Source organism: Myzus persicae, unplaced genomic scaffold (genome assembly GCF_001856785.1).
Source record: "Myzus persicae strain clone G006 unplaced genomic scaffold, MPER_G0061.0, whole genome shotgun sequence".
Taxonomy (NCBI): Eukaryota; Metazoa; Arthropoda; class Insecta; order Hemiptera; family Aphididae; genus Myzus; species Myzus persicae.
This window is the reverse complement of record NW_019101136.1, coordinates 322,631-394,719: the sequence shown is the minus strand read 5'-3', so window position 1 is coordinate 394,719 and position 72,089 is coordinate 322,631. Positions and strand designations below refer to the sequence as shown.

At 32.2% G+C, this 72,089-nt stretch overlaps 1 pseudogene; it reads left to right on the top strand.

The window, feature by feature from the left end:
* Nucleotides 1-45,894: 45,894 nt before the first annotated feature.
* LOC111027898 lies at nt 45,895-51,480 on the top strand (annotated as a pseudogene).
* The last annotated feature ends 20,609 nt before the right edge of the window (nt 51,481-72,089 follow it).

Here is a 72,089-nt window from a genome sequence, read left to right as displayed (position 1 = left end):
GACGATTTGTGATTATTTCAAATAACGACATTACAAGACGTATACTCGCACATAAGTCATACAGTCTAAATAGGGATTCCGCCTGAGACTTAGAAAAAAATAAAAATATTTCATTACTAGTTTTTTACCAGTCCGGCCGAGATAAGAACAACGTTCCTACAACGTTCGCCTATTTATTATCTATAGAGTAGAGAGTAAACCGCGAATACATTAAATCGTGTGTCGCCCGAACTGCGCGAAACAGATGAGGTCTGAGATAAATATAAGCCCGAATTCGTTTGATGTGTGATCGGTTTGTTTTGCCGAAATATCCACTCGTATAAAACGTAAAATCGTTACGTACCTATACCTATATGTGTGTGTGTGTGTGTGTGTAACATAATAACAAAGATTAATGAAAAAATTCTCATCGCGCGGAGCAGACAACCATCGGGGAATGCTTACACGAAACGCGCGTACTTCTTAGTTTTTAGTGGTAATTACGATAGGTTGTTGCGTTCGATTCGGGGTTGTAGGAATTGCAAAAAGCGGCATCAGGAATGCGATCTGATACTCATCCGCAGTCGATCGACAGCCAGACACGATACGGGGGAGGGGGGGGGGGGGGGGGGAGTAAGAATTCGGTCAATGTCGACGAATTCCGGGGCAAGCAACTACCCTTATGCAACCAACCGCCGAAAGAAAAATGTTCGAAAGTAGCGGAGGGGTATGCGCACCGTCGAATACGACTTTCGTGGAGCTGAAAATCGTCACTTAAGCATAATATTATGTACTCGTATATTCATATATTATTTCATATATATATATATTAGGTTATTCTTTTACGAATTTCTCAATTAGAATCACCTCCAAGATTCTATAAAGGTAGGACTTCATTGTTTTGATAAAAGACGTACAAATAGCTGATTTAATATTCGTTTTTGATATTTTAAATTTATTCTATTATAATAAATATTTTTTTATATTTAATTAATTTCCGGATTCCTCGGAAACACACTCGTAATTTAGATTTGTTTAACATTACATTCTATAGTACAAACGTTGGTACACATCCATTCCTCCCTAGAGCTCTTTTACTAGCCAATATTATTTCCACCTCACTTGATTTTTTTTGTATGTCTCGTTATTCCTTCAAAACTAGTGTTCTAATTTTACTTAATAATTTATACATAGATAAATTATCTGTTATTTAAGAGTTGATTTTTCCAATGTTATACAATATTTTTTCCTTTTTCAATTTTACCTATTGGTTTTATTGATATTGTCATTTTTTTAAGGTTTTGGTAACCTAATCTATTTAATATATATTTTTTTTAATAGTCTGTTATACACTTTTTTTTCCTACCAATACTTTTTGTTAAAGGACATTCTGTCCGTTGAATTTACATAATAAATAAATATTATACAAAATATGACTGCCAAGCACGCTCGACCCCCATTTCAATTGTTGTCAATTTTAAGTATGTTCGAATGCCGCATTTTAAAATACTTAGATTTTTCGTATGGGTTCATATAATATATTTTTCATCGAGAAATTTACTATGTCAAACAAACTTCCTTTTTTAAAACATCCTTTTTTAAATTGCTAAGCCGATTAATATTTTAAAAATGTTTACGTATAAATATATAAAAATTCAATCGAATTGCGGTCTGAGCTATTAAGTGCATGCCCATTTTAGTATTTATAAGATATATGGGCCAACGATGATTTTAAAATTATAGCTAGTAATTAATATTAAAATATCAGCATTTTATGGTTGTAAACATTTTCTTAGTTCGATAGTCAGTTGACTAAATATAACAACTTATTTAAATTTGAAGTAAATCTATTGTTAATTTATTTAGATTTATTTTCCCGTGAAGGTCAATACAATTTATTTAATAACTCGAAAACTACTCTCTTAAATTATGATTTTGAAACAAATGTTTTTAAAAATATGTTTTAAACAAATCATGGATTTGTAATAATTTACAGAAAAAAAAGATCGTTTTAGTTTGGAAAAAAATATTCATCGCCACAACATACTCTTTGAGTGGTGTAAAAGTTTAAATATTTGAGAACATAATGTTTATAAGTAGATAAACTTAAAAATTCCAAAAATCAGAATATATGAATAATCAATAAAATAACTTTACTAAAATTAGGTGAAAACCGTGTTTCCATGTGAATCGTCCTACATACAACACGCATGTCAGTGGCTGTGGTGTTGAGAGTGGCAACTAGGGCGTCAATGGGGTTGAGGTGGAATTGAAGGGGAATTGTCTTTCCTTGGAACTTGGTTAGTTATTTTTGATATGAAATTATTAAAAATAATCATTTATGGACATTATTTACAGTACAAATGTCATGACAATTTAAAAATAATATAACAAGAATAATATATTATTAGGACGAACGCTTAGAGAGTCTTCGGTTTTCGTGACATAACTTCGCTCCTCCCCCCCCCCCATCCTTGGATATTTTCATCCCTACTGGCAGATATATATATATAGGCCATTTTTTTCCACTACAATAACTCGACCGTAATGGTCCCATAATAAGCTCACGAGGATATTATGTAATATTTTTACAATAATAATATGTTAGTATGACATTTGTTTTTCATGCGTACCACGGCCGCGCTCAAGCCCGGTCGCTGTGACTATAAAGTATATAGTAATTCGGTTTAGCATAATTATTTTGTCAAAAACGAAAATTTATCCGCACAAGATGCTAACCTCGAGCCTGGAGGACGTGGAGGCGACTATAGTCAAAGCACGAAAAGGTTCGCTGTATAATAATATTATTGTTGTAATAATTATTTTTCGGTCTCGCGGAATTCACACCGACCACACTATATTATCGAGAAGACCGGCACAACCCTTTGAACGCTAAATGTACCACGATAAAAAAATATGATCCTAATTTAGAGGTAGGTGTGTACATGACGATTTATTGTGTCGCCGACAGTGTTTTTTTTTTTTTGTTGAGTTTAGTTTTTTTTTTTGTTTTGTTTTTCGGCCATGTCGTTGCATGTTTTTCGTGTCCTTTTCGAATTAAAAATACTCAGATACATCGCGCACTACATATTTCATTATATAATATATGTGTACAGGTAGGTACCTCGGTATATTATTATGTCGGTCTGCAGGTTGCGCCGCCCGCGTTTTTATTCTCTCGATGATTAATTATTAAACGCGGGTTGTAATAATATGCGCAAATTCAGACTGGTTTTTATCCTTTAATTAAACACACACACGCAGATATCAACGTTTTGTTTATGGCGAAAATACGTGCCACAGACGACTCGGCGCTTAATACGAAACGGTAATATTTGAATAAAAACAATTCCGGGGAGACATTTTTTTAATTCTCGTTGAAAAGGTATAATTGTTGTTATTTTATAAAACATTTGAATAAATACTTAATGCTGACTTTGAAACGCACAAAAATATCTACATTTTCTACTTCGTTCTATATATTTGTACCCCATTTCATTTCTATTATATTCATCATAATATGTAACGGGTACGATGAAGAGCCATCCGGAGTATAATAAACAATATACCTACGTTACATGATTTACTGTACATATTTTGATTGTTATTATTAATTCACCACTTTTTGTAATACTTTTATTATTATTATTATTATTATACATTATTCACATTGTTAAAAATATAGAAATTATAATCAATATCTCAATATCAGCATTACCCTATTACGTTTTTAATCGTTGTGAATAATTTATTGTAAATTAATTGCTTATAGAAATCGTATCTTAATAACGTTAGGTTTGGATGACAATGTCTGGAAATTTAAAATTTTTAAAAAAAATAGAGATACTATAATATAATTTATAAGCAGTATGGGCGATTTCTTAAAAAATTAGGTTTATACAATTTGAATTTGCTGTTTCCTGAGCAGTCGGTGAAAATATATTTTTTATGTTGATATGAACCCCACATGAGTCGTGTATGGTATTGTAGCGTCTTCATCGGCCCCATTAATAAACTGTGTGATGTATTTGCAGCGTGACTTGTGATTATTAATGACATCAAACTTTCTGGACAATCTGGACAACACTTAGAGGGAGGACCGATGATTCTTATTTCGTTTGATTTCATAAGGTTTATTACGGCGGATTGCGGAAACCGTTGTCGGTGACATGTAAGTATGCATTTCAATTTCAAGTTCCGTTCACACAGAATATTATATTTTATTTTCTCGGTGTTTAAAAAGCATAATTATTTTAAGCGTATCAAACACTTCCGTTTGAAACGCACACAAGAAGTATTAATTAAACGCTATGCTATTCACAAAGCATTAAATTATAGCAGCCAACTATTATAATAATAGATCTAGACAATTCAGTACACAATTTAAATTGTCAAGTGCGCTTTTATTAGAATGTGAATTTGTGGGTCTGCATAATTTAATTATGAAACAATACGTTCAAACGCTACTTAGCGGTATATGTTATTGTGCAATTCTTTAAATATAAACGTATACCTATAATGGAGTCGAACAAAATACAATTTAACGACAACATTCCCTTCATACCGCGCATGACATAATATTATTCAGGCCCGAAAAAAGGCCTACGCCAAAAGTCAATGATTTTACTGACGCCTCGGTAGGTGCATATACACTAGTTTTTCGTGGAGCCATCAAATTATTCATTTTTTCTAGACTTGTGCACAATGCACACACACATCACATAATCGATCAGTGGCAGTTTTGCAAATAATTTATTGTTCGATATTATTGTGTGTGCACAAGACACCACGTATAGCCATACTGATGATACTCAACTTATAATAACTATATATTATCTATATAATAGTTTTGAAAAAAAAATAGTAGGTCTGATGCCTCAATATAAATCGGCACAATAGATAATATTTAGGGTTTGATATATGCCGATTTTTGGCAATTAATTTGGGGCTCTAGGCAACCGCCTATAGTGCCGAAAACTTGAATCGTCGCATTATGAATGCGTCTAGATTGAATAAGTATTAAACTGTGCAACACACGTAGTCTATCTTGTGTATGGATATTGTGCCGGGGTAGCCGAAGACTTGCACGTCCATTAAAAGTTTCAAAAATAATTTTTAATTACTTGAAAAACGCCCGGACCGTAGTAATAAAATAATAAATGAGTTTTTTAATGACGCGTTTGCTCGCAGACACCGGCGAAAACGTGTGTAGACTTCAAGATTTGTTTTCATCCTCTTGCGTTCGAGGAAACTATGGATCGTACCACTCACACGCATTTTACGATTAAATATAATATTATATTATAATATTATAACCTACCCTCTGCATTCGTCCTATATCTGAGCGTAATGATAACAATAATATTCGAAATGAAGGGGAAATGCATCGTCGTCAGTGGCACAACCGATTTGACTGGATGACAGAAAAGCCGTCGATGTCGCGTACTGATGATCGTGTCTGAAGGGTTTTCCTGTATTTTTTTTCCAGATTTACCATCTGGTGATACAATAATATCGCTACTGCAGACCACAGCCCCGATAAGGCCAGGACTCGTCGGTGCAACGATAACGAATATAAATTCGGAACAAATCTTTGTTTTAAACAAAATATCACAATTAAACTGCAGTCGTGTAGTACAGCATCGAACGAAATTAGGGATTTCCGTGTTTCTACAACTAAATAACAGCCAGACAATCAACAGGGTTCACCGCGGCAGCGTTCGAATCACGATAAACGGAGTGGTCATTTCCTGTCTTCGATTAGGATATTTTTCAGTCCGAAATTATTGTGACGACTGAATGTGGCGTGGCTTGAAGCCAGAGACTTTGATACCGAAAACCCAACTCCGAGAGCGACCGGCTTAAACATTATGCTCGAACCTGCCTTTGGGGGACTCGTAGTTCGTGCGCACTGCAGTGATTTTCGTCTGCCGTACACCGTTTGCGCATCACTATTGTTCAAATTTTCATCTTTTTTTTTTAGGACGATTGCGCAAAGTTCGATTCTTGGGTTTTGCGCATCGACCGCACTATGTCCTCCTGTCAAATTATCATACATAATTTGCCGTTCAGCTTGTCATATATTTTAACAATAGGGATTAGAAGTACCCATATCCAGTCGCTAGCTAACTCTCGGCTCAGATATACTTGTAATACTCAATTTTTTTAATATATTTTAGTACATAGGACGTAGGTATATTTCTAATTAAAATTATACACGTAGGTTATTCCAATTAGATTGAATAACTGAAGTGTATCACTAACGACCCATAGATTTTTATCGTAATATGTGTAATGTGTATTTATATATAGTAATTGTAAGTTGTAACCATAATTAAACATTTTACTGAATAATTTGTTTATAATTTATTATAAACTTATTATGTGCGAATTATAAGAAATGTACAATTTTCCAGTCAAACCAGCATTTTATACTCAGAGTCCTTTTAGCACGTAATATTGTAATGTACCAACCTACAACTCGTGTACTTTTTGTCATTACCTCTTTTATATTATTCAATATGCAGGCCCACAAACAATGCAGATGTTCGATATTTTTGCGGAAGAAACGATCATTGCTTAAATGTCAAACGTCTGCTGATTAAAAACCAATCAAAATTTAATGAGCCATTTAAAATAATAAGTTTGCACTGTCAATATTTGTTTCTTGAGGGGGGGGGGGTTTGTATGCTTGTTGTATATTTTCTTAAAGATGTACATACGAGTAGATATAAATAGTTTACCGCGATCGTTATAATGTCCGAACGGACGGCTATGGTATAATAAAAAATGTCTGTACAATAATAATAATAATAGTAATACAATATCACATATCGTTTTAGATTACACGTCATACGAGCAGTAGAAAATATTATCCTGGACAACCTCGCCCTCTCGCACGACAAAAACGTAAAACACTTTTTCTGAGAGTCGAAAATATAGGTGCGAAGGTGGGTAAGTACTTCGACATGTTCAACGTTCTTCGCGGGTACCACATATAGCAGGTTTGATCGATAAGTATATTGTTATTATTATTATTATTATTATTATTATTATTATTATTATTATTATGTTTTAATATTGTGAGAATTCTGAAAATTCCCAATAGTTTTTGAGGACATCGAGCATAACATTTTCAGTTCGTTTTTTTCTTCGTCTCTGTCGTTTGAAATACAATATAATCTTCGAAACGGTCTTTTGAACACTCGGTAATAGCAGTCTCAGTCTAATAACACGTGTAATAAGATAACACGACATATTCTGTACCCTGGATAAAATCCAGACAGTGCATAATATAGTTAACCTTCGAGAATGTGCGTATAATGCATTTCAATATCAGTTTTTCACACACAGGTACTTTCATATCTTGACTTTGAGCTTATTTTTATATTAATTAAAATGGAAGGCCGGTCTTAAAAATAAAAGTATACTAAGAAACTAGTTGGAGCACGACATTTCTTTTGAGTGATACAAGGAGGTACAGGAGATGCGGAAATTTGTTATTCATTTTTGCGTTCGTAGTTTTGAGTTCCAAATTGATCACGACTTATTCAATTTTGAATTTAACAATAAAATCATTTCCACTTTTCGATTACTCAATTTTTTTCATTATTGTCATATAAAAGTCATAGTTAATATCAGTAATGTTTTGTTAACTATTGACGTGTACTTATTTTTTTAGTATACAAGAGTGTCTAATTCCAAATTATTTTTTATATCCTAATAATTCACCCACACGCACAGCTTAACGATCAGGTATCTGCTTCAACGGAGCATATTACATTATTATACTAAAATGTCATGTTCAAATTGCAGTTATATTACTTCTATATCGTATAATTCAAACTCAAATTTATCATTACGGTATAAAAGTATTCATTATGCTTCTTTAGTATTCACACCGTAATAGTCATGTTATAAATAGTTTTACTAAAATGTTAACTTTTTGGATTATTGGATCTTTTTGTACGAGTATTATAAGCCACAAATCATTGTTATGTACTTACATCGTTACAAAACGACATTTGAATTCAAGCGAGTACAAAGCAATGATACGGTATACGGTATATATATTTTTTGTGGTCCTTTAAATATAAAAAAAGTTTTAATATTTTACAAAATAAGTAAACGTGGCGTTATTATTCTTCTGACATTTTATAAGACGAAAAATTATGTAATTTAGTATGTACATAAGATATTACATAATTAAGTATAACAAAAAACATATTTTTCATTGTGTTATATACTTATATTATACATTAATTATACGGTGAGTTATTTATCTTTAAAAAAAATAAAACTTCTGCTATCATTTATTCATAATTAGTTCTCGGTCTCAGCTCACATCTCGATGACACCGAAGTTGCCACAATTTATGCACGAAATAAAAAATCGCAAATTTCTCCTTCTGATAAATTAAGAATTTATTCTGCTTTCAGCTTTTAAAGGTCTAATCAACACTCTGCCGCGTGCGCTGACCATACGCATTATCTCGTTTAAGCCGCGTGTCTAAGCCCCGAAATAGTGTACTTTTTTATTGTTACCGTCATCATCATATTATCTATATACACATAGGGACAATAAAATTATACCGTCGCGAAATCAAAATTTCGTGTAATCTGCTGGATTTTCGAACAGTTATAATAATGACTCGCCTTGATACAACAACTGTAGCACGGAGTCGCAGCATAAGGTGTCATATATTATATACATGCAATTATGCATATTTATGGCCACTGGACCTTTGCAGTATATGGGTACCAACCAGGTACCCATCGTAATATTGTAAATTATACGACGCCGGGGGCGAATTATTTATACATTCGTCGGGGTTGCAGTCGTTTTTTTTTTTTATTTTATTCGCTATACGAGCGCTCTAAAACCGAATCGCAGCAAATATCAAAGGTTTTGTGCAGTCACCAGAAAAGGGTGCAGGGTACGTACGTCGTACCACCGCTGCCTACCCGCACACGCTCACTACAATGATAATAATATAATGACATATACGTGTGAGCAACGTCATTTCGTCCGGTCAGATTTCGTGCAAAAATTGAACTGTTTTGCAAAGTAGGTATAGCATAGCCCGCGGCCGAGAGACGTGCAAACCAAAAATCACTTGTGCATATCGTTTAGTTGTATAATTTTGATATTACAGTATGCGTAGGGACAAACGTATATATGTACCTATGTGTACTATAAACCTTGTCAGATTAAAAACTACTTTTCGACGGGGGAAAAAAAAATTTGGTTTTATGCATATTATTATTGTGACCGCTCACGTCATAATAATAATATTAACATGTATTAGTGGGCACACCGGTGCCGTGACATTAATACTCGTGTGCAATTTACGTGCGCCATAATTTTGCGTAAGTTACGTTTGATCGTTGGCAAATTTAATTACGACACACACACACACACAACATTCGCGTATGTTATCGATAGTGTTGTACGTCCGCGTAGCCTACATATTATTAAAATTAAACTACACTAGCCGGTCTGGTTTTTTTTCGAAAACATTTTTTTGTTAATATTACTCGATGCGAATATATGACGTAGGTTCGGTTTGATATTACATTACTCGCACTCCTGCACGGTCGACGTACCTACACATGTACCTATATTATGTATTATACTGGGTGATTCATTTAACTGCAGTAAACAGACATCGTTTTACCGAAAATAGTATTTAAGGTTTTTGAGTTTACATACTCTTTGAAGCCATTACAAAACAACATTTTTTTTTATTTTTTTGGTATTTTTTATTTTTATGAAGCGATTTACTTTTCAAATGACGCCGAGATACAAAATAGTAAAAGAAATAATTCGTTTCAAAAATACTGTTGTCTGTAATGATTTTAAGCAATATAAAAACAATATTTTCACATACGTCAATAGAGTTTTCGAAATATGTATAATATTATTATAATGTGAGTTCTTCTAGAAAAAAAAATCACCCTGTATAAAATGAACTCGCCTATGAAACGTCTATTACACATCAATATTCAATCAACACATTTTGGCAAACCCGAAAGCTATAATGTGTAGTTGTTATCTATTTTTTTACCCTTCAAATCAGTTAAAAATGTTTAGCAAACCTTAATCGTGTAAATTAAAAACCGGTATTTTTTATCGGTGTTTGTTTTAGCGATGGTCGAGATAACTACAAATTAAGCACTCTGGATTTTTCCTAATTTCGAATTTCTTTTCGGGAACATTATTAAACTTCGCCTGGCTTGCGTATTACCGTCGTAAATAATAATTATCCAAACGATAAAATTGCGAGTATGGATTTCTAACGTTAACCGTACTGCGCAGTGTGTATATTATGATCAAGAATGGCTTAAGAACTCGGTTGGTCGGAGGAAAAGGTTTTGTGCGGCTGTATTAGGTTCAGATTATATGATTGTGATAATAATAATTATATATTTTGAATATAAAGCCTAATGTTATTGTAACTGAAGAGCAGTCATTAATTTATGAAGAAAAAAAAACATACGCATGACAAATATACAGGAAACAATCTGTAAGTGCACAGAAATGTACCCATATTATATATGTTCGATTTTGCGTGTAGGCATAATAAGTGCAGAATTATTGTGGCTTACATGAATTGAAAATCTCAAGAGTTTTTCAGTCGATTTCGATACTAACAATAATAATGCACTTGTATATTTTGAACTGCTGCAGAATTTACCACAAGTACTTGTACTTATTGATATAATAATATATATAGTATAACATACTTAACGCATACTTTGGACATAGTCATATATAGCTAGTCTTATGCTCTACAAACTTGAGACCTTTATGGATTATAATGTAAATAATTTAATAATATATAATATAATGTATACATATTGCGTGGGTACCTTATATTATTATTATTATTATTACTGCTATGCGTAATATAAAGGATCGTCCAGCAACTCCGCGGAAGTCTAGAGCTGTTGTAATATTATATACAAGGTGATTATTTTAGCAGAAAACCCTCATAATCTGAACATTTATTACTATTCATTAAAAAAAAATATCATATGTCTGCCTGATTAGAAGTCGGTACCCGTGAATTTCAAATAAGTAGTTATGGTTAGTTATAAATTATTATGATTATAAGTTTTTAAGGTTTGGTCCAGTTAAATACCTACTTATTATAACTAATTAACTCTAGACATTAGACACTTATTTTAAATTTCATTTTTTTATACATCAAAATATAGTCTATGCTTCGGGATGTGAAATTAAAAATACATGACTTACGCGATTAAGCAATCCGTATTAATAAAATATTCGTGAAAACAAAATAAAATGTGTATTGAGTTGAGTGTAAAAAATAAAATATTGAGCGTCTTAAGTCTTATAAATTATAACGAATTTACGATAAGACTCTTTTGGCGGGTCGAGACTTGACAAGTTATCAGCGAGTTATTGATGGCGTTGTGGGAGACTACGTCACCTCATAATAATTACGTCCATGTCGTTTAATTGCAACGGAAAAGGAGTAGCGCCATTGCAGTATACCCGGCGAGGCGTCAAATGGCAAAATTTCTAAACAGTCCACTGCCGTCCGATGGCCATGCTCTGCGATGGTTTGTCGTGAACCGTGTAGGTAGGTAACACATAATCGCAATGAAATGCCGTTTGTAGGACGATGAAAATCTCTGAACAGTGTCGAGAATGAATTTCCCCGTCCGAGAGCCAGCTGCACTGAGTGTTATTATAATAATTCCGTGCGGTTGGCGCTCGCGAACAGATAACATAATCTAAATAATAGGTGCGTACAACATTGTACTATACAATATATATATGTAAACACATTGCTACATTATTATTATTATTATTATTATTATTATATCGAATCAAAACATTTTTTTTCGTTTTTTTTTTTTCGTGTCTATTCTGTACATGTATTAAACTTGCCGCCGAAATAACGACAACAATGAAATCCTACGCACCATAACGTCTCCTCCGCCGTAATAATAGTCTTGATGATGGACAGCTGTAGAGGTGAGAGAGAGAGTGAGCGAGGCCGTTTGCGGTGGCTGTCGCCTCTCGCCAGTCGGTCACTGGGTTGACAGACCCGTCTCTCTCGGCTGCGCGTCGTCGTCGCCGGAGGTTGACGTGTCGGCGGCGGCGGCGGCGGCGGCGGCGGCTTCGTCGTAAATTATAATTCTTCCGGCGACATCGCCGCCTCCATTTCGGATATATAATAATATAATTATACTGCCTCTTCTGTGTCTCGAGTCCAAACAAAGGCCGCGCAGTAACCGTTTTCGTTTTCTCCGCTCGGAAAAAGAAACGGTCGATAATAATAGAATATTATGCCACGGCGGACAAGACTCCAGCTAGGATCTTCGGAAAAATAATATTTATGTTACATCTTTTTTGAGTTGATCACCCTCGATAACACGGGAACATTGTGGCTCGTATTACGCACGTAAATTACTCAAACTAAATTGAACGATTTAACGCGTCTTTCGTATATTATAGTAACGTTTTTTTAATGGAATCTTCGTCGGTGCCCGGTGCGTTGTGAAGGCGCTCTATTTAAATATTATAATTGACATTGAACACCAATATAATGTTCTAAAATGATAATAATAATATTATAGGTACTGTAGTACGATATGTTTTTCGTCGAGCTCGCCGGATGGTTTGGATCGAAAATATGATAAAGCAGAACCTCTAAAAACCGGACACTCGAGGTCACCGAAATTGTGCCCACTATTCAGTGGGGGGTCGATCATGATTATGTAATAAACTGTGTTTATGGGGTAAATTATAATGTACCATAATGATTAATGACTGTGTAATGTACATCGTAAAATACATTTAATTATTAGTAATTACTATTATTAATTATTTATGTACTTATGAAATGCATTCTAAACGTTGATGGATACAAATAAACATATAAGTATTAAAATAAAATCAGGACTTGAACTTTCTATGTTCATAATATGTGCTTTGAAATTTGAATACTAATAATAATTCGCTACTAATTTCAATCAAAATCTTAACAATATCGTCCTAAAATCACAATAGAAATTAGAAACAAACGTAAAAACGTGATTTATTTAGTGTTTCCGATTCCGGTATTCCCCAAAACAAAAAGTCCGCTATTCGGATGTGTCCGAGCTGTCTACAAGGGTTGGCCGATAAAAAGGGAGGGAGTGTTCTAGCCGTAATCTATATCCGTCGACTAGATTTTGTTCGCTCGGACGGTCAAAACGATTTACGTCCATCGAATGAAAACGCCATAGATAGATAGACGAGTGGTGAAGTAAGTACTTATACTATACGAAAGTATATAGTCTCGCACTCTCACCCAGACAAAATTACATCGCAGTCGATCGACGTTATTTATTTAATCGGACATCGACTCAAAGTCGAAATATAACTCAGAGTTGGCCGGCGGCTCATTCGACCACTTGATTTGTGAGGCACCTTAAAAAAAAGGGTAATAACTTGTTAATGATTTAACTACGAGCGTACAGTTTTCTCCTAAGGGCCAAGGATATTTTACACACCCCCACCAGACCGACCGTCTGTAATGGGTTTGGGTAGGTACCAATAATCTTATTATCGCGTGTAATTATTATTAATTTCTAATCACTGTGTTGCGGTAGGTACGCCCCTCGAGTCGTCCGATCGATCGCGAATGTCTCTCAGACCAGCAGTCTCGATAATAATAATATTATTACAATATAATCTCTCTGGACGATCGCACCTGCAGCTGGTCTTGTGCAGCACTTTTATCATGTACTCGTTTCGTCTATATTAACGAATACCTATATAATATTATGATGCCGACGGCCGAGGGTCGTTAATTATTATTATTGATATCATATTATTATTATTCGTTACTATCTGCTCCGCGGGCACGTGCAGTCTTTCTGAGTATATGCATTGAAGGACCTCCGCCCGCGATACCCTGCACATTCCCGCACTGGTATATTGTCGCTACGGTGTTTCACGAAAAGTCGTAAAAAATTTATAAAAATAGCGACACCCTCGTCGTTCAAAGAAATCGCAACTACTATGCGCAGTCTTATACAGCTCGCATAATAATATATTTTACGGGCCATTTATTCCGCGTACACTGCACCTGTTGCGCGCGAATTTTAGTTTAGAAAAATAAAAACTTTAAAACAGTTAGGTACGTCTCGGGAGCGCCCAATACTCGTGGTGGTCGTGTGTTATACGCATATCCGGCACGTCGAAGTATTATGCCGAGGTAGATGGTGTAAAAAGTAAAAACTTTTTAAGTCCGTCGTACGTATATGTATATGTATACTACTCGACTCGAGCATTCTAAACGTGTCCCGTTGTCGATTTAAGCATTTGCGTCCGATTCCAAGTCATAAGATTTACCGGAACTTTCTACGTAGTTTCTAATGATAATTTTCCCAATTTTTTGTACGTGCAGATGCAGCAATGCACGGGGATGCAGCCTGATCGCGGCGCATGCGTATTAATCAGTGCTACACCCGCACGATTCCCAGAATGCCGATACTATATTAGTACAAATTGAAGAGAAGAAATTTGTCTAGTCCTATATATGAATCGATTTTCGATATTTTATTTTCTATGTCCAATATTTAGCACTACGACTTGTGATGTTTTGGTTTTTGAATTTTAATTATTGAGCTTAGTAATTTAAAATATCGAAAAGACACAGATTGACTACAATCAACAATATTGGTGACCAGTGTTTTTACTCTGAAAACCGCTCAATAAACCATATTATTGGAATTACTAACGTTAATTTTCATAGCATTTTTCAACAGTATTGGTACCACTTAAAACAAACTATTTATTAATAAATTACAAAATTTTGAGAAAAAGTGTAAAGGGCATACGATCATTAAGAGTGAAAATGTGAAATGGTATATTATAGTACTGTAGTGATATCTATCTTCACGAGTGAGTTTCTGTGTACCCGCGCCACATGAAATTCGATAAAAGAAAGTGAAAATTAAAATTTAATTTAATGAACACGATATTGTACTTAGGTACACTATAGTACGCATGTAGTTTAATGCAATTTTTATTTTACGATATTGCTTAAAATCACATGCATTTAATGGTTCTTACAAATTACGACATAGACGACTGCTAAAACACTTTAAAACCATAAAAATAGTACTTATAACACTCTAATAGTAACCTAAATAAACTGGCCGTAAACATGATAATAATTATTTAACAGCATTCTGATGTTCCTTAGATATTATAAAATAGGAATCGTTGTCAAATATCGCAGACTATAATTATTATCCACAGGTATATATAAGTATATTCCTCAACCATATGCCGCGATCGTTTTATATTTATATATATTTTTTTAATAAACTCCGTTTGTAATAGTTGACATCTCTACAGTTGCAGAAACGACCGATTCAGATTCACTGTTAACACTTTCTCGCGGTACTCATTATTAAATTGTATTAACACGTCGTTTGACTTTCTTGAAAGTGTAACACAGAGAAAACGAGATAAGTAATAATATAATCCCGACCATCCGACAACCAGTTCCGAGCATAATTTTTCTGTTTTTGCCGTTAATTTTTCTCCGGACCAATTTTTCGCTTTGTTATTTTTATACACACGACAATGATTTCGATTTTTCAATTTTTTTCTTTTTTTAAATCGTTTCCACACGCACGCCCGGTCGCACGACATCAACCACTCCGTCAAGAAAGCCGTCTGGAATGTTGTCTGCCACATCTTCGGATGACTTTGGGAATTGTCCGAAACCTGCAATGTCAGTTTAGAAACGTATAGAACAATATTAAAATAGTAGAATCGGCATTAAAAATAAAAAGAACAAATTCCATACTAGTTCGTGTAAAATTTCAAAGAAATTCTCAAGTACGATACCACGGACGGTGTGTGTTCGGTTTACGCGACGTCTTTAATGCGCTTGAAAACATTTCTTTAAATTAAATAAATTATTTTTTTTTTTTTTTATTGATCTTAAGCTTCGGCAACTGAGGCCATTAGCTGTAGTAGGATTTGTATTGTAGGTTTGTTTGTATTGTATATTTTGGGACGGTAGGGGGGAACACGTGTGTGAAATTAAATAAATTATTCTTTCGACAATTCTATATAGTTTTAATGTCCACGTGTGCTTACATCGAAAAAATGATGAAAAAATTTTTTTTCTTTCAAAAACTTTATAAAGACTTCAAAATATTACGTAAAAAGATAAATATATATTTCAAGAAACGTCTATGGAGTGATCATGATAAGGATAACGGATGGCTTACTGTTCGAAAAATTATTTAGTGTTCGTTCAATATTATCGAAGCTTTGAAACTCAAACTCTGAAATAAGTTTAATTTTACAAAAACAGAAACGTATTTGTCAAATCATATAATAATAATAATACATTTATTTGTATCCCAAACAGTCCATACAGGCACTTATAATACAATATTGTTACTAATTTATAATAATAAATAAAATTAAAATTAAAACTAAATATTGGTGTTCAATACCAACACACTGTTGTTGAGAAAATATATCGACGTTTTTAAAATACTATGATTATGCGACTCGTATTATACCCTTGTCCTTTATACTTATAATGGTTATACGCTTTGAAAAACATCTCATATTTATATAAGAAAAAAAATAAGTATTGAAACTGATTTTCTCGTATCATTGTTAATCTGTATTTTTAGTCATTCTTTTTGTACACAATATAATCCTTACGTGAAAAACTGTCATAGTTGACCTATTTTCGTAAGAATACGTTAAATTATTGTTAATCTGTACTAATAGTTTCAGGAAATACATCATATCTATTATTTCTGAAAAAAAAAAATAATAAAAACAGAAAAATAGACGGTATTTATGAAAAACTTTCATGCTCGACCTATTTCGCTCAAATTCGTTAGACTCGACAGTGATTTTTTTTTTAATTATAAAATGTACTTATACACATTTCTTAAGACGATTTCTTGGTATCTTTCAAGCACCTCTCTTCGAGAGCTAATTAAAAATTTGCATAAAAAAAATACTATTATTTTTTATTGCTGAACCTAATTTATAAAACATAACCTATATCTAAGAGTTATATTTTGCTTGAATATATTACTATATGTTATAGTAGTCTAAACATTTTAGTTTTGACAAGATAATCTTATTTTAAGTCACGGTATTTTAAAAATATATATGCATTCCTGCTTACCTATCATTGGAGCTAGGATTTTGGTGACTGCATTTTTTTCTCTAAGTGTTATACAATTCTAACCAAAAACTAAATTTATTTCGTGGTATAACAATTTAAAATATGTAATTTTTATTTTGCATATTTTTTGTTAAATGCATTTTATTTTTACTTAATATTACAAATATTACGTTCATTTTGTGTATTAAACATTTTAAACTAATTTTTGTCTATTTTAAGCTTTTTTAATATGTGTTGTAAAGGTAATCCCAATTAGTACCTATAGGCAATTACCTGCTCCAGTCCATTGATATTGAAAAAGTAATATAATTAATTGTCGATTTATCTGATAATATTAAATATCGAACGAACCCATAACTATTTAGGTATACAATAGTAACTTCAGTAGTGAATTCGACACATACCTATGGGGTCATACCGATCTTTACTGCACAAAATGCCAAAAATTAAGTCAACAGTAGGAAGCCGTTTTTTTCATATTTGAAATAGATATCACTGAAATAGAGTGAATACTGAAAAGTGATATAAACACAAGTCAAACGTTAAACTATTTATAATATGTTTTATGATAAATATTATTATGACGCAATACTCAAACGAAAGTGTTGTACAATCATTGTTTGGTTTAGTTTAAATGCGTCGCTCAACAATCAACGGTCAATATATTTTATGGAAACATAATGATATGTAAACTTATTTAATGGAAACAATGCGTTCAAATAAGGTATTATGTTGAATGTTCACGTCATTATTTCCTGTTGCATATATTATATCATCAAATGTTCTTTACAAGTTTAATTATTTATAATAATAATATTATTATTATCATCGCTACCGACGTTTTCATAAGTTCCCGCAGTACACATTTTATAATTAATTGTGTCGTTAGTAAAAAAAAAAAAAATATCTTAATGTTCCCGCGCGTTGTGTTACTAAAATAAAAAACATTTTTCTAATAATTATTACATTATTATTTTCGCAGACTTATCAACGTGCGTTCAAACAATGACTACAAAAAAAAAACTTATTATGTCGGTCACCGACGTTTATGTCTATAAAACGTTTTGATTATTACTATTATTATTATGCGACCAATTATAAGGCAACCAAACAATACAATAATTGCAGACGTACATACTATGTATATATAATATTGTACATTATGACAATCGCATTTTCTACAATAATATAATAATAATATCACTGCAGTGTTATGCATTATAATACACAAAGCGTTTATGTTCGATCATTGTTGTGCGTGTGTATGGATTTTCACTATTATTTTGTTTAGAGGCAGTCGCGTGTCGATGACACAATAGATGTACCACAAAGAATTCGTTGGAGATGACGTGTTTCGATTGAGCAACTCGCTCGTTTCGACATTATTATTGTTATTATTATTTATTTGCTATACCCATATATATATATATATATATGTACACATTATAATAATGTACAGATGTACATCGGCAGAGTGATGTGTTATTATCAGTTGTTTTACTCTTTCGGATTTCCTGGCGCATTATTGTGGACGTAGAACTCGGGAGACGTGTAATGCGGCCACCCAGTTGCAAATGGGAAGTCACTTCATGTGAACGACGGTGGAGCCATTATTGCGATTATCGGAGCCAATTTATAATTATTATGGGTAATTTTGCATTAACATACAGTCAACGTCATTGCAGGCTTCAAATCTCGTTTCATCGGTTTCTGTTTTTTGCTATGATTTCAAACGTTGTTAACCAAATTCATGCATGACGACGAAACGTGCAGTATTGGCACATGCGATAACGATACAATAATTATTGTGTGCTACCGTCAATCGATAAAAGATGTCAAACTCGAGTGAATATAGGCTGAACGTTTAGGTGAAATCGTGAACTGCACAAATGGTCAGAAAACAGATAAGTTATTACATATTATCATTATATGTTATTATATAGTAAAACTGCATAAATGTCCACACCACCTTAGGTATAATATCGAATAACAATCTCTCGTAACTATTTATTAATTACTACCGAATATGTTTTTTCTAGATTTAAAAAATACTCTAATACCTACATATTTGTTTATAAAAAAAAATGAAATAACAAAACATGTATATCAACATTGTCTGAGTTCGTCGTACAAAGTACTTGTTATTTACTTCGATACTTTGGATTTTTAAGCAACCCAAAAATGTGTGAATGCTACAACTTACAAGTCATCTGCTCTGGTAAAAATAATATTAAAGATGAGTAAACGACAAAAGAAAAGATGAAAACTACTAGAAGAGTGAGCACATCCGTAACAGTAAATACGGCATTGGATGAGATACGATAAGTCGAAAAAACAAAAACCATCGAAACAAAATTCTGACCGACATTATAATATAATATTATATTATTATATAGGTACAGCATAATATATCGTATTAAGTAGTTTCAATATAGTTTTAGTAAGAAAAGAAAAACACGAACTAGTCCACCAGACTGGGTGGTTCGATTTCGGAAGCGGTCTACGCGGTATTTTGTACATGATATTATAATATTATATTTATTTATTCACATATTTTACTATATCATTATTATACCGATGATGACCACTGCGTATTATTGTAATAATATCATAAGCGAACGCAATATCGTAATAGTTGTCCTTGTTTGTTTTTGTTTATTCGACCGTATCGTCCACAACAAACCGTCGATATCCTGTTTATTCGTAAACGATTTATTCACGATCTTCAATGGTGATACCACTGTCCGAATTGCACTGCGCACGTAAACTTTATTACAATAATTTCGTAAACCGAAACGACCGAAAACGTTTTACCGAATAATCCGTCGACCTATTTTGCGGTGATAAATAAATGCAAGTAAATAGTGCGTTGTTTATTGAGGTTTTTTTTATAAAATATAATAATATGTTTAAACCGCCCGCTTGTTATGTATAGATCACCCGAAGTACCGTCCTGAGTCCTCATCTCTAGGAAACCCGCGTTTGTTGAATTAGGAAGCATTACCTATTTTTTTTCTATTTGTTTTTTTCAAATCCACCGTGTAAGTATCGGGAAATTATCCAATAAAACTCAAAACACATGCACTTTGTCGGTGATCTAGAAAGAATGCTTTACTCCACAAAATAATACTTCCAGGTGTATCGACAAATTATACTTATGCAAATTGCGGACACCTGTGTATAAACCAATAAATTCAAAAAAAAAAAATGAACGAAAAAGAATTCTTCAAGATGATAATCTGCATTAAAACTATGCGAACTAACCGACGCCGTTTGCACTTTTAAATGTGCATAATATGCGAGCCATAAGTCTCTCAGTTCCGGATTATTATTTTATTTTCATCTATTTGCATGGGTTACTGAACATTAATTATCTATTTTGGACATTTATACAGAAGATTTTCCCTCTAAATCCATCCTTAACACTTATTTGTCTGGTCTTACTCTGTGTCGTTGCCATGCTTCGATTCTTCTCACTAAAAAACTTTTACCTATGAGAGCTACTCGTATAATGGGAAAACCTCCCAGAATTTTATCCTTCTGTTTTTAAACTAATTTTCCATTCAACCATGGTTTCAGGCTTTAAACGTTGGGCGATATTTAATCATTTACATGTTGTGCTCCAGGTTGCAGATGGGTCATAATTTTCTACCAAATCATGAGTTCAAGTTAGTGTTCAATAATAATATAGTCCCTCGCTTAAACGCCATATCTAACTGCGGTAGGTACTGGATGTCATGATATCCGTCATTTGTTAGTTACTGTTCTATTGATTTATATTCAACAGCTTAAAAAATTAAAAAACTTCGTTTTTTTTTTCTTTACACCTACGAGTCCTAGTAATCTAATAATGAAATACGAATCAAGTTCATCATAAACTGTATTCTTCATAAAATAGGTTTTAAAATATAACAACCACATCACTACACTTCATATTTACACTCACCACATGATATTGTGTTTTTAATTTATAATCTATAATCATCGATCAATATAATACACAACTATAGTATAAACCCATAACGATTGAAATGGATTGTGTTTTCTAAATATTTCTTAAAATAAAATAACTGATAATATGTGTCAACTCGATGGCTTGAAACGATTTTCAAAATCCAATATACTGGAATAAAATTTGCAAAATAAAAACAAAAAGAATTTATATCACAGCTCGCAATGATTGATTCGCGGGTCTACAAGAAAAAATCTGACATCGACTCTATATACGCACGTTTTCTTCGATTTTTAGGGTGTCTAAAGCGATTATATTACAGAAAGTTGTATAGTACTGTGTACACTTAACAGTTTGTCACGGTGGCACTATACATTAATTAATATAACAATATTAAGCACACATCGATATCTATGCTTTTACTTATAAACACAATAATATACGCGTTATGACTTATACGGCCATGCATTATGCACAGCTTGTCGGCTGTCGATTGCCATAATTATCCGCTTTATTTTCGTAGTAAATTCCGACTGACGTTGTCAACTGCAACGATCTGCGGCGTCTGCAGCGACGATGCACCGGCACAACTGCACTGCACTGCAGCGAGCCTATTATTACGATACTCGATATTGGTTCAATTATTTATCGTTTATAACCGACGCGATAACTATAATAGTGACGTATTTTAACTAGAAATCGTTCGTGACGAGACGCGTTGAAAATCTGTTGCACAGAATAAGGAAATATATAAATTAGCGTGTTTTGTGTATACATCACCGTTGAATAATGCCCGAACACACAATATTATACCTAATAATATTATCACAGTTGCAGGTACAATGCACGATTTGTGGACACGTTGAACAGGATACAATTTATAAAATCGGTATTATTTATGTACGCGTAACATGCAGATAAAACTATAGTTTTGTCTTGGATACCGAATTTTGTGCAGGTGCATTTTTTCTTCGTAAATTAATTGCGACCCGATCGATTTCTAATGCCAATTATAATTGGTGTCATATAGTTCAACGGAAATGTTCGATAAAGATAAATCATTTGGTTATTAAATGTAATATTATAACCATATGTTATTTTCAATAATAATAAATAATATTGCCTGCCTTTTATATCGAGTTGTCGGAGAAATATGCAAACACTTACAAAAATGTATATTTTACATTGCCATAATTTAAATTGCTTTATTAAACGATAATTTTATTTTGTTCTTATTGATTAATCGTGACAATTTTTCATTTTAAATGCAAATATATTTTTATCCAAAACGAACAACTGGTTACCTAAATAGTTAGTGCTCTTCGTGCTCTCGCTATGACTTTGCGGACCTTAAAAACGCATTAGTGCATTATTATTACTGTATAGCGTATAATAATACAATATAATGTAGGCACGCGGGCGAGTTTCACATTATTTGTACATAATATTACGATATATTACACGGTTTTATGTTTTATTCAGTGGAAATATATAAAGATCAAACAATAATTAATGCATATTATGAAATAATATTATAAATTTATAATATATAGTAGGTAGGTACCCGTGTAGCGCACATCCTATATCTCACGTATTATTGCACGAAACTTGTTAGTTTTGCTCTTGTTTACATTAATATGTTCCAATATTCCGAAGCGAATGCATACGGACGAAATATTACAAAACTTAATACCTACCTATATAATATTAATATATATTATTTATCGGCTTTTACTGTATAGTTACATCCGATCGGTGCTCGCATACCGTTTGCGTATACATATTCAGAGAAAATATCCATTTGTCAGGTTTTAAATTAATTACTTTGTGTGTATGTTACATGCGAATGTTTTATTTAAGTTTGTTCTCGCTTTAATAAGAAATAATGTATCCATTAACGAACTTCTGAAACTACGAATGCCAAAAAGACCCAAAAACCTGTGCAGCGCGTACACTAATTTGATGTTAAACTTATTCATACACATATAATATCATATATGACGCGATTTATTCTATGGTCGCTTATGTAGATGAGTGACTTTCGTGGAACGGCGAGTGTTACCCATACCACGGTTATGGGTTAGGTGCTCATATAGTTTTTCATCAGATAAGTATAAAATATTATATGCTATTTATATGAATATCATAAATATTGTCCGTTATTATAACGAGTGTTTTGGTTGATACGGCATTGCAATTATATAATATTAAATCTGTGCAGGAAAAGTATACCTCTTCGTTCACTGTGTTCCGGTGTATCAAATATAAGACTAAATGAGTAGCTATTAAACAGCTTATTATTATGACCAAACGTGACGCTCCTGAATAATTTGTTGCAGACAGCTGCACTTTAAGGGTAATAGTTATCGTCATTACGTCAAGAAATTCCGTTTAATCCCAGGCAGACTCAATACTCATTGTTATTACAAGAGTTTATTTTTTTAAGTTTTTAACTCGACGACGAGTAATTATTAAGTTTTGCATAAATATTTAAATACGCACCGGATGAGTCTGAAAGAAATTGGGTCAACGCAATATGAAACATAATAATATTATAATATATAATATATTATTATGCATATTCTATTAAACATGATAAATTATAACGTACTTACGGCGTGTCGGCGTCTGTCGACAATAGCTACGACTGTGAAATTGCAGAACGTTAAATTTGGAAATGAAATCCCCAAATATGAAACCTGAACAGCTATTGACATGACATAAGTTATCGATAAGTAAAGAGTCTACAACATCTTGCTTAATATTATAAAATACATAAAAAAATGAACATATCACTAAGATATTATATGGACACAAATAATTAAGCCAATTTCTAGTTATTTGTAATTGAAATATTTTTAATTGAAAAATGACTACTGATTAAATGCCTTTAATGTACTCTATCTATTACCTATTCACTGTGGGTGCAAATTATAAGCCCCAATAAAAGTTTTATACATTTTATCTCCCATCATTTAATATCACTGATATGGCAAACAATAAATTAATATTAATTTAACACTCAAGATTATGTTTATTATTAAAAAAGGTGTTGTATTTTTTAAATAGCAGGTATTAAATTTAAAGATGCAAAGGGGGGGAACCCTTTTGGCCGGTCCGACGAGGGGTTCTTGATACCCCAGGAGGCTGATAGTGAAACATTAGTACAATATCGATCGTAAACTATCGGTTGTATACTTATCACTATCGATAATGATTTTAATACAAAATAATATGATTTATTATCAATGTGTGTATGAAAATATGATTTATGCATTATTTAAAAGTGTTATTGTCGCCATCAGATTCAGTGTAAAACGCTTTTCTTCCTTTTCACGTCGACACGCGTATGATCATCATCATTTTTAATATTATCTTGTTTATTCGTCGTCGTACACCAGTGATCTCAAAGTCCGATTATATACGGGGCATATATTATTTCAAAAAAAGTTAGCTGGCCAAATCTTAAGTGTCCTCTTTTTTACTTATACTTTCAGTGTATATACTGAAAACACTGAAAACTGAAGACAAAATGAAGGCAAAGATACATATTATACAAAATCCATTTGTCTAAATGATTTGATTTATCAAGATATTATTTTTATTAAAATTACTATAACCAGAAGATTTATAAAAATATAAACAAAGTAGTTGTTCATTTCACTCATTGTAACTACAAAATCATCATTGAAAAAATATGATGAACATTAACTTTAAAAACAAAATTAGAAATAAAATTTAACGTTTTTACTATTTGTTCGTATATTTTTGTATTCCAAATGTATTTTTGTTGCGGGCCACGCGGAAAGGCCACGTGAAAAGGCCGTACCTTTGAAACCACTATCGTACAATCTCAGCAAAATCAATAATATTATTTAAATTATAGTGTTACAATACTACGATTTCTGCACGCTCCCCGTCGTCGGAATTAACAGGTGCCTGGGTGCACACGGCGTACAATAATCACACGCACATGACGCACAACACTCGCATTATTATTATACATTTATCGCAGTCGTCGTGCGCTGTTTAATATGCCTACCGCTAAGACTTTTATTTTTTTTTTCGAGCCCATATTTTATTTCGGAGAATCGTCGTCGTTTCCCCGGGACAATATGCGATTTCCCCAGGAAATTAACGATCTCCCCGCGATGGACGTATATTTCTTTTTTTATCATTTCTCTCTCGCCGCACAAGCGATGTCCGTGTACGATAAATGTGTACGAGTGATATCCGAGCCGGCGTATTATTATTATTATTATTATTATTATTATTATTATTATTACCATTATAACGTCGTAATATTAACATATTAAATTGTTATTATACTCGTAGGTTTGTACACACGCTAATTGCCAAAGGTAGTCGATCATAATCTGCGGGCACACAACCAATTAAACGGCCCTTCGATTTCATTCCGCGCTCAGCCGACTTGCGTACAGATCGGTTATAGGTTAAAATACTATGTTTATAAGTGGGTATAATAATATAACGTTATTGTGTTATATACGTACGTACTCGTATAATACGTCTTGTCCGCAGATACGGGTCCATAGGTCCATATATATATATATGTGTGTGTGTGTGTGTGTGTGTGTGTGTGTGTGTGTGTATAGGTGTAGAAGTGATCACTGCAAAGTGCACTTTCTTCGGAGTCATCGAGAAAGTAAAAGGACAAGAAGGCGGCGGCCGCAGCATATATTGTATTATTATTATTATAAGTACGCGATTGCATCTATCATCGTGTCGAACATTATAATAATATTATTATCTCTCTCGTCTCCGTACAACTGGCTGTAGGTACCTGTACACACACACACACACACACACACACACACACACACACACACACACACACACACACACAATAACATTGTAGTCGCCCTAAGACCGTTTTCCACGGTTCTTCGCTCTCCATCTCCGCGGCCATGTCTCAAGAGCGGTACGCTCTTCGGCCGCGTTACACCGCGACGGTCCTTATTATTATTATTATTATCGTGTAGTTATTACTACGATATCGTTATCGCGGAAATCGGAGTGCATAATACGCGTATGGGTGTGGGTTACGGCGATCGGATTTACTGTCGTCGTTCGCAATAATATTATAATAATAATAATAATAATAAATATTCCGTGTGGGCACGATAAACCCTCGTACGATACGTTATTATTTTATAAATTACAATATGCGCGTATCAATACAACAGCACGAGCGTGTAGTATACTGTACCTGCGAGCCTATTGCGTTTCACGCGCCGAGTAGACGTAATCCGCATTTAAAATCCCATTTGTACGAATCGCGAAAATCCGTACGAAATTACAATACGGTAATCCAAAAACAACTACACGTGCCCGTGTGGCTGTGTATAATGTATATACATAATATTTTCTAGGTACGTTATATTCGTTATAGTATATGTATATAAGTATATATTATATATGTATATGCATATGCATATAGCTAGTAAGAGCTATATACATCCGTAATTATAAATAAAGACGGTAAATTCGATTTTTTTATTTTTTTATTTTCGACAAATCTGAAAATATTGCTGATGTTACTCGTGTAGATCATATTTTCTCTTTCTCTTTAAATATTAAAATTAATTTCCCGCTAATCTCCTAGCTGTGTGCCACGACGTAAAAAGGTTAAGTTAGGAATTAAAGCTCTACAAGGTGGGCAAGTTGAAGAAAAAAATTATCTCGGGTCGGTTATATATCAACACTGAGTTTTTTTTTTTTTTTGATTACCACTTGGGACACACATGATAATATTGTGAAACCAACTTTCAAATGATCTGAAAAATGATGACTAAACATTTTTTTTTTAAATGCATTCTCTAAAATTCCATTTTAATCCACACTAGCGAGTAGTGACTATTATAGGGAATATTACTGGTTTGTGTCAACTACTCGACTGAATTATTAACTCAAGGAATATTTAATTTTTTTTTTTTATTTAAAAACACTGTATAACAACGTGTCTAAACAAAAACATAATTAATTGATTAGTTAATTTATGAAACAGTTATAACTACAGTTACAGATAACAATATTTATATGTACAAACGTGATTTTAATATTATTATGGTTAATTGGTTAAAACTAATAGTTATTACAAATGGATACATTAGCTCACTAAGTTATTATGCTAATTAAATAGTTGACTAAGTAGTTTAGTAAAAAATTAACTTTATAACAAGTTTGAATTATTTTGTGCTTATTGGATTAATTCGCGTATCTGTAATAAATTACTGATCCTATACGATCTTACTTTATTTGACGATGGTCTACTTGACGTTAACAAACGACGTCGTAAATACTTAATTTGACTTTGACTCCTTCGTAGGTTGGATACTATTTTTTGAACTCATTTTGTTTATTTTTGACACGGTTTTTTTTTATAGTTTGTAAGTTAATATTTGATTTATTTAATTTTGTAACGCGTCTTATCATTATATTTTTCAACCCACTATACTAAGCCACTTTATAGTTTAATATACTTCTATTTTATTGAATTATTTCGTTTCTCAGTTTACAGTGTTTACACGCATAATTTTTAACGCGTTTCAAATTTCTGAATCACGATTCTCAGATAAAAACACTTGACTAAGTAGAACTGTAAAAGTTTAACCATCTCGATTAGTGCGATAACTGTCGAAAATTAGTCGTTATAAGTAATAATATAATAACTATGCCGTACGCGAGCAATGGCTAATGAGTACTTATACCGCATACACGTAATATGCTAATTATTTAAAACGTCGGTATTGTTTTGAGATCGAAAGAAAGGAAGGAAAAAAATAGAAAATCGCAGTGATATCATAATGATAATTATACGGCGATGAACAACAAAAACGAATTAAGTGATGTTGGTTTTTATATTTCCACGTATTTAAACCGGCTATTTATACGAGTTAAAAACGAATAAACGGAGAGACGGTATTCAAAATGTATACAAACGTCGAGATAAGGAGCTCTTTTTTCACAATTGTGATTTTTATTCGCCATTCACTTATCTGTATATTATACGCGCCCGCCCACGCGCTGTTTATTGTGCCGTTCGGCCTTAATGTGCGGATTTTATTTTGTATTTTTTTTTCGGGGCGAAATAAATCATCTCCACTCCCGACAATATATATTATATTATATTATATATGCACAACAATATTATTATATACTGCATTCTATTTTTGTATCTTTTTTTCGTTATTTTTGCATTATTATTATTCGCGGCGTTTAACGTGTTCAAAGGTTTATAGTTGTTATTATTCCGATTTCGTTTCGCGACGAGACGGGGCGAAATTATTCCTCTGTGACAATGGCGACGACGCCTACCGAAATCGAGTGGCGGCAAGATATCATGCTTTCGGCTGCTTTGTGTTGTCTATACGGAAACGCTTCCGGTCCAAACAATGGGAGAGGCCCGAATAACGTCCCGTTGTCACGCGAGAGGCCATTCATCAGCAATCCACCGGACTGATAATAAACTCAGTGCGCATTATTCACGGTGAGTGAACACGTATAAAACGAGGTCCTTAAGTTTTTAATTGCTATCCGCGATGAGCTTGGAAATAAAGAGAAGAAAATAATATCGACTGGCGGTTGAGCGCGACTATAATATCATTACCATAATAATATAACGTATATTATAAAAACAGAAGTTTGCATTGTCACGTGTTCAAACGGTACGAAAAATCTCAAATATTCAAAAACATGGTCTTCGAGTGTGCCTGTTTAAAGTGTATAGTTTAAGCATATAAAAATAGGGTGAGCGTGTTTAACGAAATATCGCCCTGTAATGTATAGTGTTACACGACGTTTTTCAAGCACCCCGAAACGGGCGCATGCTAAAGCCACCCGACAAAGTCATGTTATTTTAATGTAATTTCGACCAAGGGTATCCCTGGACAGGTCTCCAATTATAGCTAGTACACGCGGGGTCATCGCCTACCGAGGCTTGAATCGCTAATAATTACTTTGGAAGGGATCGGTCATAAACGGCAGGTAGCACGAATTAAGACCACAAGGTAAAACGTTCAACTCGACCTTTTAAGCGGGCGGGGTTGGACACTTTGCGCGACTCGACTTTTCGATTAAATCCACTGTTGGTAAAAAATCAGTTTGTAAAAAAAGAGGAAAACACTGCGGTCCGTCCTATTAATAATCGTACCACTCGATACGCGTGTGCTAACGGCGATATGTGTATACTATTGCTGTGATGATCGATGTAGCTTATGTCTAATCGTAAAACACAAGAGTCGACAGAATCCGTTCAAAGTCAAATCAAACGTTAATGCGTTCAACTAAAATATTATATCAGCGTATAATCCTCATCGCAAGTCTCGCGTTTCGTGTAATTCCAAACGTCATTCAAACTCAGGGAAGGCCTTTGTGATAAATAACTTAAAATTAATTATGATAATAATAATTGTATTATCAAAAACGTTCTTGATGTGTATTGCCCATAGCCAGATTACCCCCTCCCCCCTCCCCATCGTACATTACGTGTACATATAAATGATGAATAATTACATAATATCACGTGCATTGACGCTATCATATTATTTGGTATTCAAACATGTTTCGTCGTGTTATAAGCTGTGCGAATACGACGACTAGCATCATCACAGCTGAAGTCGCTCAACAATATTATTAACAGACCAATATAGACGAAGGAGGGATATCAAAAATGAATTTGTAGAGTTAAGTCAAAGGATAACGGCGTGTTCAAGAATAGAATGTTTGAAAAAAAAAACGTTTCCTTAAATGTGAAGGATTCTAGGATTCTTTATCATTGGAATCCGTTTAGACACTTCGCACAATCCGACGCTTGCATTGTTTTATACCTACCTATACCTTCTCAAAATCGTTTGATTTTCCGAATACTAAGCAATTTACTAGATCGTTTCCGTGCCCTTCACGTCCGGGGTTATAGCCTATGTATAAAGAAGATTGAATGGCGCTTCCGTATTTTAACCCTTCCTAACTGTCGGGCAGCTCATATTCTTTTGGCCGTTTGCGAAGTCAAAATGTCAACTGACCTCGGTGTTGTCTCCAAAAAAATTTTACACCCAGAAAGGAGTAAAACCCGACGCCGGCGAATACTGCTATAGTGCAGTGGTAATAATATATAACTACCTGTGCGTTTTTACATATCTTTGGCTGCACATATTATAATCGGCAACGCAGTGACATTCGGTCCGCTATATAGACATTACTGCCGACAAAACTAATTATAATAATACAACGGTTTTTTTTTTTTTAAGCGCATATAATATCAGTATACATTCTATGGGTATACTCACTTGTGAAATACCGCGAGCCAGTTTCTAAGGAAATATTTTTGAAATCCGCTCGTCCTACGATAAAGACGACGACGATGACCGCGGACGCGTAAATATATACCTACATACGGTCGGCTCGACGTAATAAGGCGAATAGCTGCATTATTATAATATTAATATTATTCACACGTGATGTGTAAATTATTTATACCGTGCGGGATTTATGCCACAGACGGGCTGTGTACGATTTATGCGTGGAAAGTGTGTGTTGTACGACCGCGTCCGCAGGACGTCTGAAATTCCGGTACGACCGTCTCAAATTTGACACCGGAATCTGTAGGTATTAATAATATATGAAACCACTGCCGATCGCCGTCGTTATAAATATTATTATAACTCGTAGTAATAATGTGTACGTACGAGTGAAAAATATGCGGACCAATAGGTAGATGAGTGATTTATTTTTGTCCGAATTGAAACATTTTATTCAAATTTATTTTTTGATCATTATTTTTGATGTTGAACTTGATGACATTTTCATTGGTTTTAATTTGATTTAATTTGTTTGATATTCATTTCTATTTTCTGGACGAAAATGAACATCAAAATGTGATGCCACCTTTCCCCTTCGAAGTCTTTCTGGAGGGATTTTTTATTTTTCCAAAACATATAATTAGTGATCCATGATATACGTCTTATTATCGCCTTATTGATGCTGTGCCGTATGACAGATAAACAATATACACAATACTCGTACAATTATACAGGTACCACCCATGTCATAATCTATGTCTATATAATACCTATTATCTAATCAGATTGTGGGTTAGTTCTCGTTGAAATCTAGGAAGTCGGAAACCACAAAAACTTTCGAAGCCATGTTCATATACTAGGCTCGGTTGATGCTGTAATTGTTTTTTGTTTTGGTTAAGTTCCTTCAAAAATTAAAAAAAAACAATTCTTTACTGGCAATACAACATTATATTATTATATTATAGCTAGTAATAATAAAATGTATAAAAACTCATTTGTATTTAAAGATTCTCAGAATCCGTCAATGTAGAATGCCGCTCACACGTTTTATATATATCTTACAGACGCGTACAACAGAGCAAATATTAAGTTATCAAATCATTTTTCTGAATTTATTTATTAATTGTGACATTTATAGATGAGATAGTTTTTAAAAAATTGTACAGTTTTAAAACGTTCACGTTCACAGCTGCTTTCAAAAATAGAATATCAATAAAATCCTTCGAGATGCCATAAAATAATAAAATATAGAGAGAACTTATAATTTGCAATATTGTAATTTTATAAGGCAGAGACGAGTTATGGCGTCTTCTTAAGAAAACAGAAACACGAGTCTGTCACTTTCTAGTTTCTACCGTCCGATTTTCCTCGTTTTACGATATTTTATTATATTCACACACATCATAGGCATTCCACTCACATCAATGTGTACTTAGCATAATACAATTTACGTTTTTTCTTTCTGCTTTTTCTTGATTTTTTCAGGTTAAATGTATGCTCACGTCTATGATGTATATTATTAAAAAACCGTCCATCGATAATTTGCCAAGTTAATAAGTGTACACTTCACGACTAAACATCGCAGTGAAAATTCCGTTCTGCAAGATGGCACGTGTACTTAAATATTATTCAGTCTTGATTTTTGTGACGCAGTTGAATTACGGAACAACTTTACGAGGAAAAAAATGTTTTCGCACAACTATCAGCTATCTCTTTGTCATTTTTGATATCCGTGTATCGACGGAACATATTATTTTAACTATTGGCTTTTGCAGAATATGAAAGGCGAGATGGAATAACTCAAATTCATTTTTATGGGGAAAAAAGTAATTTTAAATTGTAATAGTACCTACCTGTGTATCATTCGTCAATTGGTTATTACTTATTTCATTTTATATTACAGTCTAATGAAAGTTTTCTACACATACAAATAATTTAATATTAGAATACTACTGGACTACTGAAACGGTCGGTAGATCCAGAACTGTTAAAATTGTAAAATCAAAAAAAGAGTTCAAACGCCAAGTATGCCATATGATGCAATAATTATATAATACTAATATGCATCTACTTTTTCAATATCATCTCGTAAAATTTACGTATTAGAAGTCTAAGATGTTTTTAATTTGTATAGTACTTGATATATGAATATTCATAGGAATCGACTTGGACTTAGATTAGAAAAATTATCGTCGACGAGACTCGTTCCGTTGCCGTTAATTTTCGAGCGAATTAATCATATGAATCATCTATGATATACCTTTAGTCTTTACTATAGATTTATTAATAATAAGTAAACTTTACGCTGTGTACATTTTAGATTGTATGCAATTATATAATATTGTATAGGTACCGCGGAAGAGGGAAAACGCATCAATCAGTGCATCAAAATTGATTATAAAAATAATAACTACGGCTAGGGACTTAAAAACCTTAAAATATGCATGAATGTGTGCCCTAAAGAATCAATAAATATGCTATTAAAATATGCATTTAAAAAAAATTATACTCTTTTACTAAATTGTTAAACCGATCATAAGGTTTTGGTTTAGGTCCAGGCATTTTTTAATTATTTTATTACGGGCTCACTCGAAAGAAAAAACACTTCACGAAACCAAAATACGAAGAACGCACAAAACCAACTGTCAACTTTTACTATTCATGTGACCGTCTGGCCTCTATCTACAACTAGTCATAGTCTATACAATTTTTTTTTTTGGTATAATTTTGGCTTATCGCCTATCGGGAATCACGAGTGTGCTATAATGATAAATAACAATGCAATTATAATGATAGGCAAGAAAACAGCTAACATTAATTTTTAAATATTTATATCCGGTCCAGGAAATCTATTTAAAATTAACTTTTTTTTATAAAATTAAAAATCTTACTCCTTGTATAAAATAATAATATTGTCAAATATGCTCTAATAAAATGAAAAATGGTCAAATATGCAAAATATACAACTATAAATTTTAAATATAAACTTGTATTTCTATGAAACAAATTTCTTTATCACTTAGCTATGTTTTTAATGATTATTTAAAAACATGCAAACTCCTAGAAATCCCGAGCCCTAATAATAAGTAATGCTTATTGTAAGTATTATATTTTTTTCTGTTTAAATCATCGAGTGATATTATTAAAATTTGGTAACTATTATAGGGTTATTGTTATAAGAAAAACAAGATGATTGTATATGATATAAATAGCACTTCGAAAATATTATAATATCATAGCATCATACAATATTGTGTCACCCGTTTACGCCAATAATTTCCAAACCATTGGAAAATACGTTCTTCTCAATAATGAAAATGCGGCGAAGAAGCAGTAGCAAGTGGGTGAGTACCTAAGCGTATTACACGTGTATATAATACAATAATTAAATAACTGTTCAATTTTCGCACAACATCGAAATCATAATACTGGTGAGTCAATAAACGTGGTCATAAAATATTTAACTCAGTCTCGAGTGTTCGTTATTTGTGACTTTGCCCGTTGTAATAATGCAGTGATGTTTGCCCGAAACACCGTCTCAGAGGCGTATTTGCACTCTAAAAGTTACGAACCTCTGCTCAACAGTCTCGAGCCTATTTAGTATTTACACGCACAATAACGTCAATATACATAATATAATACCACGTGGGCTTGTTGTCTTCGAGGTTCTAAATGCAGGTTATGTGTATTTTTATGGTGAAAATCAAACGTGGAAGAATATTTGTTGTCCAACACCCCCCATTCATCACCGATTAGTAGTATAGTATAGTGTCTATACATTTTTTTCTTTATTAATAAATACACAATCTTTACGCAATCGGCACAATAAGAGTATGAGCTAATGACAATAAGGAAAAATACAATTTTGAATGAAGAAGCCACCCACCGATGTCACTTACGTCTTTTAATTATTTTGTTTTAGCCTTATTCTTTTTTCTTTTTTTGTCTATAAATTAAAAAATTATTACATGTTTTCATTTTACTTTCGTTTTAACGTTAGGGTTTTTTAATAAAAACCTATCTAGCCATCTAGGTATTCGTAAGCAATCGAAAGCGGCAGGTTCAATATTAAATATATTTTATTATTTATTTATTTATTTTTTATTTTATTTAAAAATACGCCTCAACTACCACCGGGGTTATTGGCGTTTCAGAAATACAGATTACAATTTGATTAAAATTATTATTATTATTTTACATGACAAGAGGGTGTATAAATAAGATAATAAATGAGGTACAAAAAGTTTTAGGATAATGTAGTTATATGTGATAAATTAAGTGTTCATGTTACATTTTTTGAAGAAGGTTCGTCTCTTTGAGAAATTCCAGAAGTAACGATGTTCCCTCTATGTTTGGAGCTTTATTATTTATTATTTTCAATACGATTGGATGGATATTCTGCTTGAAAGAATATGGTAATAATAATATACTCGTAGGCGGGTCGCCTGCGTTTTTCGAAAAGTTTAAAGTCTAAAATACCATGGCTTAATGATACGAATCAGTAAAACAATCAATTATTTCACAAATCACACAAATAAAAAGAAAACTACAATACCATTTTTATTCCATGGGAATCAATTGCTTTGTATATAAGCACATAATATAAATACCTAACCATATATTACCAGTTGTATGTATATTATTTTTAGTAATTTATGTAATAGGTATTAAATAACATGTCACTTTTCAATAATATCCGAATCAATTAGTAACGATAAGAGAAGTCGAGACAGAGGAAAAATAAGTTTTTATCAAAAATTATAAGATTACCTAATAATAATATATGCGTCAAAATGAATAGTAATTTTATTTGTTATTCAACATTGCCTGGCATTGCAATCAATCATTATTAAGTTGATTCCTAGTCATCTACAAGATTTCCTGAAGACTAAAATCTCACCATCGGCGGTAACATAATAATATATAAAATGCATTTACATCCTACAGGTATACATAGAACTATTAAATATCATAAAATACTAAATTTTCAGTATTATCGTTTATTTTTATAAATTTATAATGAATATATTATTTTTCAATCACGCTTCTTACAACACTTACAATTTGCAGACTTATTGTAGCCAAGAACTTTATTTTTGTGTTGGGTGACCTCCCAATTATTTTATTATGTCCACTCAAAAGTAATGTGATATGTTTTGCTTATTTAAGGGGCACTATTTATTTGCATTAGTAAGAGGATAATTTTCTGTAGGGCGCGTTGAATTTTTATTTTCAAATGTGTGGATTAAATCAAACATAATGAAAATAACAAATACTTGCGGAAATTGTTCGTATTCATAATCCTATCACATTATTAAGAAATATGATTTTGGAAATCCAAGTCCAACCCTCAATAGAAGAAGTGTTTAAAAAAAAAATATATATATATATATATATATATCGAATTCAAATCGTTCTACAAGAGAGTTTTTCCTGCAGTAAGCCGTGTTTTTAAGCAAAAAAACAGGTCACGTGCAGGCCCCTTAATAAATTACAGTAGCACGCATTTAAATTACTCATAAGCCTGGATAATTTCGGAGAAGAGCTGGACACACCAAGGGCTGGTACTCTAAATTCTAGATAATATTATGTGCCTGCTTATGTATCTTTATATTCGAACGAACGATGTGACAATAATGTCTAACGTCCATGCCCTTTTTAATTGTATTATCATACTATATACTGCTGCAACAACGTTTCAACAAAACAAACATTATAAGGTTTTTACAGACAAATATTTATTTGCCCGTGGGTTGTTAAAAGTTCTATTTTCTTAGTCGACGGTATGCTTTTTATAAAAGCGCTTCGCAGCACTGCAGAATACCGAAAAAATAAAACCACCAAATACGATTTATCGGTGATTTCGCACACATCCAGACGTTCTGACTTGATTTCATCAACGCAGGTTTGACAGCGATTGCCAATTTCGTCTGCACAATGCGTGCCTTGAAGTGACCTGCAAGTATAATATTATGTAGGTAAATATTATAGAATATATTATTATTATTATTATTATTATATAATATATGACGTACACTAGCGTTATGTGTTATTATTTTGTTCGTTCGCCCCGGTCGTTGATATTATTCAGTCGAATTCCTTCCCCTAATCGAATAATTACAACTATTATTATGCCATGTCGCGAGGACACATAGTTGCGGCTTCACGATACACAGGTAGAGGTACAGGGCGGAGGAGGAGGGGGAGGAAGGGCACAATAAAACCGCGAGCCCGCGGCATTACGCTAAAATGTCAACCGCTACCGCGAAAATCCGACAAATTGGTTTAAGGTAGGTACTTTAAACGGCACCCGAACTCTGCCTTTGTAATTCGGACGTTCAAACTTTGCAATCAGTAAATTCGATTTCGGCCATTCGCTACCGTTTAAGCGCGATTTAACATCCGACGCCGCCGAGGGGGACACAATTTACAGCCGTATAAACGCACACGGAGCGGCGTAATTGAATTAGCCCCGCGACGTAAGTTTCCAACTAAAAGTTTTATCACGAAATGTGCGCATGGAAATCATACGCAGTGATTGCAGGACGGCCGACCGTGTATCACATATAGAATCAAGTCGATCCTCGATAATTTTTATTCGTTTGCACGGACATTATTCGGACTCAAATTGTATTGAAATCCCGCGGTAAACTATGACGATGTACGACCGCAAACGTAAAACGACGTCATGTACCCCCATCTGATAACCTAATAATAAAATGAACAATATTGATGTAGTCAAACTCGAATGTTTTTAGGATACCGTCGAAAAACGTTATTTACGGCCACCTGGAAAAAAAACTATTATTATCTTCGAACGCCGATTATTGGAATTTTTTTACTAAGCAGGTTGTAATAATTGCATAATATTATTGTTATTTATTGAATCAATCTACCGCATCTTAGAAGTCAAAATTCCAACACCATTGAACGAAATCATAAAAGCGATAAAGTTGTAAACAATATAACCTATTAATTTAAACATTTTTAACATTCCTGACTTTTACCTCCTTTTACAAAAAAAACTGCACCTGCGATGTGGGAATATACCGTGTGACGTATATTCATGACTTCTAAAATGTTCTTACATTTTTCGGAATAGTGATATATTTTCATTGTATAGACAAGCGATCAATCGTTCATTATAAACCAGATTATTAAATAATAAATCTTCATTAAATCGAACTGGGTCGATGTTTCTTATAGTATTGTACTAAAACTTAAATATAAATGCTCTATACGACGCCGGCTCGTCAGTAGTGACTGATTTTATTTTAACGAAATTCGGATAATCCCTGAGTATAATAATAAGTGTGTAAAATAGATACGTTTATTCATCAATAATACATGTCTAATTGTTATTCTTCATTCAGCGCGGACATGGATAACATTGTATGTTTTATAAAGTCCAATGTGAATTAAAATGCTGTTTGGTATAAATGAGAATCATACAATCCGGTACAAATACTTATAAATGGGTTAAGCTTGTACGGTATTGTTTGTCGGGTGAACTTTCTAGCCAGCTATACTACAATAGGTACAGCCGATAGGTGTTAAAATAGAAAACAAGTAAGCAATCCATTGTTCGAAATCTATCGACGTAAAATACTGTTAATAATATTTGAACATTGTATAATAATTAATAACTCTAAATCCTATCCCTCAATAATTGTTTTTGTTTTTAAACATAATATCCATATTTCCCAGTTCCCCGAGTTCCGGCAACAAGATTATTGATTTTTACTTTTCGGTGTTCTATTGTTTTGATAATATTATTATACGAAGCGTTTACATTCATTTTGTACCCGTCAATAGTATACATTTACACTACCCAGACCCGTACTGTATAATCAAATTATTATCGACACATGCAGCGGGGTGCACGTCAACTTCAATACAATATATTACCCATATATATATATATTTTATATTTTAAACATTGTACTATGCTTATTACTGCACAAAAAAAAAATATCATTGCTTACTAAGTTATACAATTTGTAAATCAATATGAACAACAATTCAAACATCTTAAACTGAAACTTTCGCTAGTCCTGACGTCCACGAGTAGGACGTCAAACTATAATACGTAAAATGTTACGCCGTTCCACGTGATGATGGACCGTGAACTGAGCTGTGTTATACCTGCGGTTGCCTATCGAAGACGCCGTGAGAACACGACATCGTTTGACGACGATTGAAATTCGATTACATAAATAAATTATGATTGAATTTATGATTTTGTGAATATTTTAATATGTTATAAATGAAATTCGGACGTCCTCTAACATAATAGTGACAATGATTTTATTTTGATTGCATGACATGAGTCGGCGAAACAAATTGATTATACAAATAAAATGTATATAGAATATTTTTAAATACAACGAACGTCTTCAATGTACTCGTTTATTTATGTAAGATTGCGTATTGATTAAAAACAATGATATAAATAACGAAGCTTTGTTCAAATTATATCTGTGATCACTGATCAGGTGCGTCCAGATATGATATAATTATAATCAAGGCTGGGCATTAACGCATTAAAAAGTTAAGTTTATTTAACTTATGATTATTAGCTTAATTATTAACTTTAGGAGCTTTTGAATGAACTTTTAATTAACTTAAGTGAATTTCAATTTTAATTATTGTGTAATATGTTTTCAAATTTGTATAAAATATAAATACTTACCTATATAATGAAATTCCGAATATTATCAATAACCTAACCGTTATTTGATTCTTATCATTTTTTTTTTAATATTTAATTACCTACCTATATTATGTCTACAAGGAAGCTTTGGACTTTTAGCTATATAAAATATATTTTATTATATTTATACAATTTAAATGTATAATTTAAAGTAAAGTTTATAATGTTATTTTATTATTATAAAATTGAAAATAATGAACAGTAAATACTTAGGAATATTTGTAGAAAAACAATAAATACAATTTCAAATGTATATACATATGAATTTTTTTATTTATTAAAAGTATACATTTTTTTTTAAAACTATGTGAACTATTGCAGGAACACAAATTGCTGGTACACATTTTATAAGTTATAAGTATGCTAAAAAAATGTGTATAGTTACCTTTTGAAACACATAAAATAATAATAGGTCTTTGGTCTAATAACATGAACAATTTAGGTACCGATTATTTTTATTTTACCTATATGAAAACAAGAAACTTATTTTTAACTAACTTAACTTAAGTTAAAAAGTTAATATTAAATGTTGGTTAACTCTTAACTTAGTTCAATTGATAGACAATTTTGGATTAACTTATAACTATTAACTTGATTTAGATTTTAATTTAACTTGACTTAACTGAGTTTAAAAATATCATTCACTTTCTCAGCCTTGATTCTAATAGTGCTGAAACCGGTATCACTGTACGAACACATTCGTAGGTTTTTATTTTTAAAAGCTGTTGTCAAAGTATTTGTTGTTGTCATTTAATTATAACTATAATGGATGCTAAACACTAGAAAAAACACGATTTTATTATAATTGATTTATTGTTACAAATTAATATTATTTATGTACACCGGATATGTATATTGTATATACTATATAGATTTTCGTTTATAAATTCTTGTCTTTATTGATATTGTACGCTCTTAGATTCTTTGATTTACAGCGGCCTACGATAGTCGTTCAACACGCTCTAATGAGTCGAATACTTCTGATGCAGATAAAACGTTATGTGTCTGCTGAGATGAATGACCAAGCGGAAACCAAAAAATGCCCGTTGTCTTACGAACGATGGTCGCTCCGCGATAAACACACTTGATTTGGCGGAGCAGACCTTCCAGCCGATCACCGTAAACTCGAGCATGTAGAAACCTACTGGTCGAAGGCCGAACATAATATTCTCTCACCCGTGTAAGCGTTAATGACATAATACGAGAAGACGATCGTGTCCACTTTAAAACTGAGTCCTTCATTCCAGGAAAAGGTTGTGGTTCACTGTACAGGACTGCACGATTCGTGGTCCAAGTGATTGTTTCCGAAGCTGTGACCCTTAACATATTATAATTGTAATGCATACGGTGTCATATAATGGTGACATATAATTTTAATTACCTGTTAGGAAATTTCTTTACCACGCAAGTAAATGCTCGGACATCCATGGCCAGAACGGTAACCCGAACGACGGCAAGATTGACTGCCGAATTCAGTGTGACAATCACTGCGATCGACCACCATCATATGCAGTATGCACCATAAGACTGCATGCATTTGGGGGGTTTCCGGGAAGACGTACATCTCTGCAGTCATCGACTTATACTGAACCCTTAATCGTCCTCTACACAGCGAACCGTAGCCATATGCACCAGAGAAGTTTCTTCTCCGGAGGGTAACGGACCTCATTTTTGTGATGGAGATACGACCGTCTTCTATATAACGTCTTCTTATGTGACATTAATGGAACAGATAATATTAAGTTCCGGTGTCAAACTTGTGAAGTTGCTCCGGGCTTGAATTTACGATCGATCGACTGGATGGTATATGCACAGCCAAATCAAGTGTGTTCATCACGGAGCGACCATCATCGATTGTACCGTAAGACAGCGAGCATAGCTCGGTTTCCTCTTCGACTTTTACCTCAGCAAACATAATGTCTTACCTGTTGTATCAGAAGTATTCGACGTGTTTGGGCGGCGTGTTATACGACTATTGCTGGCCGTTGTAAATCAAAAATCTAAGAGCCTACAAAATATTAATACATCCGATAAATTACGAACAATGTATAGAACTACAGACTTCTAACTTTTTTTTTCTAATAAAATATTATGTACGACTGTAACGAACAAGTTCTAAACACGTAATTAGAGATTTAAAATATTAATTTGCTATAATAAATAAATAATAATAATTTTGTTTGTTTGTCTATTTTATAGCGGCCAGTGTAAATAGTTACAGTTAAATGCACATAGGTCATAGTTACGTTGACAATAATATTGTAATATATAAAAACCTGCGAATGTTTTTAAAATGATACCGGTTCAGCAAAATCGTAGAACAATGGCACAATCAAAGTTCAATCACATTATGACATTTAATTACAATTAATGATGTCGAGACTTAAAATCTACAAACTTATTTTACACAATTATTATGATTAAATCAAATTTAATAGCATATTTACGAGATATATTATAATATACAATATTGTAAATTTTAGGTACGATCCTATGGTGTGATGGGTAGGCGAGGGAAGTTGGTATCGAATATACCAAAACACTTTGTTTATGTATGTTTCAAACTTTTTAACAATGCACACATGTGACCTAATATTATTAATACGTGAAATCAGTTTTCAATAATAGTAATTAATTCACAAATATATCATAATATTAATTAAAATATATTATTAATGACCTGAATATCGAAGTCCCATTGTGTAGTGGACATACGATTTTTTTTGTGACATTTAGTCCATATTTGTGTAATTTTAAACCGTTATGTAATTTTTGATCAAAGCCCGTGATGAAGATGAAATAAATTATCACAATCCCAAGGCGAAGTGCCGAAGTTACACATTTAAATAGTTCATGCATCTCGTCTATTATTAGCTAATCATAATTATTAACACTAACAGTTTCATGTTGTTTATTGATCAAAGCTATTAACCATCAACCATGTACGTAACGTAGATAAATTATTACACTATTTTACACTTGAACTGCATGACAGACGTTGGAGCATTCGAGAAGACGGCAAATCACTGTATTATATTTACCAACTCTGTGATAAATTACTCAAATACTCGTGAGCATATCAATTTAGTAACGAGTATATTTTCGTCTACTATGATCAATTATACTAGTCCATATCTTAGAAATAAGTCATGACTCGTAAGTCATAAATGCAAAACACTTCACAGTCCTAAAATTATTATAATTACTATAAAAGTAGAATATTATAACTTACTATTAAAAATTGATCAACTACAAAATCTTTCAAGGCATGCATATTTATAATATATTTAATATAATCATTTCTTTTTTAAATGTATATCTAGTTCTTATGTATGAGGTAGAAACCAACATTTGTAGGTGACGTACGTTTCTGGAGGCCTATTTATTCTCTTAAGGTAATTAAAATGATTTCCTACTTAATTAGCAGTTAATTTATTATATAATACACCTGCAGGTACCATTTAAAATTGTGTAGGTACCTGCTAAATTCGTTGAAGTCTATTTTCCTTATTCTTGTTTACTGTAATAATATGTAAGTACATATTATTCATTATTCATACGATGCCACGCTGGAAAATTTATCCGAGCGGCTGCACCAATAATAAACTCTGGTTTATTATTATTCAATTATAATTTCACAGAAACTAAAACGGTTCCATTGAAATCGATTTCTTGATTTTCACGGAAATCCAGTAATCGTTGCGAATAGCGATCGTGCAGTAGAGTTCGCTGAGTGAATGTATAAATCCCCGGGACACTCGACACTGACTCTTTATAGTGTGCAGGATGCAATTAATTCAAAATATTCAAGAGGACTGAAGAAGTACTGCACCGATCATACGAGATTGCCGATCTAGGTATTATTATTTTAATGATCTTTGTGTTTAGATCAATAGCAATAATTATTAATAAACCTCCTGAAACGTTTAATTGATTTCTTCGTTTCCGCAAGGGCTCAATCATTTCACTCTGTTCACCAAACAAATTTCAATTAAACGAATTGGGTTTTTTTTATTTTCACAACCTGCTCGTATTTTATAAATTACTATCGTTGCAATGAATAATTGTAAATAACGTGAATGCGATCAACTAGCTGGTGTTCAACTTTTTTATGTAACTCGCTTGTCATCGGAATAAAAGCGATAAATTCTACATCCAGTGCATCACATAATGTAAGATAAAAACGTAGCTTATCGTCGTATCGCATGGAAAGCGGACGACGGTGATGCATATTATAAGTCTTCGCGAACGGTTGTCTTCTTTCAACGGTCCGTTTTGTAACCGTCAACGTTCAGTAAAAGATTACGGCAATGATCGATGTAAGATCCGCACTATATTGCGTCTAAGGCGCATAATATGAATCACTTAAGCATGGGAATACGTGGTTGAAACCGTCGTTGAAAAAATGACACGTGAACAAACAAAAAAAAAAAATAGTAAGCGCTATAATTTATCACTACTTATTTGATTAAAATCGCAACGAACACGCATCGCAATAACGCGTATGGAACTGTTTAAACGCGCATGGTCGTATATGATGTGTATACATGAAACGAATTTATTAACGTCTCCGTAAAATACTATAAATAATATAGATAGCGTAGTATATTATTATAAGGACCGTAAATTTCCCATTTGTTTGTGTTTTCAGTTAATATATTATTATTATTGCCGAAGCGCGAACGGACGTTTTTCTGCTCTCGGAGACAGTATTGTGTTGTACCTACTATGTGTACTGTGTAGGCATGTGTGATGACCGATGTGCTGCACTAAACTCCGAGTGTATTGTGATATAAACAGCACATAGTGATTCATAAACAACTATTATAATACCTACTAAGGCTAGGTTCCAGAGCTTAACACAATTTGAAGGGCGCCCAGCAACGACCAGACGATATTTTGAAACTTTTTCAGGGCGGTCATTTCAAAATTCGTTATCCAACAGAAAATAATTACAGAATGCGTATGATAACTCGGAAAATAATAATCAGATTTCGTAGAGTTGCTCACGCCGAATTTAGATACTATTTAAGCTGGATTCGCGTCGTGACGAATCGCGACGTCGTGTACTCGTGTGTCGTGTCGTGCGAGGACTTGGTAACTGCGGTTGCGACTGCTTAACACATTGGTTTAAAAGTTGAACTGTAGTCAATTCTTGGTTTGAAACTTTTTATTACATGATACCAAAAGTTGAATGTCCAATCCTTAGATCATTACACTGGATAGAGCTATATCACGCGTAGTCCGTGTTTGAAGCAGACCTGTTCATGCCCGAAGTACTTATTGCGCATGCGTGAGAAATGAAATAGATAGCGCGGGACGGGGAAAGAACAATAATGTGTTATAGTGATAAGGACGATTAGGTACTGAATGCTTAGATCATATACTTTGCTCATGCGCAGTGATGACTTCGTGCACGAACAGCTGTGCTTCAAGATTTTAAACCATAGCTCTATCCAGTGCATATAATCTAAGGTCCAATCACACTGGTATTTGATCGATACGACACACAACGTAGGTGTGAATTCGGCTTTAGAGTTTAGACTATCTAAAGGTGTGGTATGGTTGGTATACCAGTAAACCAAAACAAAGGTTTTTCAAATCGTTTTCATGGAAAAGTCAATTTTGGAAATGTTGTAACCGTGGTTGCGACTTGTCTGGTTGCTGCTGGGAGCAGAAGATTATACCGACCAACTACATCTAGTATTAAACCACAACTTTCAATTAAATTTAAAATGCTTTCACCATTTCATAATGTTGTTCTCAATATTTTTGAATCAAACAACATAACTTTTTGTACGTATCTACTGTAGTAATAAGTGCTGTCTGTGTGTATTTTGTATACTAAGCAAATCCGATAAATCATACTAATTAATGTATATGATTACAATGAGTACAAAAGTCCAATCATCGAAACAGATTTGTTTATTACACTCTTTTATAAGTAAGTAACAATAATTTTTTGAATTGGAAAAACATATTTTACTGACGTTTGGAAAACTGTCGTGCGCACACAGTTTCCGTATTCTAATTAATTATAATATTATATACCTACCAATATAGCCAACCGCTAATTGCCGCTTACAATGTCACTTGACATGTTGCGAAAATGAAAAAGTTAATATTGTAAAACTATGATTTATTAATATTATGCGCGTTCTTGAAACATTGAAACAATAACAACTCGGAAATAATCTTAATAATCATGCTACGCCGTGTGCCGTGTGTACTGGATAAAATGTCACTCACAGCGCGCACGTTTGGTTGCCTACCGAGATGAATCGAAGGAAATCCTATGATATTAAATCGTTCAGTTACGGTTGAAATTAAATATGAACATTATGCACAATGATAAAACGCAAATTATAAATAATTATCATACATGTTAAATATTTAAATGTTAGCATTTAAATACATTTTAAATACCAACTTTTAGACAGGAGTATTTCAAGTATATTTCAAATACTTAATACTATATTTTGTATCTAAAAATATTAAACACAACATTTTCAAACAAGATATATTTTACTATTTAGTTTGGTTTATCGATTATGAAGAAATTACTTATCGTCGACGATTATAAATGTTGTTATCGACAAACAAAGATATTACGGGAAAAATAATATTTCCTGTATATCGTATATCTATTTGGCTATTTATAGTTCATAGTATCATAGCACGGCGACACCCCGAATCCCAGTATCCCACACACACACACACACACACACACACACACCTTCACTCGTTATTTCTTAATATTTTAATAATCGTTAAAAGTTATTTTATTACGTATTGACATATTTTGACGTTAGTCTCTAGTCACCAGTCAGTCACTACTCGCTAGAAATTGTTGTAATTTTATTGCTATGTGCCGTGAGTCCTGACTAGAATTGTTATAAAATACGCTGTATATTTTTAATTTTTATATTAAAGACTCTTAACTAGTATGGATAACAAAAATGAACTAATTCTTCCGTGGAATATTTATAATATTCATTATAAAGTTATTAAAATAATAAATTGTTGCGAGTTGTACTCTACGTACGAAGTATCTTACAAACATTGTATTTGTTCAAAGACACGTACTGCTGATTATCGTGCCCCATCAAATCTTCGCAAGCATTTTAAAGTAAGTAACTAATGGATTATTCTAAGTTCATATTTTTTATTACTAGGTAATTGTAACAATTGTCCTGTATGCCTTCTTAGTCCTTACTCCTTAAACACTATGATTGTACAAATTCAGTCAAATTGTATAAGAAATTAAAAGTGAAGATCAGATAAAAAATTACCTAGTACCATCTATATTTATTATTTTTACCTAAATGTTCTAAAATTCGCAGGATAAACATAGTAGTGTCAAGTCTGTTAGAGAATTACTAGCTCTTGCTACTACTGTTTCAATAGATGTTAAAAGAAAATTCAACACTGAAATTCATGATAATTCTGATGTAAAAAAAAATCAAAAATGTAAATACTGTTCAGATGTCAATACTTAATTGTTCAAACCGTAAAAGTTTGACTTCTCCACGTACAGTTGATTTAGTATAATAAATAATAATGAAATATAGTAATAGTATGTACGTGTATTTCTATATTAGCAAGTCTTAGATATTACCTACCTAACTTAGATTGTATTTTACAGAAGACCTTGATCAAATGAACTTAGACGTCATAATAAATGCAAATTTACCATTCAATTTAGCAGTATCTCATGAAAGTTTTAAAACAATTATTTCTAAAGGCTATCCTGGAAGAACTGTATTATGTCGCCAGACTTTAATGAAACGTAAATATGATAGCTATAAAGTTGCCTTTGATAAATTAAAGAACAAGTTGAATTTGGTTGAACTTGTATCGACGACAGCAGATGCTTGGTCTGCATTTAAAAGGTAATTCTAATACACTTATACATTTAATTTAATTTTCAGTATTCATTTAGTGTGTGAGTATGTTACCTACCCCCTACAGAGTACAAATCAAGCTTAGTATATCAGTATATGTATGGTGACCAGACGTACTATTTTTTTTATGCATGTCCTAGTGTCCTTAACAATTGTGTTAAGTACATAAAACTGTACTCTTCTTTTGAAAATATTATGGGCTAATACATGTTAATGATTTTTATAATTTGGTATTAATTTCTATAATATATTTTATGGTTTGAGCTAATGCAATCTAATTGGTTGGTAGCATAGTTAACTTAATTTGTTATCTATTAATATGTTTCCTACATATTATTAACAAAGTTTTGTATTTATTCAAATTTTACACATGGTATTTTTTCCATAAAATGTTATTTTAATTTTATACCTGGTCACCATAATGACACATAGGCACATATGACACATAGGCTCGATTTCAGTTTTTGACTCGGAGGGGCTTTACATACATAAATGTATTTTAAATGTATAACACAACACTCCGTTACCAAGCAGTGTTTCTGTAGAAAGAATTTTTAGTGTAAGCAACGCTATACTCGCAAAACGTTAGAGGGCGAATAACTGACGACCATTTTGAAAATGTTATGTTTCTTAAATGTAATAAATTTGAAAATAGTATTACTGTATAAATTATAAATCATCACATAAATCAAACATAATTACATTTACAATTATTATAAATAAAGGAATTATGTACAAACCTACAATATTGTCTTCTATAACTTGCAATACACATTAATACATTAAACAAATAATTAATTTTAAGAATTAAAAATCATAAAATAATAAAGCTTAGAAAAATGTATTTAAAACTATTTGAAATACTTTTTGAATACATTTGTATTTGTATTTAAATATTTATTAGCAAAGGTATTTAAGTAAATATTTTAATACTTTTTAATTGAAGTATTTGAATACCTATTTGAAATAATTTTGAAAAGTATTTTTAACAGCATTGAATTAAATGATAATTATCAACGAGCAATAAACTTGTAACTATATTATTATGCAACGAAACAGTTGTTGACGAATAAAACCGTGTGGCCATAAAATCACCAATATATTATAACAATATAAAATATAAAATAAAATCGTATAATTGTACCTAGTATATCAGAAAAAAATACTAATTCTAATTGTCCGGTGAGATTTTGACGAATAAAACTCGATTGCAAACGGTATATTGTACGAATAGTTGTTATATTATTTAAATATTATAATATAATATACTCGACAAAGCAGTATACGGTTGTAAATGATAAAAAAAATATGTTCCGCGTTGACTCTTAAAACGCTATTCCACCAGTGACACCACAGAAGTGACATGCCGCAATAATAATATTGTGTTGTTGCGAATTCTCTACCCTGCAACTGGGTTTGAAAAATATTGCGAAAACTCGTGAACAGCGACTGTGTATTCGAGATTTAAAAGTGAAAACAACGAATCTCGCCGGTCGACTGTGGAGGGGCGAAGTTTTTCAAAACTGCATCCCGCAAATCCATTGTTGTTGTTGTTTCAAGAAAGCCAATTATTATTGCCGATGTGCTGTTGCGGCGGCCCAATCGGGGCCAAACGTTTACCCAGGGCACCCGGATATGAGCTGGAAAAATAAACAAAAATCCATTAACGGCGCTCACGCTGTACACCGTGTTTATTGTAATGGGACGTTACATTTCTCGTACGTTGCAAGTATTATATATATATCACTAAACCGCATAAGTCTCGACACAAAATGTTTTTGTAAATCTTCACTTACTTCCAAATTTGCGAGCGACGGTGTTGTGTACATATTATTATTATTATTATTATTATTATTATTATTATACATACGCCACGGCCCGAACAACGCCCACCTCGGACTTGTCAGAGCACCAATTAGACATTTAATTTCGGTCCGTGTCCGTCAATCGTATTGTATTACGTTTATAATATTGTCTCGGGCTCACAGCCCACTCGTGTTAACGAATTTCGGGACTCGGCCTACGCGCGGATGGCCGAATAACGATATTACGATATTACGTTACTATATTACAGTCGTGTGCGATAAATGTACTAATAAACAACAGCCGAAAACAAAACCCCCGTCGGAGAATTCAATTTAAAACTTAAATATCGCCGTATGTCTGCATCGTTATTATTTTGCAGTAGGTATTTGCCTTTATTCTTTTTATGGCATCCTGTACGTATTATATTATGCTCCCCATGAAAACTCGCACCGTATAATTTTCAACCACAACACTATATTATGTTCTCTTACTATCTCTCTCTTACTCTCCCCCCACCCCCTCTCTCGTCTTTCACTCTTTTGACTCTCTATAGTACAACATCTCTGTAATAAGTCTCCCTAACCTACTATTGTACCTCGAGCCGCCGTGTGCTTACACGTATATAGGTGTATAATGTATGTACTTATTTAACTGCAACGTTATTATTAATAATTAGTACTCACGAATGTTGAACGAATTAATATGCCAAGGAAAATAATAACGTTAAATTCACGGAATTTCCCGTATAAGCACACAATAATAATATATCTCTCATATAATAAAGGATCTATTAATGAATTTAATCATACGTATATGATCAGTGATCACGTATTACTTTCTTGTTAACAGAAAATCAAATAGCCAATAGGCGATATTACTCGTATAGCCAACGCAGTTACAGCGAAATTGCTATTATTAAAGAACATCGATCCTTATTTACACGAAACCGAACACAAGAATAATTATAAATTGTAATAGTGGCATATACAACATTATTAAATTTAATTTGGCTTTACTTCTAAATATTATTCTGTACGCTTAGGTAAGTTCAATAGTAGTTTTTAAGAGAGTAAAAATTCACATATCCGTTACGATATTTGTTTGGAAAGTAAATAAGTTAAATATTGCATATTTAAAAAAAAACTAACTCATAGTTTATTGAACGATATTTTGGCTTTTCATGTTTTCAAAAATAGAACTTTCCGATAGTCTAATTTATTATTAGTGTAACTTTGTTGTATCTACCTAATCTGCATTTATATAACAGTTCCAGCTTCGAATTTTATGACAATTATATTTTACTGGAGTCTGGAGTATTTGTTATATTCAAAAGTATGACAATTAACTATATTGATTGTCAAAAAAATTATTTCTTAACCTTTCATAGTTTCATTTGATAGTAAACAAAAAACTGGCTCTGTGAATTCGTTCATCCTATGTGTAATTGATAAAAAATTAAAAATCGACAAAATCTTACTTTAGTAATGATAATATTATGTAGCTTACAAATCAAAATAACAACTATAAAATTATAGTAAACGAATTTAGATATTTTTCTCATACTCTTGACGTATTAGGGCAAATATCTACCTACTTACTATGTACCTCCTTATAGGGGATTTATTTATCCTAATATAATAATTTATTGATTATTATTATTGCTTATTATGGATTGATGGCGTGATATTCTGTTTTAATAGGTACTACAATGTATTAACATTCATTTACATGTGTTTCACAATTAAAATGTTTCTGTTAATTCAATTGAAATTATAGTAGACGATAATATTATAATTTACTTAATGACAGTGTTTTTGATTTATATACACTGTCGATAAGTCTAAAAAATCTACGTACTATATTACGTGACCTGCGCATTTGTGACCTATATTATTGCAGTATCAGAACGCAGTTATTCGTTACACAATAATATATGCATTTTGTACAATAAAATGACGATCTTGTGCAGCATGTAGGTAGTATTATTAATCGTTATTATTATTATTACGACTGTGTTTATTGCGATTCGTGTTTACCGGTGCAAACCGTATTATTATACGACTGCTGTCGTTCTGTTGCAGGATATTGTACACGAATCGAGATAATTGTTATTTATCGCGTTTATACAGTGCGAAACGTTCGGCGTATCTCAGAATTCCACAGGCGAGAGTAATGATTTTTTATACCACGTTAAAAACTCGAATCTTTTTATCCGAAAGCGATCACGAAAACACGAAAACTCGTGTTGCTTACACTCGCGGCGCCAATCGCCAATATTGAAAACAAGGTGATAATTTTGAGTATACTCTAATTTTCTATTTACACGTTCTTGTTTTTGTATGTGCTTATAGTTCGATCTGTTTGGTAATCGACATTAGTAAGAATTATTATTATCTAATTTGATCATTATATAGGCACTTTGTTATACTTTTAAAATACATTATAAATGTATAAATATAAAGGACGATTGTTATAGTCGATGTATGTATAATAAGTGGCTGTTGGAAAATTTGTACTAATGCTTGATTGATGTATTTTGTAGATTAATAATAATAAATATTATAGAACAAAATAATAAATGTCGATTTTGTCAAGAAAAAATAAATAAATGGGATTGTATAAATGTTCCTGTGCTTCAGTAATTTTTTTTCCTTTGTCCTGATTATCACGAAAAGTACCCGGATTTTTATCCCTTCCAGTCATCAAATAGATCAAATTTGCTACCAGGAAGTTGATGATTAAAACATGTTTACAGCTCCAAAAGGTAATCGCAATTTTTAGACACACGAAAAGAAAATTAAACACACTACATCATTGCAAAACCAATACGTTCGTCGATCCACACGGAATTAAAAACACAACGTATAGAAGTTACATTAAGAGGACGCCACACCCGCATGTGTTGTCTCCGTCTTGTACAACATATCAAAAACTGTTTTGCGTGAAATAGAACCACTCAACCTGTAGTCCAAGCTAAGCAACCAAATTTTCACACTATAAACCAGAGAACATTTACTGTGCAACACCGTTTTCATTTTTTCGATATCACAAGTACAAGAAAAGTTCTTATTGCTCATAAATTAATTATTTCAAACTTGAATGACTTTTCTTGTATTTGTGATATCGAAAAAATAAAAACGATGTTGCAGAGTAAATGTTCTGGTAATAACTAACCCAGTTTAATATATTATGCAAACCGACCAAATTGGCAAAATATTGCTTAGTATTTCGCTAGACTCCATGTGACTAATGAAAACTGCTGAAATAAGATCTGCAAATCGGCCCCGTGGCTAGCACCTGCCACTTCGACCAAATCAAACTCGACGACAGATTTCTACGGTAAACTGACCTACAGCCCAACTGCGGGAGGCTTAAGAGGACTTCGTATCGCATGTGCAATCTCCGAATTATGAGCATTTTCAAATATTAATTCATAACATATCTTTTTATTTAAAAAAAAAAAATATATGTTCCATCTGTTCACAAAATAAAAACAATAAGTAACAAGAATAGCTTTGCGCAGTGGCGATATCTTAACCAATGAGGTCCATGCGAGGTGCGATTATTGCTAGTAGAGAAAAGTAATAAGAATAACAGAGAGAGAAATATAATAAACAAAATATGAACACATGAAGTGGAGACCACCCTCGCATTAACAGAACCTCAGAAAAGTCAACCACTTATTAAAATATTACTAAAATCCAATGAGAGAACACAAGTAATACAATCCTTACATTCAAGTTTGATAGTAGGCAAATTCTCTCTAATATTAAAGCTAACAACTACACACAGTTGGAACCGCTGGACGTATATTTTCAATGCTGGTACGACGTCCTCCTAGTCGACGAAGTGGGCCAAACCGCGAATGATGGATCCGTCGTCAACGAAGTAATAATAATTGATATGTCCTACAGCTAAACTTCTCTAAAACGTATAACTATATTTAACAAAATATTCTGTTTAACGGAATATTTTTGAGAACCAAATTTATTTAATGAAATCCTCTACAATACGAATTTTTTTTTTTTGCGCCCCTTGAGACTCTGTAATATAGAAGTTTCGTTGTATTATTATACTAATTTGCAAGGTGCATTTTATGTTCAATACTAAAATTTGGCATAAAATGCGGTTTACTATGTTCCGTGAGGTGGACTATTAAATTGTAACTAATATGTCAGAAGGTTCTTAAGTAGGTATTGTAATGGAAATAATTTTTTATGACACTACGTTTTTGGAATACGCTATGGTCTATATAAACACAAAAATCTACTTAGAGAATTAGCCATTAGGGTTGCTATTTAAATGGATCATTATGTAGTTATGTATATTATAGCACCGGTAGGTGTGTAGAATATTTAAAATAAACAAAAAAAAACGTACCTACTTCTCGTGTTTGAAGTTCATTCACAGACACTCGTTTGCAAGAAATAACGTATTATTCGCTCGAATGAAACAAATATGTATTGGGTAATGTGTTTCGTATAATAATAAGTAGATAATAACTGTTGATATAGGTAATTTTCCGTTTGAATTTATTTCCGTTAAATCTAAATCGTGTAAAACGTATTCGAGGTTTCGAGGAATAAAAAAAATATCTAATACGTGAACACCGAAGGATGAATATTTAAATACTAATATGGCCGAAAATCATTTAAGCATTTGGGAACAATATTTTTATTTGTACAGTTTCCAAAACATAAATGCATCAAAAAGGTAGGTAGTTTTAAGAAGTTGAATTTCGTTTAAACTATGCATGTATATACATAAAAAATGTGTGGCTTTGTGTATGATCCTGAAAATAATAATCTACTCAACGAAAGTGTTGGAATACAAAAATATACTAGTATGGATCGTAAGATCCCGCCGAATAAAATACTACTCATTAATATGTGTCGTGTCAACGTGCACTTTATATTCCGACCAAATTTCGATTTCCTCACTTGTCAGGATAAGACAATTGAGGTGAAAACAGTGTAAGTACAAATTATTGAGCTGAATATTGAAGTGTATTTACCATTATTTTTGTTATTATTATTGTTACATTCAAGATCTATCAGCGCGTAGAACACTGAAATCCTTGACTGCCGTTCGGTAAGCCGAACTCGAGTTCTGATTGTAGCGGGAACTGGCAGGCACCACCGCTGAACCGAATCGACCGGAAACGTTTAAATTTAAATTAAAATAAGTTATTTTAAAAAAAAAACTAAAAAATCAAAAAATGAATAAATAAATATTTATCTTTATATTACAAAAAAAATTAAACTTTCGAGATTTTAAGGACGAAATTTCGGAGATTTTCTGACAAAAAATGAAAAAAAAAAATGAATTAAGTAATTAAATACGCGATAACGTAGATGAGATAAGAATTATTTTTAATTGTAATTCTATCAAAAACAACTTTGCAGGAGAAAACCATGAAAAAGTAGAAAAACTGGTCAAAAAAGCAAAATTAATCAGAAAAACTGAAAATCACTGAAAAAGCAAAAAAAAAAAAACACTTTCAAACTTCATAATTAAACATGTCGTAACAAGACATACACTTCCATAGTGCTGTGCTACATTTTAAGTCAATTCATAAAAAAAAGCAAATGCTTTAAGTCCCGAGCCCTGCTTATTATACATGTCTGTGGTTAGGCTCGCTTCGCCGCGTCCAACCGTTATGGTTGATAGCAAAATACCCGGGCGGTGAGCCTACTCACTTTTCAACCGTGACGTACTTCGATACCAGATGACGGACGATCTGGCCAAACCGGAGATAATGTGGTATACCGGAAACGGTCAGTGGTTATACCGTCGAAAAATCGACGCGACCCCCAGTGATGAACGTATATTTCCACCAGTTTCTTCCTCCACTGTAATAATTGACTATAAATTTTTTTTTGAAAAAAAATACCTAATAATTTAGCCGTTTCAAATGGGTAAACGTGATGATGTTTGTTTGATAACAATCGTACGTAAGGTTATTATAAAATATATAATATTAATACAAATTATTATAATTATAACTATATGTATACTTGGTCTTGTGTAACTTAGGGTCTAAGGTCTTGGACTTCTCAACGTAGAAATTCTATTTTTGCAAAAAGCAGATAGGTAGATCTAATGGATAAATAAGTGAAGACGACGTGATCTAGATGGTTTGAGAAATCATGTTCATCTGAATGAGATAAAATGCATAACTCATATAGATAATGACCAGTGTCGCTTGTATAATGTAATATGTTAACATTTTAGAAATGTATTTTGCTTCCGAATACGAAATAAAAAATATTGGTGGGTTGTTATAGAAAAAAAACCACCAGCTGTGTAATAAAAAGTAGAAAAAATAATATTATATCGATGCATGTCGAGTACCTAAAACATTTTTATTTTTTAATTCACTCGGGAAATTTATACAGCCAGTTAAACTGCATAGAATGTATAGTACATAATATTGTGTGATGAAAAATAGATTTAAGATTCCGTTGTCGTAGTAATATATTATATTTTAATATTATATTTATAATATCAGTCTTTTATAATATTGTATTAGTAAGTTATACCATTTTATATTGCATAGTCGCAGCTGTTAGCGAGCGTTTTCTATACACGATTGAAATACCCGCGCGACGATTAGTCACGATCTAGATGTTTTTATAGGACTTCCGCGTTTTATCAATGTGAAATGAATTCGTATTTTTTAGAAAATATTATTCCAGAGTTCGATATCAGCTCATAAATATTGTTTGACTAGACGTTAGAAAAATATACTGATGCGTCTAAGTTATTATATCGCGAAGCACTACGATGAGCGTATTATTATTTCACTCGGCGGCGAAGTCGAGTTTTTTGACGGTAATCGATTTTGATTCAAAATAGTAAATCTTATAGATATTTTATTAGGAAAATGTCTCACAGTCGTTATTTTTTTTAACATTTAACGAATTTCGAGAAAACATCTTTCTGCAATTCACGGGAGAATAGACTTTGACGTTGATTATATAAGCAGCAATAATCGTTACATAGTCGAACATATTTTCCGACCAACATTACTATTGTATCTCTAATAGTCTCAAAAACCAAAAATTGTATTACGATTCAATAATATTCGGGCCGCGGGCCGTTTATTTTACAATACAATTTAGCTTTGAAATCGTATAAGCTTTTGATATAAATTTAAAAATTAGCTGTTCTTACTTACGATGATGTATGTTATTATTACTAATCATTTTTACCGCGAATAAAATTAATTTGAGATATTAAACTAAAAACATACTCCTCAAACTTTACTTTTTAAAGAGTACCCTTGCCTTAAAAAAATGTAAAAATGCGTCAATTTGAAAATATTTCTTATATTACCTATATAATATCTTTGAATAATTTTGGTTTTCAATATTTACATCAGAACAAAACGATTTACTTGTATAACCGAAACATTATAGAAAATAAAATTATAACAATAACATCTCAGTTTCTTTTAGAAAAATATTTCGGTTCAGAAATTTAGGTAGGATCTATTAAAATTTATAATAATTGTGCACTGCATTATTTTTATTTGACTTAGTCTATATTCTACACTAACGTCAGACAGAAATTTTTCTTTTATCTCATCAAATTAATCTACAACATAAAAGTTTGAATAAATATTAAATATTATACTTAGTCTTGTTTATGCGTTTAATTTTTTTTATGTTTACGTGTTATGTGTTCCTTCAACACGTCATTCTATAATTGGAAAATGATAAAATAATTTTACTTTAACTCGTAGTATAATAAATATTATAAATTAACAATCATCGCACAAAAAACTGAAGCTGTAATTCAGCATAAATTATATAAAATTAAAATAATCTTAAACACCTCTTGACATTTCGTTTGAATGACCTTTCTGCAAATTTAAATAATTTACTTTTAGGATTTTCTTTTTAATTACCTAAACGAAAAGCTTTATAATCGCATACATTTTTGTTTTTTTATTAGATACCTAGTCTGCAGGCTTACAAAGTTCATCCATTTCTTCATTATATCATTAATCATTATAATTAAATACTAAAACAATATTATTTTCATCATAAAGTCTATCATCAATTTGTGTATATCCTATAATAACACTTAAACCGATTAAGCGTGCTTATTATAATTTATTACAATCGTCTTGCAATAGCAGCTGTTTATTTAGTGATGAATTTTATTTTCTAATAATTACAATACTAGCCTGTATTGGTAATAAAATTATATTAAAAACTATTTATTTAATTAATTTATAATTTAATGTTTGGTATTGGTATAAATAATAATAATATCTTCAATATCAATGATGTTTTCACTAGAGGCGCTTGACCTTTGCAAATAAAATAATGATATCATTGGTAAGAAATATTGTAATATATATCTATAATAATTATATAGTATTATACGAAATTAAAATTAAAGTAAGTAAAAAACAGTAGGTATACTGGGTGTGAGCTGGGCTGAAGCTATCACCCCATATAAATGTTATGTGACCTTGTATTTGAGAAAGTCATGAACAATGTATCAAGTACCTAAATATTTATGTGTATACCTGTATATATATATATAGAGTATCCGTCCTATTTGCACCACAGTTGTAGGTAACAAAAATCAAAATATATTTTAATATTACCTATCAGAAAGTTAAGAGTAGAGTAGCCGATATCAAAAGAGCGTCCTACAAGGGCTTATGGTATTGTGTATAGAAACTAAAAACTTATTAAAACGCCCACACCTTAAACAATTATTAAAACTGTACACTTCTCAGGTCTAAGATGTTATGTATTGTATTGTATACTTTCAATTATTGCACTTTATCTCGGATACTCTGCGAATTTATTGCCCTCCCCCCTGCACGCTGCTACCCCGGGACCTTTTACAACAGTAGCCCGCTTGCAAATTGAACTCCTCGTACCTATATATTACATGTCACTTGGCACCTCCCATTTGTCATTGTAACACTGCCGGTTTGGCGCACCTGCAGGCGATGTGCATATAATTATTGTTATACGACGGCAGTCGAAACTCTCTCGACTTGGCGCACATTCATCCACATCGCGCAGGTATTATGATAATATTATATATACGACGCACAAGACGGCACAACGAACGAAAAATATAAATAGGTACCGGCTTAAGCTACTCGTACGGGTTCGTTCGTCCAATTTTTGACTCGTGCTATACATTGTTTTAACTCCCGTCATAGATTTTTTTGTGTGGCTGTGTGTGTGTGTGTGTGTGTGTGTGTGTGTGTGTTATGGGGGGGGGGTAGAAGGGGTGACCGTCAGCGAAGAAAAACAGCGGAATAGAAAATATTCAAATATTATATTCCGCGTCCACAGACGCAACCTATGCGCGTTAACCCAAGCCTGGGCTTATACGAATTAAAAAAGTAAAGTTAATTTTAGCTTTTTAACTTAACTTTTAAAAATTTAATTTTCATTAACTTAATTTTTAACTAACTGATTTTTATTGATATAAATAATGAGTTACTTTTAATCAAATCCAATTTCGTTAATAATAAATATAATAAAATTATTATTGATGATATAATATTATTTGCATAAAAATTTACTTTTTATTACTTTAAACCATATAAATAGAGCTGCTCATATATTAAAAAAAATAAATAAATAAATAAACTTAAGTTAATAAGTAGATTATGAGTTTTCAAATAAGTTGTAAACTTAACTGAGTTAGAAAAAAAAAATTATTATAACTATTAACTTGAAACATTTTAAAATCTTTTTTTATCATCTTAACTTAACTTAGTTAAAAATTATCATTGACTTGCACAGGCTTGCGTAAACCTATAACGTATTATTATTATTTTAATTCATCTGAGCATAATATATGAGTGTTATACGGGATCGATTCGTAGAGAATTCCGTTTTTGCGCAATAATAATTAATACTATCATAACATCCGACGGCGTGCGTATCGAACTTTATTATCAGCACGTAAAATAATATAAGCAACTAATATAATATGCCTACAATAATAGTAGGTAAGCGTATGAGTGGTGCGCAGTGCGATTTTATTTTGTGCAGCGCTCTAAAATAACGCGATCGTGTTTTAAATGTTTTAATATTGTTTTACCTGACTGTATAATATAAAACACTATTACTGCACATTATTATAATAGTGCAAAATACACTCGAAATACCCCCTCTCGGCTGTTCGTTACATAATATTTTGTTCGGAATATATATAGGTATGGTGTACTGTAGATATTTTTAAGTGTACCCATACATATATTATACAATATTACAATAACAATATACGGTCGACAAATCCGCTGCAGTATATCGAAACGAGTCGAATTCTAAGTACAATAATCCCAGAGTAGGTGTATATTATAATAAATTATAATGTTGTGTAATAACAACTATTATGTGTATTATACGATTTTCCCACGAAATAACTTCTGTTTTCATCTGTACATACATAATACTATTGTAGTGCCGAGGCGAAGGCTGTGTTTTTTGAGGCTTGTGCACAAAAACCAGTGGGTGGATTCCGGGTGGGCGCAAGACTGTAGATCGGTGAGTTTGAGATGATCAACTCTATTATCAAATAAAACATAATATACGTTTAAATAAATTGCCGTACAATCAATCAAAGTGTAGGTTATAGTTCGTTGTACTAACCATATGCCCATCGTGATATAACTCTATTTGTATTTATAATATTTACTATATTTACTTTAACAAAGAAGTGTATAACCTATTTAGTCCACATTCAGCATATTCTACGACATTTTTAGAAGCATGATAATATTATAATAATTGACATTTTTGATTGTGTTTAGGTTTCATGACATTTTTGCAGTAGGAATGAGAGCGATCGAGTTCAACAGAATATTAAAAACAAGTGAGTAGGTAAAAAACAATTATTATTGTATTATTTCTCCATTAATTACAATGTAGTTGACCTATTTAAACTATTCAAAAATATTCATTTACATGAATATAAATTAATGATAATTGCAGTTGAAATAAGTTTAAGAAAAAATAAAACTTAATTAAGTACCTATACTGATTAGGTCGTAAGGGGGTGGTGGTGGTGATTTGTAGGAAAATGTCTGAGGCTCACTCAAAATAAATTTTCTATACACGCCACTACTTAATATTATGGACATTATATAACACCTTCCAGAAACAATCGAGATTTTTACCATTACCATACGCTTAATGCCTTTTATGAATTATAATAATATGTATTTAGTACATACGAAGAACACGTAGATAAACGCAGTAAGTGTGTACAGTATACACACATTGTAATTTTATAACAATATAATGACTACGAATAGTAAATGTAGCTAAGTATAAAAATGACTTAATTTTATTCGATCGTTACAACCGTAAACATCGCGATTCTTTTATCATTTCAGCTTTCCTAGCATTGAAAATAATAGTTGATACCCTTCCTAATAATATAAAATCGAAAGTGTTAAAATATATTAAAATACTTTTTTTATACAAATTTTATGTTAAACAGGTTGTAATATAATATTATGTATGATACGACTTAAGGACCAAATACACATAAATCAACTCTAAACAACTGTAATTTATTGAGCTTAATAATTTCGACGATTTTTGGGTTGTTTATTAAGTGTGAAATTGTATAGACTTAAAAACTATTTGCAAATTGTGTAACGATCATATTTTTATTCGTATAAATAATATACATTTCGGTATTACCATTTTTTCTGTATATTATAAAATCAATGGTATTACTAATAATAACAATTCGTCGATCGCACGATGAAATAACTTCTCACGGATAATTCGATCGCAATTCCATAATTGTAATGTTCTAGCTGTCATAATGTTATTATCTGCTGGATTTTGTAGTATTTAAATAATTAAACTAGTTTTATAATATTTATGTTAGCAGACTCCAGGTCTGTCACCACAGGCTTGCTTAAAGAGAGGGGGTAATTAACCCCGATATTATAATATGCTATGTATTCATTATTAATATACCTATTATTACCTTTGTTGAGTTGAATAATTAAATAACACGTTAGGTACCTATCAGTCGCAGATACGAACAAGTCACGCAGCTCTTCAAGTATTATTTTAATCAAACCTTCCATTGCCCAAAGTAATATTGGTAGTAAAAAAACTGGAAAAAAGCTTCGCATCAGCTGCATAACGAGTCTTTATATATATATGCATTAAAATATATTTGTTACAATCTGACAGAGTAAGCATTATTTTGACTTTTGACTCTTTATTGGACAAAAATAAAGTGAAACGTTGCGATCTTTAACGACGATGTGTATAAATGCAATAGAAATAATGCAATAAGTCAATACAACTGAGAAAACCGTTTGTAAAATGTGTGTACCCCTTAAATCGCATAAAGCGTAAAAACGAAAACTATCTAATGATTTTTGTGGTTTCGACAGTTTTCCATATTCGAAATAATATTATACATATACACTCGGTTGTCACGTTGTTACAATTTTGCTTTCATTAAAAACAATAAAACGACTTACAGTTGGTAATACGTATATTAAAATATACGTCTATATATATTACATAAAATAAATTCAGCTTTACATATGAGTATAATATGTTGGCATATTGCGTTTATGGTTAAATTAAAAGTAAACATTCATCTCCAAAATAATTAGATTTTCTCAAAATATTGTTTTACAAAACCTGAAGACATATTTTAATAGAAAAACTTAATTTTTACTAGGTAGCTTACTATAGTTATTTAAATTTTTTATGTTTATTACATTCTTAAAAGATAACAAACATTTTTAATTTCATATTCTTGAGCAGAATATTATGTTTCTGAGAGTTATTGATTTATAACACTCGATTTAAAATGTGTATAGGTAGTTAAATATAAGTATTTACAGCTTTGATGACCAGAGTGATGAATCGGCATTTTCCGAGGTACCTTTGTGCCACCCCTCGACTCCGCTTATCGTAGCTTTAAACACTTATAAAGTTACAACTTAATAACTCAATTAAGATATTTTTTTTTTTTAAATTACTTTTTATTAATAATTATAGCTCGACAATTGCATTACATTAAAATATTTAACAAAACAATACAGTGAGCAAACAGAAAACTCAATTGATTATTCTCATTTCGTATATTATGTATAGGAAATTGGATTACATGAGATTAAAAGTGAGCGTGTTCACTGTTCGCGCAAGACAATTTTTGGAAAAAATGTAAACAAACAAAATACAAAAAACGGGTGAGTCAATATTATTGTTACGAGAAATAGAAAAAGAATCTAATTAATTTTTCAACGATGCGAATACTTTTTGAGACGACGAGCAGAAAAGTATCAGCCGGTATAAAATAACGCCTTTGAGCAAAACTACGAAGGGGCGGCGCATAAGAGCTCTATAATATAATAATATTACCTATATCATATTACCTGCATTATATCGTACGGGCGTGCAAAAGGTCCCGGCGGTCTCCTATATTTTTTATTATAGTAATATACTGTACATTATTATATTTATACGGAGGCCTGGCCCATAAAGTGTGTCACCGTATAAGTGCTGAATCGGCGCACACTTTGTACGGTACACATAATATATGTGTATTATTACGGCAAACTTTAATATTATGCAATCGATAGACATTTTCGCCCGTCGCGCGGCCGAGTGTGCACTCACGGCGCTGCAGCTGTGTCGCCCGAGGTTGTTGTGATAATATACCTAAATGCATATTATACAAACAGATATTTTGTACCGATGTATACCAGATACGCCTGCAGACAGGACCTAGGTAGTGTATTATTGTATAATTGTACTTGGTTGACGACCGAAAAAGCGGGCCGTTTCACCGAGAATTCCGAATTTCCGACCCGACCTGACCTAACCACCTGTGTCGTACCACGGCTAAGTGGAACGTCACGAAAATCGAAAAATATAATAATAATATCGTGCTTTGTCTACACATCAATGGTCGGCTGCAACTTAAATGCTAGCGAATCATATTTTTGACTCGACAATGATAATTCGTCGACGACGTTACACGACATAGTATTATCATATTGGTATATCTTACAGCACAGAGGAGCATAATTAGTGATCGAATCGCCTCACCGAAGGGATGCCTTTTATAATTTATAGATGATATAGTTATCGTACATCGCACAGTCGTACGGGTACAAAATAAGTGGAGGGGTGTAAAATGTGAACTTTAAAAAGTGGTGAGATGCCATCCCACCTTACCACACCCCCCTACTTCCACCACACCGTATAATAAATTATATGTATAATACGTTAGGACAGGGACATATTATTTCCCAAATTTTGTTAGTAATTTTACAGATCCTGATATTACAATATTTCAAATTACATAATATATGTCTGACAATATAATATATTATTATACGTATCATTCAAGAGTGAAAAAACTAAGATAGTAGTATAATCTTAGTTCATAGTGGACAGTGATTCCAATATTGTAATTTTCCATTAACAAAAATACCTGCCCCCCCCCCCTCCCAGATCTTTGTTCTGCATCCGTGCCTGCGTTAGGATGATCAGTTAGAAACTTAGAGCCAACATACAGATACGTGCATATGAAGATATTATTTCATCTACAATCAGTTTGGTTCGATTTGGTCGAAATGCTGGGGGGGGGATTTCTTTCCATATAACGTTTTAATAATTATAAAAAAAAAATTTAACATGTGTAAAGTAATGTTAAATTTTAGAAAATACGTAATTTTATTATCTGTATGTATGCTATTATATTGCGTACTAAAATAGTAAAATGTATACGTGTAATTTTTTAAGAACAATGTTTAGAATTTTTTTAGAAATTTCCTACCAGCGAAACAACGTGTATAAGTAATACAGATCACCGCGCTTGATGTACCGCGCTGTACGCGAACAGTTTTTAGATAAAAAAAATTAAGTATTACATTTTAATGGTCTTCCTACATCGAGAGACTCGTGTATTATATCAAAAAAAATTATTGTAACGCAAAATTTGAACGAGAAAAAAATAGTTTTACATGTAATAATAATGCCGTTAGGACTTTGATTTAGTTTTTTTGAAATATGTGGAGGTGCAGGTCGTGTACGGTTTTAACTATTAAACTTACATCGTCTGACGTCAGTGAATTCACTAATATAATATTAATACTATATTGTACTGGGTGATTATTTTAACGGCAAAGACGCATTATCTAGAATGGTATTATCGTTTTTGAAATTAGTTTTTATATTCGATTTGGCATTATAAACATTTATGAAAAAAATATTTTTTACAGTTATGATTTAATAAGTTATACTTTTTTGCAGTGTCGGTCAAACGAGTGGGGAGAGAGATAGATCTCCACCATGACTTTTTTTTAAATGTTTAAGGTCTGACCATAAATTACATTTTTAATAATCAAATAGTTTAAAAAAAACAGCCAAATCGTGGGGCCCTTCTGGTGACAAAATCATTTAACCGCAACTGCATAATATAAATGTTAAAGCTATGAGTTGAGTTTTCAACGAGCAGTTATAACTAGCTTTAAATATTATAACCAATCAACTAAATTGTGCTTTGGAACACTTAAATCACTACAAAAAAGTAAAAAATTACCAAAACATAATAAAAATATTAAACAATTTTTTTTTCTTGAAAAAAGTTGTTTTAGAACGGCTCCAAATAAAAAGTAAACAAGTTGAAAAATTTTTTTTTTTCTTTAAACGTTAATACTTATTTCTAGAATGTTTGCTGTCGAAAGATTCACCCTGTATATGCGCACCATGATAAGCATAACGGTGTACATCTAACTATACAATATATACATATAACGATAATCATATCATAAGAGATATTTCTCATGTACGGCGCAATTGAATATTCACTTCCGACTCATTTCTATTCGACCTTATAACGGATAACGATGTATACGACCGTATAATATAGTGTGTTTGTTGTCGTCTAATAGCGTTTTATTACTTTCGGAGCGGTGAACAAACATCGCGGAATCTTTTGTACGAAATTCGTACAATAAGAAGAATGTCAATAATATGATAATGATTATAATTTATATTAGGTATAACGTTGTGGACGTGCAGAATAAAAAAATTCGTACGACTTTAATTTATTATTGCTCTCAGAAACCTAATAATCAACTATATATATAGCTTAAACAATGCCCGTCTACGGTGTGCACACAATATATTATATTATGTTTGTTTTTAATTAAATATAATCGTTAACCGATTGTCAACATTTTAATGTTGTTATAACAATATTATACAAGCGGTCGAATTATTATTACGTATACACTATACACCCACTCGCCATGTGTGTTATCGCATTATTCCGCCGTTGGTATTATTCAGAATTTTGACCACCACCAAACCTAACATAACCCATCGTCTCTGCTTCGTCGAAAACGAGTACGAATAACATGTTGTTACCTCGAGAAGTCGAGACTACATCGAAACTGCAACTACAGTTATTATAATATTATAGGTCAAATAATAGTTAATACCAGATACTTAGGAATGTGAATTTATAAATTTCAGAAATTGCACTTTAATTTCAACAATACAATCATTTTATAACAATTTTTTTTTTGAATATTCAAGAGTCATACGTGTAAAAATATAAAAAGTACTAGTTAAACTGAAGGTAAGGAGCTATATATATTTTATTGTTCATATTTAGTTAACAGAAAAAAATAATATTTATTTATGTAGGTGCTTTTACTAATTATTATAAAGTAACAGGTTACTTTGAAAGCCAGTTACAGCCTTGTGTAAAATAAAAAAATAACTCTCAAATTAATTTGTGTAAAACATTTTTAATCGATCGAAATTTTTTTAAATGCCGGAAAATGCAATATTAAAGGAACATTTACATTATACAGCATACAGTAGCCTTAAAATTAAAAATTAAAATATTAAACAAATTTATAAAAGTTTCAAAGTTTAATTAATTATTACACGGTTCAAGCTTTGTATTAGAAAAACTATGTCCTACATTGAGCTAAAAAAAAAAATATGCTTTTTCTACAGATTCACAGTCAGATTTACCTATATATATATATTGATAGGTGCAATTAATACATAAGAGTAGATGGATTGAGGCTCGGGAGCTGTTCCCGCTCAAACGATATACATGTGACTGACATGCCTACGACAAGCTTGTACTATATGTGCACTTAAATATTTGACACATTTCAATCATTTCATCTGACTTCTTACCACGGGGTTATATCATATTATGGTCCTAAAAAACATCAAGGGACTGAATCACCGTCTGAGAATTCGCACCTACGTTTGCGCCACCGTAGGTATAAATAGTAAATACCTGTATGCATCATGGGTGTATAGGCTAGCAATACGTCGAAACAATTATAATATTATATTAAGTATCCTAAATCATTATTGTAATACTATTTCATAACACTCCCGTCGAGTTTAAATAATGCTTTCCGTATTGTCTCCGATAACCCTTTGTATATATGCGAATCCCATCCGTTTGGCATCGCACACGCCAGACTGCAGGTAGTGTACACATTATTATTATTGTTATAATAATTTATATTGTGCTTACAGTATATCTACGTTCGCCTTGCACAGTTACATCCAACCTTAGGCGTTTTCGATAATTTAGATGACCTTAGACGTCCCCTTATAGTAGTAGGTATAGGTAGGTATAAGTATGATATCTGTTGGTGATTTACATGCTTATGGCATTATATTATTATTATTATTATTGTGATATAAGCATAAATTCAATTATTGTCGCTCCAAATGGAACACCGTGGCGTTTTACCGAGTGGCGCAACCGAAATACAATAATAATTAACAATAATTAATAATAATTAATAATTATAATAACAACATTATTATTGTAATTTAATAATATGTCGTAATCATAATATTGCTGAAACAGATTGTACTTACAAGTTACAATAATTATAATAATAACATATTGTGATCAACAATTAACTGCAGATGATGATATTAATACGTTTATTACCCACCACACACCGTGACACATTGCACTGTGCAGTAGTCGAAAATTATTACGATATTAATTTTAATAATATTGTTTATTTGTGTGTATTGTGAATTCCTAACGTAATCGGTTTTTATTTACCAATCATTATTTATCTCCATCAATAATGTTAATAATATTATAATGTTTAGGTTCTTTGGCCGCAATTTCAATAAAACAAAAAAAATATTAATACGTATAGTAATTTAATGTTTAAATTGTGTATGTAACGTAGCAACTCATTATTATATAAGTTTTGCTTTTGTGATTAAATACGGTTTAAATTTTGAAAAATGAACCAAAGAACAAGAACCATTGTATACTTATAAAACTGTGTACAGATTAAGTCGTACTTAAACAAGGTGTATCCAAATCCTTGAGAGATTTCTGTAAAAACGCTAAAAATACTTCTCGAACTTCAATTTTTTGTGATATAATACTAACAAATTAAAACATACCTAAATATTAAGGTATAGAGAGGTGTTACTAACGCGTTAAATTTCAAAGCACTAAGTATACGTTCTAATAATTATTGTATTGTAAAACATGAATATATTATAGGACGCCATAAACAAGTGTAGGTTGACAACGGTTACGGACGTATAAGTTATTATAACGCTAACAAAACATAATCCAAGACAAAATGTTAAAGAATAAGGTAGGCGAGTTGATTTATTAGACCGCCGGACGGACCTGAACTATTTTTTGACTTTAAAATGGTGAAAAACACATTATACATTTTGTAAACGAAACAACGATATTATAATATTATACACTCATAACCTAGTAGTTCCCATGGCGGTTTCCGTTTTGAGTGCGCATTATATATTATGTATGGTTTAAACGCTGTTGTAGTGTGTGAGTGCCTAGTGATATACACAGGGTGATTCACAGGGGCACGAACACCCCTCGGCCTTTTATCCATTAATAATGCATTTGTTTTAAGGCCCGTATATTGTATTTTCAAATAATTTTACTACCTTAAGGATTGAACGGCGGCGATACAATTTTAATTCACTTAATTGCGTGGTATTTTTTCGAAAAAATTTCTTGCATCTAAATCAGAAACTCGAACGAGCAGTATTTGAATTATTTAAGTTTATGTGATATTATACGGCGCCCGAGAATTGAGTTACAATTCACCTTTAAAAAAGAAGGCATACCTATGGTAATTGGGCCACCACTAAAATTTTACATTTATAATAGGTAGACGGGCAGACCCGAAGATTGGGCCACTAATACATTTTAAACTCTATAGTTATGATTTTGTAATGCGTCATAATATTATTTATTCTATTATAATGTATTCTTAATGAACTTAAAAAAAAATTAGACGTGGAAAAAACTGATTTGAATGTGTACAAAATCAGTATCATGTTGTTTAAAAAAATAATTTTATTTTTATGTAGTAGAAAAAATTATTTATAATTATTTATTGTTTGACAAACCTTATTGGCCTTGTTTTGTATCATATTTGTTGAATCTGTATATAAGCATTTGATAAAAAATATTTGACGAATTGTATTTATATTTGTTAGACACAAAATAATAATTAGTTAATACTCGTATACGTTATAATATATTCGTATTAATAGTATATTTGTGTGCTATACTTTTATGGCCCAATCTCCGGGTACAGTTTAAAAATATAGATTTAATTTGCGGGCCCAATCTCCGGGTGGTAAAGTGTAAACAAATATTTGTACTAAGCAGGTAGTTGAAATGTGGCCCAATTCCCTGGCGCCTATAATATATAGGCGAGGATAATAATTAGCAAATTATCGTGATTAACATTATATTATTATGAATATGTTTTAACATTATATAATTTGTAAGTACGATGATGGTATTTAAGGTGTTTTAAACATTCATAATTTGAATAAAAATAAAATAAAATTTAAAAAATAAATGTGGGAGCACATTCGGCAAATCGCCGGGTATAATATATCGACTATGATTTAATTCCTAGCTGGTCGAGTAGGTTTTCTCCGGAAAAATATTTCGAAATCGATTTGAAACGATTAATCACAAATACAAGAAACGTAGAACATGTAATTTGGTTCTCCGCTCGTCCGTTATCATTAATTATTTTTGTGTTTTATTACAACTCTGGGACTTTGTTATTATACCTCCTATATTTCCGGGCTTTAAAACGGATGTTATTGTATGCGTTCTAGACGAAAGAAACTGTATAAAAACGTACATTGTTGTATTATTTTCATACTAGTACATACTGTTATGAATGTTACGATATTTTTACAGCGTATTTTCATAACGTCATCCCACACTAGAACAAACAATTACCTATCAAACCGTAACGCACAATGATAATAAATATGATATTATTACAAAACGGTCAGTATACCTAATTTGTTTTTCATCCGTAAACGGTTATTTTCGGCTTGTCGATAACGCATTTTCACTCGACTTGAATTAGTTTCGAACAAGAACGGTGGCGGGCGGCTGTTTTATATAATTTTGTGGGCGGGTACCTGTCTATATACGTACGAGTATAATAATATATGACTGACGAATATTAATTGAACGAGACGTGAACGATTTGTAACACCGATATTATAACCGATCGATCGTCACTCTGCGTGATAAAGAATACAATATATTACCGAGGCGGAAAAGATGTTCACGCATTATGCGTGTCGGACGTATAGGTAATTTAATATACGCTATGGCAGTACAATAATAATACTATTATTTCTGTGTAACATAATATTATCTATGGTGAAAGTCTGAGAAAAATGATTTGGACTTTTTTTTTACCAATAACCCCCTAGACAATCCTAGGTTAGCTATACAGCCAGTGTAATACGTCTTCTTAGTTATTACTTATTACAATCGTACGGAAATACCGAAGAAGTACCTACTGCAGTACCCATCATACTACAGTCAATATGGTATCTTAGACTTTATAATATTATTATAAGAGCCCAAGACTATTTTGAGTTAAAATAACTTGGCTAAATACTAATTGATACTGAAATAAGTAGAACATTTTTTTGACATAAATAATTTTATATTTTTAGATAGACGAACTACTCGTTACATCAATGACGAAAAAATACCATACGATTTTTATGAAGAATGGTAAAGATACATAGTAGGTAATCAAGAACTATTAAAATCAAAACTTTTGTTTTTCATTCAGTAGTCGAATATACCGAAGAATTTATCATAGCCTCCATATAATTACCATCGCTTGAAAACTATTTTCATGGTCTCCAATACTTACTTACTTCATATGTTTTTTTTTTTGTCTTTCAGATGTTTTCTTAAAGTCCGTCACACCAACACTTTGACTACAAAATTCCCACTCCAAATTAAGTACTTTTGTGTCAAATGATTAGATACATTTTGTTTCCTAGAACGCACTTAGCAATTTCGTATTCCGTTGCCCGAGTGCTGGCTTGAGGCCACACCGAGCGGTGATATTTTTTGAAAATGCTTAAGTCGGGATTGAACTTGTTCCTTTGTCTTCGAAACGCTTTTCATCGTCTTAGTTACTGAGAAATATAGATTCGTAAGGTGTATTTTTTTATTATTTAAAATTTATTGGCAGGGGGGGGGGGGGTCACGCAACTTTCGTTTTTACACAAGTATTTCATACAATTTCTTGTTTAATTATTTTCTTTTCATTGCAATAGATAAAAAACACAATCCACAACCTACATATTATAGTATACCTAATTCATAAAGTGTAATAAGTATACAACATTATAATATTATCCTGCGACAATTTTCAGTGACACATCATAGTAAGTCTCGTTAGAGATTGTTGTCCTGTTCTTCAGGCACGGATCAAGATCAAAGACTGGGGAGGGGGGGGGGGGTTGTTAATGTGAAATTACAATATTGAAATCACTGGCCACCATGAACTAAGATAGTACTATCTTAGTTTGTGCACTCTAGAAAGATACGTATAATAATATATTATATTATCAGATACACATGCGATTTGAAATATAGCGGTAATATCTGTGGAACTATCACAAAAATTTTAGAAATAATATGTTTGGTGAGGGCTGCCCCCCCCCCCCCCTTGGATCCGTCCCTGCTGTTCTTGTATACCTACTATAATTGTCAGATATCCATACATTTAATGTCCATAATATCTACATTTAAATGTTACAAACAAACGTCGGTTTATCGGAAACTGGCAATGTATTACGTAGGTACCTACTTATAATACCCATAATTTACACATCTGTACTCTGTAGGTAGTGGAATTCGTGTTTCTCAACTGTACGCAGCATCGTGGTACCCGGTAATGCCTGTTACTATAATATTGCGACAAACTACGACTTATGGTATTGTATACAACGTCAGTGCTCGGGTAAAAAGGATTGCCATTTTTCTATTGATTTTGACTTGTCCCGGTTTTCCCGCGCCCCTCGTCCGAGTATATTTCGAATGGGGGTGCACACATATTTTTACAAATCATTGGTACCATACGCAACTGTGGTACGAAATTATTTCTTCATCGAATCGTTTACAAAACATAATGGCCGATTATTATTGTATATATAATATAATATAAAATATTAAACCGCGTCGTCGACCGTCGTTGGTGCACCGCATTTCGACATTTTTCAAACTCACACAACCGCTGGAACTACACGCACACACACGCACACACACACACGATAGAGGTTATGCGCTTATCCACCGTTGAGCCATATTGCACAGCCTCTTAAATTATTACAGGTGACCTATATATGTTGGGAGTCGAACCCGTTAACCGCCGTCCAACGACCGCTGATCGTAAATTATGTTACTTACCCACCTACCTACACATATATGAATCGCGTAGTAGAGAAGTTTATAACGAAAACCGTCAATCTTCGTGCAGTTCGGCCAAAGACTAAATGTGCCTGAATAAGTATGTAAGCAGTAAAAGAATAGAGGAAGTCTTAAAAACCGAAAAGGCTCCGTCGCCAAATCCTTAGCCCATCTTTCATACCTATCTAAAATATTATACTGACTCACAGTCAGTATACCCATACATAATATTATTATTACCATGGCATGTGTGCACGATCGATACGACAATTATTATTATCATTATTTTTTTCGGTCCGAAATTCCTCGTCCGGGTGTGTGCTATTTGCGAGTTGTAGCCGGCGCCGCGTGTGGACTATATTAATATACCTTCGGCGTAGCTCACCGTGGCACGATGGTGTAAATACCTTACATAAAATATCAT